The 72,089-nt window shown below is 33.8% G+C and overlaps 2 protein-coding genes across 5 annotated transcripts; both read left to right on the forward strand.

Annotated features, from left to right (window-relative positions):
• Positions 1 to 5,190: 5,190 nt before the first annotated feature.
• Positions 5,191 to 43,110, forward strand: LOC132266251 (valine--tRNA ligase, chloroplastic/mitochondrial 2). Of its 4 annotated transcripts, XM_059767105.1 has the most exons (27): positions 5,191 to 5,362; positions 5,944 to 6,028; positions 7,335 to 7,461; positions 9,885 to 9,968; positions 11,645 to 11,739; positions 13,688 to 13,779; positions 14,126 to 14,179; positions 17,403 to 17,455; positions 17,551 to 17,618; positions 19,577 to 19,652; positions 20,618 to 20,701; positions 21,179 to 21,327; positions 21,432 to 21,549; positions 21,660 to 21,776; positions 22,101 to 22,321; positions 23,276 to 23,365; positions 25,543 to 25,654; positions 27,157 to 27,267; positions 27,393 to 27,530; positions 28,763 to 28,813; positions 28,896 to 29,008; positions 31,940 to 32,087; positions 33,120 to 33,224; positions 33,354 to 33,455; positions 41,472 to 41,544; positions 41,699 to 41,865; positions 42,532 to 43,110. In XM_059767105.1, the coding sequence occupies exons 1-27, from the start codon at positions 5,233 to 5,235 to the stop codon at positions 42,658 to 42,660; spliced, it is 2,892 nt and encodes a 963-aa protein (XP_059623088.1). In that variant the 5' UTR covers positions 5,191 to 5,232; the 3' UTR covers positions 42,661 to 43,110. The 4 variants fall into 4 exon arrangements, with proteins under 4 accessions (XP_059623088.1, XP_059623090.1, XP_059623091.1 ...); XM_059767107.1 differs by lacking the exons at positions 5,191 to 5,362; positions 5,944 to 6,028 and having other exon boundaries at positions 7,383 to 7,466; XM_059767108.1 differs by lacking the exons at positions 5,191 to 5,362; positions 5,944 to 6,028; positions 7,335 to 7,461; positions 9,885 to 9,968 and having other exon boundaries at positions 13,688 to 13,771.
• A 7,654-nt stretch (positions 43,111 to 50,764) lies between these two features.
• On the forward strand, positions 50,765 to 51,619 carry LOC132316254 (uncharacterized). Its single transcript, XM_059814764.1, has one exon. The coding sequence runs from the start codon at positions 50,765 to 50,767 to the stop codon at positions 51,617 to 51,619; it is 855 nt and encodes a 284-aa protein (XP_059670747.1).
• Positions 51,620 to 72,089: the final 20,470 nt, after the last annotated feature.

A 72,089-nucleotide genomic window follows, 5' to 3' on the forward strand; every position in this document is an offset into this window, starting at 1 on the left:
ATAACTTTACATTTGGTTTTATATTTCCTTATTGTCTTTTTTATTTTATTTTTTATTTTTTATTTTTTCCTAATATTACTCACAATAAAAATTACATTACTCTTCTTACTCACTTTATTAGTCTAATTAAAAAATAATAATAACCACTAATCTAAATAAGATTGTGTCAAACTCCAAATTATTGAGTTTCAGTAGAAAAAAGTAGTTGTCATTCCGACCCTCACAAGACGAAAAAGAACCAACTACAATTTCCTACATTGAAATTAAAAATGTAACTAATTTTTTTTTGTCATAACAAAATTTCATTTTTCGTAGAAGAACTAATAATGGGTATAATTTAGTATTATCAATCTATTCATTGTTGAGGTGTCTTAACTTTTACTCTCATATCAAATCTAGTATGGAAAATACTAGAGTTGACTTGATATTTTTATCTGTCTATACATTATTATCTCTAAGTATATCAATCTATTTACATTTTAATGTCTATTTTTATATTTATCTTAATCAGTTTGTCTTCCAACCTGCGACACGTTCACTATCATGTAAAAAATTCAGGGACACATTTGTTTGCCATATGTCAAGTGTCTGGTATACATGCTGTCAGATATCAAAATAATTACTGCCAGACGTGAAACATATATTGAGTTTATGCATCTGCAATATAATTTATTTGGACAATATATATATTTTGATTTTAAGTGCTTAAAAGTAAAACAAGTCGGTATGATAATTTTTACTCTCGTATCAATATTTATCTTTATCTCAATCTATTAATGTTTTAATGTCTATTTTTATCTCAATCTATTTATGTTTCAATGTCTACTTTTTATCTCAATCTGTCTGTCTTAACACATGTTCGACACATCTGCTCGCCTCACGTAAAATTTCTGCAATATATATTATCAGACATTAAACGATTACGCGACAAGTTTAGTTGTTACACGTCAAGTGCATGTGTTATGTTTCGCCGAAATTTTAGTAAAATATAATTTATTTCGATTATATATATATATCGTGCTGTCAAACGTAGACAATCGTGATCGTTACACACTATAAGTGCTTTAAAACATATCGGATTTAGTGAAAATACAATTTATTTGATAAAATAGATGGGAAGTCAAATGAATGGGAGAATAAGTAATGGATAGATGATGATGATGTTGATATTGCCAAGGTTTTGGTCTGTCCTATTCCTTTTAAGATGACTTGGACGGTAGTCTTGAAATATATTAAATTAATGATATTTGATTAGGGTCAACAAAGTTTCGTCTTCTTTTCAGACAGTTTGATGAGAGAATTTTCAGTGCAAGATAATTAAAATGCTCTTTTTTTTTAAAAAAAAAGAAAAAAAAAATAAATAAATAAATTGATCTCCCTGTACAACATAATTCTTAATCGCTGATAGTAACTTTACATGTGGTCATATATTTCTTTATTATCATTTTTTTTTTCTTTTCCCCCTAATTTTGCTCTCAATAAAATCACATTAATCTTACTCACTAGTGCACTTATTAGTCTAATTAAAAATAAATAAACATTAATCTAAATAAGATGATTTCAAAATCCAAAATTGGAGTCTCAGTGTAACAAGGTTGTTCCCATTCTGACCCTAACTAGACAGAAAAGAACTAACTAAATTTTTTTACATTGAAATTAATAATCTAACTATATATATATATATATATATATATATATTTGTAATAACAAAAATTGAGTAAGGCCTATTTTCCTAGAAGAATTAAAATTATGAATAATTTAAACTAATAATATGGAGTATAATTTAGCATTATGAATTCTATTATTGGGGTATCTAATGTGTTAATATGAACATCCCTATTAATTTATGTTTGCATGTTTATCCCTATCTGTCTATATTTATATGATTCTATTATTCGTCTATTTATATGTGTCTTAGATATGTGAGTGATATGTATATCTGTTGTCACACATTTATCATCACGTGAATTGCTTGGCAGACGTCAAATGCCAAACAATTGCTTGGAGTTATACGTATTACGTCAAATAATTGCAACACGGTATATCATTACATTACAGATCTAATAAGAGGATGAGTAATAAGTAGATGAGCGTTTGATTTGTTTAGGTCATTTTTAATAAAGGACATATCTTGTGTTTACTTTTATCTAAAAAGAAAAAATTAAAGGAAATCATAGTTTGTCTCGAAGCCCCACGGAGAAAGGAGAATGTAAAAAATAATCTAACTTTCCAGTTAAATTGTTTTAACTATACAAACATATATAAATAAATATATATATATATATATATATTATAGAAATGTTACAATTTGATTCCAAAGCATGTCAGAGTAACCTAGTTTAGATTCTCGGCTAGAAACTCCCAAAGCCACCAACAATTTTTGACACATTCGAAGTTATAAATTCCTTCCATCACTTGCATTCCCAGTTGAATAATAACTTTACATTTGGTCATATATTTTCTTATTGTCTTTTTTATTTTTATTTCTTTTTCCTAAATATTACTCTCAATAAAAATTACATTACTCTTCTTCTTCACTAGTGAAGTTATTAGTCTAATTAAAAAATAATAATAACCACTAATCTAAATAAGATTGTGTCAAATTCCAAATTTTTGAGTTTTAGTATAAAAAGTTGTTCTCATTCCGACCCTCACAAGACAAAAAAGAACTAACTTCAATTTCTTACACTGAAATAAAAAATGTGACTAAATTTTTTTTGTCATAACAAAAATTCATTTTTGTTAGAAGAACTAATAATGGGTATAATTTAGTATTATCAATCTATTCACTGTTGATGCATCTCGTAAACATTATGATAACTTTTACTCTCATATCAAATCTAGCATGGGAAATACTGAAGTTGATATTTTTATTTGTCTATGCGTGCTTATCTCTAGCTCTATTTATATACTTATGTTTCAATGTCTATCTTCATTGTTATGTAAAAGATTCTGGACACATCTGTTTGTCACGTGTCAAGTGTTTGTGATACATGTTGTCAGAAATCAAATGTTTACTCTGGTTGCCACATGTCAAGTGCTTGTATTATGTTTTTTCAAAGGTTAAAAATATGTTGAGTTTATCTATCTGCGATATAATATGTTTTGATAATATATATTTTGATATTAAGTGCTTAAAAGATGTCTTTACGATAATTTTTACTTTCATATCAATGTCTATCTTTATCGCAATATCTTTACATTTCAATGTCTATTTTTATCTCAATTTGTCTGTTTTAACACACGTACACTGTCATGTGAAAGACTCTGGGACATGTCTGCTTGCCACATGTCAAAGTACGTGCAATACATGTTGTCAGACGTCAAACGATTACGCCACACGTCAAGTGTCTGTATTGTATTTTACCGGAAGTCAAACATATGTTGAGTTTGTCTATGTGCAATATAATTTATTTTTATAATATATATTTTGATATTAAGTGCTTAAAATATGTCATTATGAGAATTTTTACTCTAATATTAATATCAATATCAATATCTATCTTCATCTCCATTATTTACGTTTCAATGTCTATTTTTATCTCAATTTTTCTGTTTTAACACACATTCACTATCATGTAAATGACTCCAAGACACGTCTGCTTGCCACACCTTAAATGTCTACGATACATATTGTTAGATTTTAAACGATTACACGTTTGATTGCCACACGTCAAGTGTATTTGTTGTGTTTTGTCGAAATCTGTAGAATTTATTTTGATAATATACATATATTCTGCCGTCAAAAGTAGACAATCGTGACCGTTACACACTATAAATGCTTTAAAAGATATCGGATTTAGTGAAAATGCAATTTATTTGATAAAATAGATGGGAAGTCAAATGAATGTGAGGATAAGCAATGCATAAATGTTGATGATTACCAAGGTCTTGGTCTGTCGTTATTCCTTTTAAGGTGACTTCTTGAAATATATTAAATTAATGATATTTTATTTGGGGTCAACAAAGTTTTGTCTTCTTTTCAAACAGTTTAATGAGGGAATTTTCAGTGCGAGATAATTAAAATGCTCTTTTTTAAAATAAAAAAATTAAATTAATCTACTTGTACAGCATATTTCTTAATCACTGATAGTAACTTTACATGTGGTCATATATTTCTTCATTATCATTTTTTTTTTTCCTTTCCCCCCTAATTTTGCTCTCAATAAATCACATTAATCTTACTCACCATTGCAGTTATTAATCTAAATAAGATGATTTCACACTCCAAATTTGGAGTCTCTGTAACATGGTTGTTCCCATTCTGACCCAACCAGACAGAAAAGAACTAACTAAATTTTTTTACATTGAAATTAATAATCTAACTATATATATTGTAATAACAAAAATTGGGTAAGGCTATTTTCCTAGAAGAATTAAAATTATGCATAATTTAAACTAATAATATGGAGTATAATTTGATATTATGAATTCTATTGTTGGGGTATCTAATGTGTTAATATCTACTCGTATCTCTATTCATCTATATTTGCATGTTTATCTGTATGTCTGTCTCTATGTGTATCTCTATCATTTGTCTATTTATATGTGTCTTAGATCTATGAGTGATATGTATATATGTTGCCACACATTTATCATCTCGTGAATTGTTTGGTAGACGTCAAATGCCTGCGATATAATGAGGATGAGTAATATGTAAATGAGTGTTTGATTTGTTTAGGTCATTTTTAATAAAGGATATATCTTGTGTTTTATCTAAGAAGAAAAAATTACAGGAAATCACAGTTTCTCTCTAAGCCACCTATTGAGAAAGGAGAATGTAAAAAGTAATCTCTAAGCCACCTCCTTTCGAGTTAATTTTTTTAACTATACAAACATATATATATATATATATATATATATATAGAAATAGTTGCAGTTTGATTCCAAAGCATGCCAGAGTAACCTTAGATTAGATTCTCGGCTAGAAACTCCCAAAACCACCAACAATTTAGCTACCATAACTGTTAGTCAGATTTATTTATTTATTTTTTTCTTTTTCTTTAGTTTGGGCTGATTTCGATAATATAACCTTATTGGGATGGACTAGTTGTGATTTATAGGCCCAGTTCAATACTTTTCTAAGCTTGGGCTCAACTAATCAAAAGCCCAGTTCAGCAAACAATCTCTCTCAGAGGTCTCTCTCCTCTCTCTACGCCACTAAACCCATACTATCTCCAACGGCTGGGGTTTTATATTCAGTTCCGAACCACTCACTTTCCAACCCCTTCAATGGCGTTGGCAAACCCTTCGCTTTGCTCTGTTCACAGACTCAATCCTCTTCTCTCCTCTCAACGACGTCGCTCTGGGCTTCGACTCTCTCAATTGCATTTCAACTTGTTGAAAACTAGATTCTTCGCTGGTAATTATGCTATAAACTCATCGCTCACTCTACTTGTTTTCCCAGAAAGTCTTGAATTTTGATCTTCTGTTCTTTTATGGTTCCTGAGAAAATCGTGGAAAACAAAATTAGTAACAAACCTAAACTTCTACATTTCTTTTCATTTCACTTTGTTTTGTTGCAACCAAAAGGAATGTTGAATTTTGATCTCGCTGTTGTTGTTTGGTTCCCGAGAAAATCGAGGAAAAGAAAATGAGTAAGAAACCTATACTTCTACATGTTCCGATGTCTTTAGTTCTGGATGTCTTTAGTTGCTAAGTAAACCCAAAACTCAATGCTGCCGGATAATTGTTCAAGACTTATTATTATTATTTTTTAATTTTCCTCCACAAATTCTCAAATTTGCAATTTTTTATTTATTTATTTTTATTTCAATTTGTTTTCTTGGCAACCAAACGTAACCTTGAATTTAGATCTTGCTGTTGTTGTTTGGCTCTTTTACATTCCGATGTCTTTAGTTAATTGTTGAAGACCATTAACTAGTTCTTTTACATTGCGGTTGATTTTGATTATAGATGTATTTATTTCGTATGGAATTTCAGTTGCTGCATCAGAGAATGGTGTATTTACTTCTCCAGAGATTGCAAAGTCGTTTGATTTTGGTTCTGAGGAACGGATATATAATTGGTACCTCATCTTCAGAGCTAACTTGTTACTGTTGTCTTTTGATTTTAATTATGTTTTGACTTATTATTTGTTTCAACATGGTCATAGAATTGGACTTCTAGACACATACATTTGACATACAAATTTGAGTTAATGTAATGTGGAATGTCCTATGAGGTGTAACCACCTTTTATGAGTTGTAAGATCAGTGATGGTGTTGTGCAAAACACTTAAAAATATGTTGTAAATTTTCCATTCATGTCTATTATATATTTTTTTCTATAAGAAAAATTAATACCATGCACATGGCAAAGACAAGTGTAGCGTGCAACAAAAATCATTTAGTGTTTAAATGAATATAATTGTAGAGAAAAAAAGATATAATAAAAGGAGTATTCTGCATAAAAGAAATTGTTTATACGATATCTATTGATCTTCATCTTTGGAATTACGAAATTATTAATGTAGAAGTTTGGTTCAATGAACCATATTTTTATATTCATCCAAACTACATATACATAGACACATTTTATTTTGTTGTGTCCTTAGTCATCACTTTGTCTTTTTTCGTACTTCTTTTTTTAGAATTTGTCATGTTGTGTTCATGACCATGTTGCATAGGGTTTGCTGAGATGTCCCTAAACTGTTGATGAGTAATTGACCCTCTTTTAGTCGACAAGAAGTTGGCCCCATCTTATCTGAATCCATCACTTTTTGGATTGGCCTTCTTAGTTTCTGTTTAAACTCTGCTTCCAATGTTTTGACTAAATCTCAAAATTTCTGCTTACAATGATTTTGTTGCCAAGCACCCTTGACCCCTAAATTCATCCAACTGATAAGAACTGATTGATCATCCTCTGCTATCACCTTGCTCAAACCTATATAAGTATATAGTGAGCTCCACTTGGATTAGGTGTTGTAGAGGAGCTAAGAACTCCTTTTGAATTTAAAAGTTAGAAAAATAAAACAATGTAGAAGAAAAATTTGGCAGTTAAAAGAGCTGTTACTGTTTATAAATTCTGAGGTCATTTTTTTTTTTGGAGGTGGAGGATTGTTTGAGGCAAACCCCCCCCCCCCCCCCGTGTCTCTTATTCTGTACTTTTTCCATCAATTGGCTTTTAGCTTTATTTTGGAAGGATTTTTCATCATCCTATATGCTGTTGACAAGTGTGCTGCTTGCATTTGCAAATCACCACATGCCTACTTGCAAAAAAATGTTTTTGTGTGGAATGTTTTCTCCCATGTTAAAATTGATAATGCTTCTGCAAAAAATTTCAATTCATAATCTATAAATATAATGCATTAATGTGTAAGTGTTGGTTGTTAGGTGGGAGTCTCAAGGGTATTTCAAGCCAAATTTCGACAGGGGAAGTGACCCATTTGTAATTTCAATGCCGCCTCCTAATGTTACTGGTTCTCTGCACATGGGGCATGCTATGTTTGTGACTCTTGAGGTTGGGTAAAGTGGTTTCTGATTGCTCGAAAAACAAAATTTTAACTTCTTACTAGGTTGTTGCTAGTCATTATCTGGACCATATCAAAGCCATATTTCTGATTGCTAGATTTTATATCCAGGACAAGTATTATATATATACTCTTGAGTTGTTTGGTCATTTATTGACTAAGATGAATGCTGGTAGATCATTGCCATTTAGTTTAGTGCATCACAAATTTGCTTAGTTTCTATTGTGAAGTAGTTTATATCTTAACCCCCCACGGGGTAGCTGAGTTGGCATAAGGTCTCTATGCATGATTCAGAAGTCTTGCGCTAAGTTCCTGGTCCGTCAAAAACCTTCTTGGGTTTATCTGATACCCATGGGTTGGGGGAGATTGCAATTCAAAGAGATTAGTCGTACTATACACCCTCCACTGTACAAATTAGAGAAAAATGTAGTTTATTTTTTTGTTTATAATCAGTTATTATTTTTTGAACCAGAAATTGACGCGCCTCAGTTAGAACCTCACGAGCTGCGTCATTGCCCCAAGTGCAATCAGTTGTTATCTTGTGTGTGGATTGTTACGTTTTAATGATGTGAATGAACTTGTTCTAAATTTTCTGAGTGCTCACTTGGGCAGATCAGGTGAATGATACAGTTGATTCATTACCTTTAGTTGATGTAAAAAACTGAGAATAATGGTTGAAAGAATGTTGAACAGTTGTTATTAGGTTATAGTCTTAAGTGAGGTCTTAGTTGTACTTGGTTAATGTACTTTGGATTTGATAAACTAATTTCACTGTTTTTAGTTAGAAGTTGCAAAGAAAAGAAAATATTTAAGGAGTCTGAATTATGAGGTGGAATTTGATAGGAGAAAGTATGCTTAATAGATAGAATGGTTCCATAAAGGATACTAGAATCTAAGGATCTATGGTTCAATGTAGGAAACTAGAATCTAAGGAAAGTAATGTTTAACTGACTCAAAGTAGACGGGATTATGGTTTGATGAGTTTAGTTTAGAGAAGAAGTGGTGCGATGTTTTGTGAGATTGCTGATTGCATTATTTGGCTAGTGGAAGAGGTTCTTGGAGAATCTTTTAAAAATGACCATCATCTAAAGAAACTTGGTGGAACACTTGCACACACGAGGAAATAAATTTCTTCTTACACAATTTTGGCAAAAGGAATAGGGTGAGAGTAGTTCAGAATAGAAAATTGTCAAAAAAGAAGTTACACTAGATTCTAGAAAAATGGAAGACAAAATTTAATGATTACTACTATTCGGTTTAAAAAATAGGAAAAGTCATGTACGAACTTGCCAAGGCAACATAAGGGAGAAGGTAAATACACTGATCATGCTGAGTGCATAGAAGTTAAGATTGATTGGTTTGTGAAGGATGAAGAAACTGATGGACATTGGAAGAGCTTCTTTAAATAAAACCAATCAAACAATAAATGGAGCATTGGTTTTTTCAAGGATTTTGTTGTTTCTCTGAGATCCTTGGACTTTTGGTTTTCTTTTAGTTTTGCTTAGCCATCTAGTGCACTTTTTTGGTTGCATTTCAATCTTGTCAATTTTACTAGTTATATTATTATTGAATCAGTAACTCTTGGTTCGACCCTAGGTCTGCAGTTTCTTTTGAATTTTAAACAGCTCGAGGCACAATATGTCTGACTGGAATTTTGCTTTAAAACTCAGTGACTTAGTTTCAGATTATCACTGCTGCTATTGATATATCTGTTAAGTAGTCATGTTGATTTAGATTAAAGACTCTGATTCAGACAAAAATTTAAATTAGCAATTTCACTTGGTGACTTGGCAACTCAGTTTTAGAAAGTCACTACTGCTGTTGCTGTGTTTGATTAGAAGTTCTGTTGATTGGAGACTCTAATTCAGAATTGTAATGTAAACCTGATATTGTTGCCTGCTTGTCTGTTGCAACTTGTTGCATGAAAGTACTGATTCCTCTTCACTTCTCTGTTCTGAGTTGGAATTTGGTTGTTTCTTTAAGTCGAATGTTCTGTCATCCTGTGTTGTATGGACTCTCCCTTTTCCCTCCACATACGCATGTTGAAGTTAGATGAGATTGTAATGGCCATGGCTACAGATACCTCTCTGACACACGAACCCGTATGAGACACCCCAATCCTCAATGTATGATAATTGAAGTAGAAGACGCTGAAATTTGATAATAAGGAAGGTTTAAACTTCTAAGATAGAATCCCCCTATTTCCACCATATCTTATTTAATTTAATTTTAATTGTGTATACCTTAAAAGACGATAATATATCATACATTATGCTTTACATAATATATAACGTATTAAAATGAGCAGCATGTGTTTATGTATTTTAGCTAACGATGATATTTTGGTTTTTCTGCATGATCATTCTCAACAAAAGGATGTCCATATTTTATTCAATTATGGTTTGTTTACCAGGATATTATGGTTAGATACCATCGTATGAAGGGGAGACCTACATTATGGCTTCCTGGCACTGATCATGCTGGTATTGCAACTCAGGTTTGTTTGTAGATCTAGATGCTATAGTTTTTGGCTGGTTTATTTATATGTTTTATTCATTATTTGGCTACCCACCTCAATATTGTGTGCCACATTGAATTTCTGTCAACCACTAATGGTATCAGAATCTTGCCTAATTGATTCTTGAAGAGCCTCTTCAACTTCAAGAGAGAATAGTTGTTTTCTAATATCGCAATGATGCCAATTCTTATTTTTTGGGTTGAATTTATTTTGTTTTAAACTATTTATGGGAGTAATTTTCAGTTTACTTCTTGCATGCTGCAGATTTGGTTTAATTGCATAGTCAAATAATATATTCATTCTTCTCCGTTTTACTCAATGCATCCTTATGAAAATTGTGAAATACAGTATCTTAAAGAAAATTGTTGTAGTACAAAAGTTTGATTACTATGGCTATGCTACTGACCAAATTCATACCTCATCAGTCAAAGAGTTATGGCACCTTGATATAGACAATTGCAACCACTACTAGAAGCTATAATTTCAGATCAGTTTATTGATATATTGTATTCATTTTTCGAGCTCTCAACTTCAATATCTTCCCTCCCTACCCCGCACCTTTTTTTTTTTCCTGCCAACCACGTGTCAAAACCTTGTCTACTTAATTCTTGAAGAGCTACTTCAATTTTAAGACAATAGTTTTTTGGAATGATGTTATTGCACATTCTTTGGGTTAAATTTTGATTGTTTAAAATATCGTGGTAATAATTTCTAGGGTAAATTACCCTCAGACCCCTTGAGGTTTTCACTTTTCAATCCCAGATTAAACTTAGACCAAAATCACTCCGAGACCCTGGCAGAGTTACTTACAGTCAGTGTAAGCAAACGTTCAAATTGAAATGTCCATAATGCCCCACCTATGTTACATGGACTCGGGCAAGTGTGTTGGGTACGGGTATGCATACTTAAAATTGGACTGCTACACATACTAAGTATGTGTAAATATGTAATTTCACTACAGTGAATGGTACTGGCATTGCATAAAAAAAGTTCAGAGGGAGCTAACGGCGCACTAATGGACTGGACCTAATTGTTACTTTATACAAGCCTTAGTGGAGGTTGACCACACTTTTGACCAAAGTTTAATCTGAGGGTGAAAAGTGAAAACCTCAGGGGGTCTGAGGGTAATATACCATAATTTCTAATATAGGTTTTGCATGCTGCAAATTTGATGTAATTGCTTAATCAGATAATATATTTATTTTTCTCCATACGTAGCTATGAAAAATGTAACATGGAGTACATTAGCAAAAATTGTTATGTGAATGAAAGTTAAACTAATATGGAAACCTGGTACCTGATCTTCATGACACTAAGTCAATGATAAGAGGAGTTGTGGCACCATGACGCAGAAATGTTCTGATTTGGATGAGAAATTTATCAATTCCATTTCTTTGTGAAATAATTTTCATCTAAATATTATCTTATTTAGCAAAAAAAAAAAAAAAAAAAATCATCTAATATGTAATACAGCTTATATTTTACAAGTTCATGGCTAATGTCTCATGTCTCTGGTTTTTGTCCTCATTTCTTATAGTGCTATTTCTCGCTTGCTTTAAAAAAAAAGTATGTGGCTAATGAAATCAATCAGTTTTCCAAACTTACTTTTTATTCTTAAAAAGATTTATTTCAAAGGTAATTTCTCTTACTTTCAGTTGGTTGTGGAAAGAATGCTGGCATCTGAAGGAATAAAAAGGGTTGAACTGGGTAGAGAAGAGTTCAAAAATCGAGTTTGGGAATGGAAAGAGAAGTATATTCACTTATCCCGCTTTTAATTACTTATTGTGATCTCCTTGCTGCTAGATGTCTTTACATTCATGAATCCTTTAAAATCCTGTAATATTGCTTTCTCGAAAAATATTTTGTTGCTCTTTCAAATCTTTATAAATTACTTCTTCAACCAAGTTTGTTGCATATTTGGCTGCTGATAGATATTACTTAATCGGCTGTTCTAGCTAAGTTTCATTAGATGTTCAATTTTCTCTAACTAAGGGAAAATCAGATGGTGCTATCTGATGAAACTGAAAATTATAAGAGCTGAATTTTAAGCAGTAATTGTAAATTGAGATTATTATTAATTTATTTTTTGAATTTTAAGTGTTCAGCATTAAATGATAAGTGAACTCATTGTCACTTAAAATTTTGCCACATTTTAAGCGGACTTATATTTTAAATGATATTCAAAATGCATTATCAAACACACATAATTGGTTTGAACTTAATTCATTCCGAATTAAGTGCTGAATTGGGTTATCAAACAGCACCGACTTTCAGGACTGTTCCATGGACTGTTTCAGGACTGTGATGATTGGGTTGTTTGGGATCCCGTGGGTTATGCCTAGATCCTCTAGAGGGTTGATTGAGGCTTGGAGAGGATTTTCAGTGGGGGCTGTCATTTGGGACGCTTGGAGGGCTATGCCTCTTTGTGTTTGGTGGTGTATTTGGCTTGAGAGGAACCAGAGATATTTCGATGGAAAGGAAAAGCCTTTCTCTATGCTTAAGTTCTCTATTCTTTCCACTCTTTTTTGTTGGGTTTCAGGGAGAGATTTTAGATCTGTAGAGGAGTTGGTTGTTTTCTTGGTCTCTCTTTGAAGGCTTGAGGTGTTTTTGGCCTTGCTTTGTCCTTGGGTTTCGCTTCCCTTTTGAGCGGTTTATTCAATAAAATTTACTTTAAAAAAAAAAAAAAAAGTTCTGTTCCATGGACTTTATTACAAAAGACTGGAAAACCATATGACTTATTAGGAGAAGCGTCAAGTTAAATTTTTTATGGATGTTCCCTGGGCAGTCCAGGACAATCAGGCATTGGCAGGAGGGATGAAGTTGGGGAATTTTTGTTTGAATTCTCTTTGCCTTTTAATTGTGCAATGGATTATGCCATAAATGCTGAAGTCCTGGATTTACTGTTGGGCTGTAAAATGTTAAGAGCAAAGGTTGCACCAACATCGGAATGGAGGAAAATGCTAGTGTTTTAATTTATTGGATGGAAAGTAGCTGCAAGGTTCTTCATATTATGCTCATGGGATGCATGAAGTCATCAAAATCATCAACATTTCTCAAGATGTGGCCTCCTATATTGCTTGGGCACAAGGATCGGCTAATCAAGGAGACAGATTTCTTGGTTAAGCATGAGGCCAGTTTGTTCGAAGTGTCCCCCGGAAGGATATATTATCCTTGAATCTTTAATCTTTTATTTATTTGATAATATCTCAAGTTCTTCTTAAGAAAGGGACAATAAAATCCCTCCTAATAACTGTTACTGTAGCATGAACAGTATTGCCGTTGTAACTCATGAACTGTATTGCTGTTGCAAATCCATTTCATATTGTGTTTCACATTGTGTTTATACTATAATCCAGTTCCCCCATGTTTCTTGATTAAATAAATTTCTATATTCAATGTCATTGTTATAAAAGACTGAGGGAGTTTCAAGACATTTTTAAAGAGGTAAACTATAGCCACCTGCAATCAGAACACAACGTTTTGTGCTCAAAAATTCAAAAACACCCTTAGGTATTTGTTTTACTGTTCCATCTTTCTTCAATTGACAAATTTGGCAGATAGCACACTTCCCATAATCCTAGAAATGATTTATTTTGTTGTGCAGAATTACTGGCACATAAGATGGATAAGCTACTAATTTGGTTGCAACAGATCGGATTATATTTTTTGTACTTAGATGTTCTATTTGTTATTTTGAGGTATGGTGGAACGATTACAAATCAGATTAAGAGACTTGGTGCTTCTTGTGATTGGAGCAGAGAACGTTTCACCCTTGATGAACAGCTAAGTCGTAAGACAGATTTCTATCTAGTAAAACTTTTTTTTTTTAAAATTTTTTATTAGGTAATATACTCACACACCTAAGTCACAAACACACACACACGCATGCACACTTTTGCCCTTTCTAGTAAAACTTCAGTCAGCCTTAAATGGATGTATTGGAGTTCACACTGGTACAATAAATTTAATATCTTATTGTTTTTTATGTAATATAATTTTTATGCTCGTCCATGGCTTGCAGTTTCTTAGTTATTTGATACAGTTTTCTGTTTTCTACTAAATGCTTCTAAAGCTGTCTTTTGATAACGAATTATATTCAAACTTTTTCTGAGTTCATGGTTTTTTAATTGTTGCAGGAGCTGTAATTGAGGCCTTTGTTAGGCTTCACGAGAAAGGTTTAATCTATCAAGGTATATACCTATTTCCATTTTCACTGTGCCCATAGTTGCTGGTCACCAGAAACTCATAGCATAACCTTATTCTTTTCTCTATTTTCTTTTTCTTTTCTGAAAGGGACTTCCAGCTGTTGTATAGCATCATTTGTTGTCAAAATCCTTGGCTTACGGTTGTTATGCTGAAACCACAATATGATGCCATTTGCAACATCTAGCTTTGAAATGTCCTTCTTTTACCTTGTCTGTTAGATATATATATATATATATATATATATATATATATATATTTTGGAGGGAGGGGGAGGGGGGGTGGGGCAAAATAAATTTTAACCAAAAGGGAGGAGTTACGGCCTGCAGAAGGACAGTGCATCATTTAAAAGAATAAAAAAAAGGAAGAAAGGAGAATCTATGACTAGGAAGAGAAACTCAGATCTGGCTACCGAATTGGGATATTCATCATTTTTGAACTGCTGCATGATGATGTCGGCTCAGCATAAGACGATTCTAGAGCCCATTTTTACTTCAAACCTAAAGAGCAGGCCATTAAGGGCAAGCCACATACAATCTCACAAGTCACAACAAAGTTGACCATAGGGCCAAGGAACTGCACACCTGGCCTTTATCCATCCATGAGAGTCAATGAATCATCCTTTATAAATGAAGTTGGTCATTCTACTGGAGTTTACTTCATGGAAATCTTTTATGTAGTGTACCATTCAATTCATGCTTGCTTGGAGAAAGGTAGGACAGTGTTCGCTTCATAGTGGCTTCACAGTATCCCCAACCTTAAATGGCCCAAATTCTCTTGCAAAAAAGGAGTTCCAATGATTCTCTAGTAAAGAATGTTTATCCTCTATAAGATATTTTTTTATGTTGTAGAGAATGTTTCTCCTCTAAATGATAGAAGCCTCAATCCAGATGGGATGAGAAAGATATTTCGTTAGAAGTGTTTTTTGAAGCATGAAAGTGTCCTTTGAGTTCCATGTATAGAATGTAAAATGTGACTTTTGTTTGACTTTAGCCCCGTTTGGCATTTTTATTGTAATGAAAAAAGTGCCTTTTTTGGTAGAGCTGCCACAAAATTGCTGTTAGTAAAAAGCATGTTATGTGTTTGGTGATACATTATATAAAGTGTTTGCTAACTATACAATAATGCCTTCTAATGAAAGCACTTTTATTACTAATTTTACAGTAATGACTTTCAATGTAGAGTTACTATATTTTATACCTGTAGGAATTTATAAAAGAATGGATAGAGTTGTCTTTATAAAAAATAAGAAGGGATAAAATTGTCTTTATAAAAAATAAGAAGGGATAAAATTGTCTAAGGAAAACAGTTACCTAAAATATTGAACAATCAGAATGCAGTTTTAAAAGCTAGAATTTTAGCTTCATTCTAAAGCTCTACTGAGCTAAAATTTCTACCACTTAAAAGTGCTTTTTATAGTTACCAAACACATTTAAAGCAATTTTGTAAAGTAAAAGTGTTTTTAAATGGTCCAACAGCATTCCCAAACAGGCTCTTCAAGGGAAAGGCAGTCATTGCAGTGGTGTAGCTTTGAGGTTGAATAAGGTTGTGGTATGATGGTTTTAAGAAGCCAAAACGCATTTGTGGGAGATAACAATCTTTTGATTGGGTCATTCATGTAAGTTGGAGAAGGATTGTGATGTTGTGTATGTATCATCGAAGTCATTTTTGGTTATGGTTAGTGGAAAATTTTGTATTGAGGTTCAAATGAACTTAGACCAGGAGGTCCTTCCTCCTTTGCTCTTTATTATTGTGATGGAAACTCTAATAAGTTGAGACATGGGAATATTAATGGAAAATTGGTTGAAGCTTAGTGCTGAGGGAACTATAATACTGTATACATTAGCATGGTTGGGTTTATTTGTCTGAGTTGTAGTTTTTCACTGTTTTATTGGTGCACTTCTTTCTTTTTTTTTGTTGTTTAGAATGATATCCTATCTTTCTTGTACTTTGTCAGTAGGTTCTTCAATAAAATTTTCTCTAGCTGGCTATCAAAATAAATATATAAAATAATATAGTCAGAAAAACTACAATTAACCCATGTCTACTTCAATGTCAATAATTACCTCCCCCTCCCCAAAAGAAATAAAACAAGTAAATAAAAAACAATAGAGGACCCATCCATTCTTTCCATAAGCATACCTGTTCTTTCCGTTGTTGTTCTTCCCCCCACCTTCTTTTGCCTGCCAATTCTTTCCATGTGCAACATCATTAATCCCATTTTTTCTCTTTGTATGTGACACCTAACGGTCCTAACCCTTCTAAAGTTAATTGGAAGAAAAACCAGACCATTCTTATTTGGTTTTTTTAATGATTAATAATGTCCATGAACAAAAGATTTCAATGTGGTCATAGATATCTTTTTGTTGTCAAAAAGGTTGATGGATGCACTAATTGATCAATGAGTTTTTCCATTGGGGGAGTTTTATGAAGTATTCGCCTATTCGGACATTTTTCTTCGCCAGAAATGGCACTATGAGATAGCAAGTAAGCCTTTTCTTAGTAGCTACAGATTTGAATCACTCATGGACTTCTAGTTTGCTAATTCTTCATACTTTTACAATCCCACTCTGAGGAGAAAAACTTAAATGCTCCTTGTGTTATGATGACATGGTATTACAGACTAATTCAACACGGACACATAAGTAAGAATGCATCTATTTTAGAGGGACCTATCACTATGTGTCAGTATTTAATTAGTGTGTGATACCATGTCATCACTACACCAAGAGCATTTAAGTTTTTCTCCACCCTGAGAGGGAGGGGGCTAGTTTTCCCTGTTCTGCAACTGTTCTAATATCATGGAGACAAATTGTGAAGGATGGTAGGTTAATAAAATTTTCACCTTCTTCATTTTTTCTCCCTTCCCAATGAGAAGCGGTCAACATGTCATTAAGATGAAAAATCCTTGATAATGGTATTCGACAAGAAAATTAGTTGGAATTTCAACACTCCTGTCAAACCCATAATATCAATAGCATGCGGAGCTAATTCAAACCACCATGTTATCAACTCTCTTAACATGAGAAAAGCTGCATTGCCAAAACCCAAACAGAAAAAATCTTGAATTTTTCTATGACCTTAATGCCTTGTAATAGAAATAAGAGTCATCTTCCAAGCACATGGCAATAGGATTTTAAGCAATTGCTTGATGTATCATTGGTGTCCTGAGTGTAGTAAGCAATAAAATGAAGACACATTTTCTTGCAGGATCTTACATGGTCAACTGGTCCCCTAATTTACAGACGGCAGTTTCAGACTTGGTATGTTTGATTTGGTGTAACGTGTGTATTACTACTGTTGCTGTTCTATGTCTGAAATCTTAACAATTCACATGAACCATCTTTGTTGTACTTAGGAAGTAGAATATTCTGAAGAACCTGGTACTCTGTACCATATTAAATATCGTGTTGCTGGAGGTTCAAGGTAATTACAGACAATCCACACTTACATTTTGCAAAATATGTTGATTCCATTTGTCATAGTTGTTATAAATGATTCTGTGTTGATCTTTGTGTAATGTGGTAAGTTGATTAGTCAAACGTCAAGTTTGCAGGTGCAATTTCTCCAGATTGTGCTGCTTTAAAAAAACAAATCCAGCACTTAAAAACGATTTTGATAAGTAATTCTACTGTTAAGTGTGTTTGGTAACATAAACTCAAGTTTCACTTAATAATAATTGATTACTTAAAAGGATTCAAGTTTTATGAATTATATGAACGGGAAGTTCAATTATCACTGAATATGCTTAGTGAGAATCTGTCTAAAGTTTTTTTTTAATTAGGACCCATTTATCCTTAAAAGAAGTCAAACATTGTAATTTCAGCACTTGAACTTTTGGGGCTTATAAATCAGTTAATAAATATTTCATAACTTATTTCTCAGTTTTATCAAACGGAAACATATTATCTTGTTACTTACCAAAAAAGACAATTATCTTGTTTTGTATTTCTAGAGTTTGTAAAGTGAGCTAAGTGTCAACATTTAACTAGGCGCCAGCCCATTTGCGGTACTGAGTGCCCTTGAATTTGGGGCGTTAGTTAGGGTTGGGCAATTTGTCCCGACCCGGCGGGACAGGTTTGATGGGCCATTAATTGAAATAGGGGTGGGTAAGCGTTAGTAATTTGAACACAACTCTAGTTTGCGGTGGGGACATGTTTAGAAGTCTCCCACTCCGGTTATATAGTGATATTACATAAATACCCTTATTTTATATTACTCAAATTATCCTTATATATATATATATGCATATTGGTGTAATCTGAATGTTTCATACCCTAACAAACCTAATGCCTCTCTAGAACTCTCTCTCTATGCAAAAAAAATGGCTTAACCCAGAAGAGTCCTCTCTCTCCCCAAAAGATTCCCCTTTCTCAATACGCCGTTGCCGAATCCAGTTGTTCAACCTCTCCAAAAAACACCATCTCTAGCAACCGGTCACGCTGCCTCTTTCTCAAAAGCGTCATCTTCTCCAGAAGCAAGTCTCACCACTCTGATTTCTTCCAAATATGCGATTGTTATTTTGCTATTATAGTTTAGGGTAACACAAATCTCTCTCTTCATATATATATGTATGTATGTATACTAGTAAAAATGCATGTGCCATGCACATTTTGTGATACTTAAATAGATTATAGATTAGTAATTGTATTTTTTTTACAAATATATAAAAATATATATCTAAAAAATAATGTCAATATGTTTCACATTTGGAGCTAGCATCAACTTTTTGGTTTCTAAAAATTGACATGGAACAAAGATCGTCGTGATCAAATCCACTCCACAACATTTTGAATTTTTTTTGTTTGGACACAAAATCACCATTTTTTAAGTGTTAGATTAATTTAATTCATTCTAGAAAAGAACCTTCAAGTCTGAATGCTAGAGACAAAATCTGATAAGCAGGATGGTGCTTTGGAATTTTACTGAAATGACCTGAAATAAACTGGATGATCAATTCAACTTGCGTGGAAGGGTTCCTTACTCTAAAATAATATCATTCCTATCTCTCTACCTATCTGCAGCCTTATTTCCTTCTAGTCCAGTGTGAGAGTGAGATTTCCCAGATTAAAATGTTAAGAGCAAAAAGAAGACCAGAATTAACATGAGTTGAGATAATAAGGAAAGCTGTGGCAGTGTGTGGTTTAACTAAAGCTATGGCTATGGATAGTGGATTGGTAAAATAGGATTCATGCTGGGTCGTAAATTGCTGGAAGTAGGTTTCTGCTTTGATTATTTCAAATTGTTGCTAATATGTGAATCATGTTACTCATATGTATATATTGTTTTCATTGAGTATGATGTCTGTGCCTAATTTTTTTACAGCCTCGATAAGATTTCATTACCCGTGCTTATTGATGTTATGATTTTTCTTCTCCATGTAGGGATGACTTTCTGACAATTGCAACAACACGCCCGGAGACTTTATTTGGCGATACAGCTATTGCAGTGAATCCTCAGGTAGGGTCTCTTGGTTTGAACAAGTTTGTAGGTGATGGAAAGGAGGGTTTATTGGAAGTGATTGTTCTTGTTAGAATGTATGTTGGCTTATTTTCTGTATTTCTTATTAGGGCGTGCTGGCCATTTTACTGAACACTATTTTTGTTATGCATATACAAGTGAGAGGGGATCATTTTCTCTTTCTGAAAAATTTCCCAATCACAGTCTTCTCTGTTTCCTTCTTTTTGAACACTAATTTCAACAGTTCTTTTGTTTACATATCAATTAATTTATATGCCATATTTAAAATCTCCATAGAAATTTTGAATGTAATGGTGGTACAGATGTTTAATTTTATCTAATGTCAATTTCTGCTTAGGTTCAAATGCTAGTTGCTTTTATGCACTTCGTCTATAGAATTTTCTCAAAAGTAAAGGTTTTAGCTGAGTTAGTGTTCTATTTACTACACTTCCAATGTGATATTGTGGAAAAACATTTTTAAGATCTTTCAATTATTCCAGGGATTAGTTTTAGATATTCAAAAGAAAATTTGAATCTGGATCCTACACAAACCCAAGCAAAAGGGGAAATGTTTTAAAATTTTAATGCTATGTTTTACGAAAGTTCTTATGTCTGTACTTATAGTTACTTTCCAATTAGCTATGCAATTGAATCATGATTTTTCTCTTTCTGTTAAGGGAATATGTGTTGGATGGTAAGTTTAGTCTTATTCTCTGTATAAAGACTTTTTTGCCATTAAGAGAGTCCATGTAACACAGCTTTTGAGAAGGATCCTTGCTATGAAGCAGGGCCATATATTGGATGCATCACTTTGTCTTGGAATATCTACATTGGATGCATCAGTTTGTCTTGGAATATCTACCGCACTGTTAATTCGCAGTTGCCTTTAGTTGTAACTTTCAATGATCTAGGCAGGTTTTTTTGAAAATATTTAATGCAATGCTTTATTGATTACTGTTTTGCAGGATGAACGTTATTCAAAGTATATTGGAAGGCAGGCTATTGTACCCATGACATTTGGCCGTCACGTGCCTATCATCTCTGACAAGGTATGAGCATTCACTTGTCATGTATGCTGCCTATATTTTTCTTTGTGGTCAATATGAGGTTTGAAGCCTATGTGCATTTCATGTTCAAAAATTACAGAGTGAATTTCTCTTTCATTTCCAAACTTGCTTAGGCTAAAAAAGCCAAGGGCATAGAATGGATAAGTTGGCATCTATATTGAGGTTCACATTTTGTAGTTGATTACATGACACTGCAAGCGTAGTGACTAATAAGATCTAAAGTATCTTACTCATCATAGGTCTGAGACTGTTGATCCACATATCTGCTTTTAATATTATCTTCACATTCTGATTCCATTTGTAAAATGGAAAAGTTTTCATAAGGTAAGAAATATGTTGTGATATGTTGAAAATTTCAGTATTTTTTTTTTGGCTTCCTAGTGGTTATTCCTTGAGGTAATTTTGAATTCTGAATTGAGAACTTTGTTTCTAAATATACTGAGACTTGCTAATGTGCAGTATGTTGATAAAGAATTTGGAACTGGTGTGTTGAAGATAAGCCCTGGGCATGATCACAATGACTACCTTCTTGCTCGGAAGCTAGGTCTCCCTATACTTAATGTGATGAACAAGGATGGAACGCTTAACGAGGTTGCTGGACTGTACTGGTAATATTATGGAATTGATTTAATTCAGTTATTGAAGAAATTTTGCATTAAAGAAAGATTCTTATGATCTGCCTGATACATGGCAACTGCACTTACAAAATCAGTGGCCTTGATCGCTTTGAGGCACGGAGGAAATTATGGTCAGATCTTGAGGAGACAGGCTTAGCTGCCAAAAAGGAACCCCACACTTTACGAGTTCCCAGATCTCAGCGTGGTGGAGAAGTGTGTTATTGTTGCTATTCCCTTACTCTTGCAAATTTAAGAATGGAACTTGGTTAAAGAGACGCTGCTTTCACCTGTTGTTGTTCTCATACTGATTTTGTCCTAATCAGATAATAGAGCCACTAGTGAGCAAGCAATGGTTTGTAACAATGGAGCCCTTAGCTGACAAGGCCCTTAAAGCAGTTGAGAAAGGGGAAGTAACTATTATGCCCGAAAGGTTTGAGAAGGTCTGAAGATTTATTTTCTCTATTTTGGCTTCACATTGACTCTTATATTTTGCTTCCGACTTCTTTTCTCCATTGTCCCCCATTATTATGGGGTTGTCTCAACTTCATACCTTGAGAAACTGTATAGCTGCCATCCTGCATTATTGGCTTACTGTTCACTAAACCATGTACCTTTGAATTTCTTACCAAGTAGCATTAAGATGAAAAATATCATGCCATGGATAGCCATTGGTCCTGTCAACCTTTAGTTATTTTTCCTTAACTGTATCTTTACATTAAACTATACATGCTTTAGCTTACACGTGTTTTGGTTGTTGATTATAGATATATAATCACTGGCTATCAAATATCAAGGATTGGTGCATAAGCCGACAACTATGGTGGGGACACCGCATACCAGTTTGGTACATTGTGGGCAAAAACTGTGAAGAAGAATATATAGTTGCTAGGAGCACTGATGAAGCTCTTGACAAGGCTCGTGAGAAGCATGGAAAAAATGTTGAAATATATCAGGATCCAGATGTTCTTGACACTTGGTTTTCGAGGTTCGTTTCTAAAGAGTACAAGTCATTAACATCTCTTTTATGCTTTCATTTTGTAATGAAAGTTTTGAAAATACTATATATCAAAAAGCAGGAAATTCTAAAGATACTACAAGGTCTTCATTTTTTTTCCTCTCATTGAGTTGGCATACAACTGCATATTTGTGTGTGTGTTTATTGAATACATATGTATGTGTTTGTGCGTGTATAATATCATCATCATCATCATCCTTGCCTTTATCCCATATTGATGGGGTCGGCCACAAGAATTCTCTTTTTCCATTCTTTCCTATTATATACCATGTATTCTCTTAAGTTTAAATCGTTTTTATTTACTTCATCCCATGTAAGCTTCGGTTAGTCTCTGTCGCTTACCTTCTAAGAAAACAACTCTTCCTCTTTTAACTGCTGCATCATCGGGTCTACGTTGTATCTGGCCATACCACTTAAGTCTACTTTCTCTAATTTTATCAATTATAGGCTACACCTAATGTTCCCCTTACACGTTCATTATTTATCTAAAATTAAATAATCAATGACTAAAATTAGAATTTTAATTTAATTCAAAAATATTTTTAGAAGTCTGACACCAAAAATATTTTATAAAAAAATATTTTCGAAACATTTGCCAAATATCAAAAAATAAAAATAAAATAAAAAATTCTACATGAAAAAATATTACATAGAAAATATTTTTACGCTGAAACAAACGGAGCCTTAAATTCAATAGATCAAAGCTATGAAAATTCAGTAACCACTGAAACAATATGACCATTAAGAGAGGCTTTGCAGCAAGCAGCAGCCAAAATGGGGAGTCTGTTGCAAAACTTCTTTTTGTATATTGTGCTGTCAAAACTTCTTGATGTTAATTTTATTTTTTACTTTAGAGTGATTAACGTACATGCACATAATTATATATAACTGCTTCCAAATTTTCCTTGTTTGCTTCTTTTTTAGTGCACTATGGCCCTTCAGTACTCTGGGATGGCCAGATGTTACTACAGAGGATTTTAGGCGGTTCTATCCAACCACTGTGCTTGAAACTGGGTATGTACTTCCTTTGCTGACTTTTGCTTTGTTTCTTCTTTGCCTTTGTTTCTTCGTTAGGGTTCATTGTAGCTTAATTTACTTTCAGTGATCCAAATTGTGGCCCATATTCTAGAGCATGAAGTAAAATAGTTATTTGTTTTTACCAATGGGCATTAGCCCAGATGGTATGAACTCTTGAGTGTTCGAGCCTGGTTAGGGGCAACATTTGTGGGTGTGTGCGCGTTTGCTTGAACTTTCGAAAAATAAAAATAGAAAATATTTCTGTTTCTATTCTTAGGATGGAAGCTCTAGGGATATACTGCAATACTGTATTTTAACAGAATAAAACCGTTGAGAAGCACACCCTTTTTTTTTTTTTCCCCTCTATTCTCTGGGCGATGCATTTGGCAAAGAAGATAAAATTTGGTTTTCCTGGAATATTAATTTGTGAAGACAACTTTGGAGAAGCCTGGGAACAATTGAATGGATTTTGAAACTGGGAAAAATCAAGATTGGAATCAGAAGCAATGCATGAATGTCAGTGGGAGACAACTTTGAAAGACCAGATAAATACAACCAGATGTAATTGCTTATCTATTTTAGAGTGGAAAAAATGTAAAGCATGGAATAGAATATCAAAATATAACTTCTTTACGGTCGTTAACTTCAGGGCCTCGTGGGATTAGTCAAGGTGCGCGCAAGCTGGCCCGGACACCCAAGATTGTCAAAAAAAAAAAAAAAAAAAAAAATTAACTTCTGTAACTTTTAGTGGTGAACTCTTTGTACAGCAGAGATGGACGCTTTATATCTTGTGTTGCATGGCTGTTTCATGTTTAGATTACTTGTTTCATTTCCTGCATTTTTTTCCTTTCCTGGGAACCGTGGAGTAATTGAAATATCTTTGGATGGTAAGCATTGAGATACTTTAATCACATGAAATAATTGACTGCTACTGCAGTATAGCAAAATGGGTGATTTCTTCATATTTAATTTTTGAAGACCATTTAGAAGCAGAGAATTTTATTCTCTCATATGGGAAAGACTATTTGTTTGTGTCACCTTTATATGGCATTGTGATTTTGGTTCTTGTTCTCCATGATCCATGTAAAGGTGACACAAACAAATAGTCCTTCCCTCTTTATAAGGCACTGTGATTTTGGTTCTTATGTGGAGTCAGGGATGAATCTAGGAATTCATATGAGGGGGGGGGGGGGGGGGGGGGGGGGGGGGGGGGGTGGGGGGGCAAATTTATATAAATGGTTTTTTTCATAATTTCAGTGGGGTCAATTTTAAAATATTATTGGTATAAATGCAAAAATTATATAAATTTAGGGATATAAAATGTAATAATAAAAAATTTCAGTGGGGGCGGATGCCCCTGCTGAGCTCTTCATAGATCCGTGCCTGTGTGGAGTGTACTTACATTTTGCTTCTCCTTTGGGTGGTTTTGCTGGATTGTTTCTCTCTTTTTTTGTAGCTTCTGGATGTGCCTCTGGTACAAATTTCTGCCTTTCCTTTTTCCTTAATAAATTATTTTCTTTTGCACACATATGAATGCCCACATGTTTCATTTCATGGTCTTTTCTCTTACTAAGACTCTATGCCCTTTTGGTAAACTCAAGAGAACAGATTAAGTATCAACTTTGCAGTGATACTGGATCATGATGTCCTAACAATAATTTGCCACTTGGATCCTTGTTCACCCGAAGTTAAATTGGAAAAAGCCTGTCAACCCCTTGCTTGGATAAAGGGTAGACCCAGTGCACGAGGCTCCCGCCTTTGCGGGGTCTGGGGAGGAGGGTCATGCGGAGAGGCTGTTTCCCCATGACCAACTTACAATGGAGCAACCTTACCATTGCAGTGATACTGAAGCACTATAACTTGTAGCTTCTACATAATAGAAAAATTATTTGTGGTTAATGACTGATGCTAATTGGGTTGGTCTATTAGAAGCTTGGAGTGTATTCTAGCTTCTTGGCTCTGGTTAGCAAAAATGTGATAAATCTGACTGTTGGTGCCCATATTGTATTAGGCAGGGACGCTCATTTAATGCTAATGAATAGTGTATTTGTTTTTGGTAATATTGATTTATGGTCACTTCTTTCTTTCTTTCTTTTTTCCGTGCATATTCGCTTAACTTTCCATGCAGACTTTTTTCCCCATGAATGTTGATTTCTATTGTTGCACATGGACAGGCATGACATATTATTTTTTTGGGTGGCACGGATGGTGATGATGGGAATTGAATTCACTGGGTCTGTTCCTTTTTCGAAGATTTATTTGCATGGACTTATCCGGGACTCTCAAGTGAGTAGAATGCACGAGTGAGGCTATTGCTTCAAAGTGGATATTGCATTTGGTTTACACGCAGCACTCATAGGTAGAACAATTTAGCAAGTCATGCATGTAGATAACCTCAACGGGGGTTGGGTAGGTGGTGGAATTTTTTTTTTTTTTTTTTTTGGGGGGGGGGGGGGGGGGGGGGGGGGGTTGGTGTTTTCTTTCTCGACTCCTTTTCTTTGTCAATGTTTCTTGGTTGTCTCTCTCGTTTCTCGTTTCTGTTTCTCATCATGACAATCTTCCTTGGGCATTTAATGACAAACCTTTTTACTATATTCTCATTCTTATATTCTTATCAGTGTGATTATTTGGAGCAGCTGTTTATGTCTAATCATTGACATTTTGTAGTCACTGTATCATTCTCTGCAGCAGGGTAGAGTCCTCCATTTATTTATTTTTGGTTCTGTGAACTTGGGTTCTCGCCTTCGACCACAGGGAACTATCATTTATTAGTACATAAAGGCTTTTTGTTTAATGGAATATGTTCTGGTTAACTCTGTTTTTCCTGGATTACAGCACCTAGAAGGAAATTGTGAACTTCTTAGCATCCAACGAATTGTGAAGAGGATTGTGCATTTCTTTTTGGGCAACTATGTTGAGGTCTCCAGTTTTTGGGGTTGGGGTTCGAATGTTGAAGGATGACTGAGTTGGTTTGGTCCTTATGAGTATTGCCTAGTTCACAGCCTCCCACTTCCCCCTCGTTTTGACAAAATATTCCATTAATTTAAATGAAAGCATTGCTTCCCACTTCTCCCTTGTTTTGAAAAAAAAAAAAAAAAAAAAAAACGAATCTAAATGAACAACGCATTGTTGCTCTCCATGAAGATGAAAGATTGACGCACATTTGCATCAAATTATAGCTTTATGCTTCTTTTCATAATTTTATGAATTTGTGGGACATAGGGTGGGTTTTTTAGCTAGGCTGTCCCATATTGTTTACTGCATGTAGTTGTTAACAGCTCAGGTATATTAATGTATCATATTTGTATCATGATGAGGTAAATTTTATGTAGGATTTGACTTGGTTTAGAATGAATCTTAAAAAATCAATAATTTTTTTAGTTTTGAACGATAACACTATTTCTCGTGTATATCCTCCTGTACATGGAAGAAACTTAGGGAAATTGGCTATACATGGAAGAAACTTCTGATTCAACATCCATTAGTTTTGAACGATGAATGCTTTGTATTTTTCCTTCTTTTTTGGTCCGACGGTAAGTGATACTCACCTGGGTTGAGGACCCTACACATATACACCCCTGCTTCTGCCAAGAGTTCCATGTTTAGTGATCAGAAATATATGTAGTTCATCATGTCTTCTTTCTCTTTTTAATAGGTTTACAGGTGCAGGGGTGGATATCATGGTCCTCTTTTTTCCACAACTGTGTTCAGTTTTCATGCTTCTGTGGTTGACTCTCTTTTTCTTGTACCGCTGCATATAAAAATTGCCATATGACAAATTGTTTCAGGGGCGAAAAATGTCCAAAACATTGGGAAATGTCATAGATCCGATTGATACAATCAAAGAGTTTGGCACAGATGCTTTAAGATTCACACTTGCTTTAGGAACTGCTGGTCAGGTTTGTCTTTTGTCTTAAAAAATTTTAGACTGCATCATCATGCTTATGCATCTTTGTTTTCTAAGAAGAAGGTACATATCTACATAAATTGTTCATTTGTCAATGATTGTGTCACTTTCTTGCAGGATCTTAATCTATCCACTGAGAGATTGACTGCTAATAAGGCATTCACTAACAAACTATGGAATGCTGGCAAATTTGTGTTGCAGAATTTGCCTGGTGACAGTGATATACTTGCTTGGGAAACTCTATTGGCCTACAAGGTTTGTCCTCTAATTCACTTTTGAGGTCAGTGAAATGATATTATCTGACCAGTTTTAGTATTTTCTTTATGTTAAATACAAGGGAACTTCATTTGGTTCTTAGCACTTGTTAAGGTCTTGTAAAGGAAATCATGCAGTGTACGGTCGTATCATTAGAATATTAAATGAATGATAACATAATGTAAGTTTTATTTTGGTCGTTACAATTGTATAGGGTTTGTAGAGTCAACCCTTTAGGATTGGGGATTAAGTACTTTGTTATCGTTGTTGTTATAGATGGTTCCAGGCTCCAATAGTATAGTGGGTTGGGCTGGAGAGTTAGCTCCTTAAGATCTACTTCATTTACTCTTAGTGTTCCCTCTCTCTAGCTCTCCAAGGGACAACCAAGGTGATCACAGGAACTTGAACCATCTGTTTTCGAAATTCAAAGTTTGTATCTTTTGAATCGGGAAGATCACTCTCCCAAAAGTTCTTATTTTTACCCATGTTGAAGAACCAAGTAGAAACCATCTCAAAGTAATTGAGGACACTTCTCAAACCATTTCGTACCAACTATGCTGCCATTACACTAGAGGAGGGTATGAACACTGAGTTGGAAAAAAAAATTGCAGTTTTTTGGTTGAGATAAGTAGGAAAGATATAATAGCATGTAGTTTAAATTGTTTAACTAAGGGTATGGCAAAACATAATCATTTACTCAACCCCAAATAGTTGGGAAAAGGCTTTGTTGAATTGAGTTGAAGGCTACACACTGGGTTGGCATTGCCTGAATTGGAGACAGCCAACTTAAAGTCTTGGCCTGCCCAGCCATTAATTTTGTTTGTCGTGGCCATGACTAGGCCACACTTAAGCCCAAATTTGAGCTTAGGCTGGGTTTGAGATGTGCTTGCCTAGACTTATCTTGATTTAAGGTAGTCCAAAAGTCAATGAAGAAAATATTTTTTCCCTACTGTCAAAAATGAATATCACATTTTATATGTCTCTCCATTAAATTGAATGAATAAAATTAATAAAAGTGAATTAAGTTTAATTGTATGTAGTAAAAATGACTCCAAATGCATACCTTGTTAATATATTACATCCATTTAGACAGCATATTTGCAATTGTTATCAGTGAGAGTTAATAAAGGAGTTGCATATCATTCTGCATTTGGTACAATTATACTGAAAGAGAGTAGCATTGTTTTATACTGTATGCTGAAACAGTTTTGTTTATAATTTCCTGTTTTCAGTTTGATGAAGAGGAGTCTCTTGTCAGGCTACCTTTGCCAGAGTGTTGGGTGGTAAGACAGTTCGTGAATGTGTTTTATGCAGTGCCAATCCATGATTCTCCAATAATTTTGAATGGTACTATCTAATATTCAGGTCTCAAAACTTCATATGCTTGTTGACATGGTCACCACAAGTTATGACAAGTATTTCTTTGGAGATGTTGGAAGAGAAATATATGATTTCTTTTGGGGTGATTTTGCGGATTGGTATGTCACTTTTAATGTTTCAGCAGCTTATTACAAAAAATAAATAAATAAATAAGAGAGCATTGTCCTAACTAGTTGGGATCAGCTAGCTTGCATTTAGAACATACATACTCCGTATAATTTATCTTGTGCTGGTAATTTCTAGATTAGCAAAATTTACTTGTCATGGATACTTATCAATGAATAGTCTTTCAGCTCATAATTCTTCCATTTGAATTTCCAAGTCCAAAATATATATCAATCTTTCAGTTGCATACCTAATTTTCTATGTAAAAATTAAGTGAAATACAAACACAGCTTATGCTTGCTGGACTCTAATGAGTCAAGTTACTGTGAATGTATCAATGTAAAGCAGATTCATGTAGGTTTTCTCCATGATGTGTGGTTATAGTATCCAACCGTTGTTATGGAACAGATCTCTCTATTTGTGAGCTGGATCATTCCATATGTAAAACAATTATAGTCAACTTAATAGTTAGTTGATTAGAACTATTTCATACATTCTGTTTCTTTTTACATGCCAACTTTATAGATAATTACTCTTTTTTAGTGTTATACAGTTGTGTTAATTAATGGTTCACAGTTCAACTTTTAGTGGTTTCTACACTCCAAAAGACACCTGTAATTTGAATAATTTTTTTCTTTCTAAATGAACAAAATGTTTGTTTGTAAAATCAACATAAATCCGTTACGGACCTACCAAAAAAAAAAAACTATTACTGCAGTGGAAGTATGGCGAAAATTAACAGATATGGCACTCTTGATAATGATTCAAAGAGAAGAAATTTATGATATAAGCTTTGTTAGATTCTATTTGTTGATTTAATCAGTTTTAGTGATTAATTCTGTTTTTGGTTTGAAGAATCCAGTTTGGTAAATGGATAAAAATGATTATTACAGAACACCTAAGATTCATTCTTACCAGAGAGTAGAAAAAAAAAAAAATCTAAGATTCATGTCCCTACAACCAACATTTGAATCCAAAATTGTCCCATATAAATAGGACTTAGAAAAAAAATTTAGATTCATGTCCCGACATATTACTTCAATAACCTATATTTATATGCCACTGCTCTAGTTCTTATTACATGACTCTAACAGGAATTGAACCTGGGCTAAGTTTTGACAACTCTTCTAGAATATTATAGTAGCTAGAATGAAGTGAAACTTTTAGCTGCTTTGTTCACTATAGGCCTTTTTGGTACGCAGTTTGTTTTAACCCCGAAACAAAACAATTGTTTCGTTGTATGGTGTTTTGAATAGTAATCGGAAGCATGTTTGGTAATTGCAAAATTTTTAGAAGCGAAAACATAAAAACATGTTTGGTAAAAAAGTGTTGCAAGTTTGAAAAATAAAATGGTTAGTTTAAAAATGTCATTTAAGAGTTTTTAACTTTTTACTGTTCATCGCCACTACTGTTTCTACAGTGCTGAAACATTTAAAAACACCACATTGGTGTTTTGATTTTTGGCCACTATTCACGAAACGCTTTGTCACTGTGCAAAACATTACGAAGAGTGTTTTTTCCACTGTTCACTGCTACCCGACAAAAACAAAAACACCAAAAACAAACGCAAACGAAACAGGCCCTATATTTGTGATTTTGAATTTATGATGCTGATTCTCTGGTCACTACAATTTGAAAAGTCTCAGTCCTCAAGTTGGGATTTTCTTAAAGTACAACTTTGCAAAATGTAATTCCGTGATTAATGCCAAGATGTGCATGCCAAATATCATCAAAGTTCATTTCACTAACTTAAATTAAAAAAAGAGGGGGGTTGGTGGTGGTGGTGGGCGTTGGGGGTGGACTGTTCAGACTAACTGCAATGAGGGCTGATATTGAAGAATTTTTTTTATTGCAAAGTTTGTGACATTTCCACAGTTTAACCTTAATTACACAAATGCAATTCTTGGAGCTCGTGGAGAAAATCTGTATTGAAGATGTATATGTGTTTGTGTAATCAGCCCATGAATAGTTTGCTGGATTTTTGGGTTCATTTATTTTAATATGCATGATAGTGCAATATTTCATATAAAATGTTAATTTTTAGTTTTGAATTGGTGGATTTTTCTTTGATTCAGTATTATCATAATTTTTCCAATTCCATGCTTTTTCCTCTTCGAGTTGTACTTTTTTTTTTGTTTGTTTGAGTTTCTAAAAGATAACAAATAGCAATAATCAAAATGAGTAAAGTTTTTAGTTTGTAACCACAGTTACAAATACTAAGTGAAGGTTGACCGAAGCCTTTGGGGCATAATGTTTAAGTGCTGACATGACATTTAGAATGGAGGTGGCCCCAGGGGTAAATATCATAAGTAAAAAAAGACAGATGTTTTGGACTTGTAATTTGCATGATATATAATTCTGTCCAAATTTACTCTTTCTAGACAAAAAAAAGCTCTAAAACCCCTAGTTTAAGCGGGTACTCAGCGGCTTCCTTTTGAGTCCACTCTGTTTAAAATTTTCATGCTTAAGCTTAAAGGGTGTAGTGTTATCAAGTCACTGGATTTCTGGTTATTAAAATGAGTGCAATATATCCTTAGGTTGGATTAGTGTTGTAGTCTGTGTGATCAGTGAGATCCAGTTCGCTTGAACCACTTGATGTTGTCCTAATTGTTCATTTGTATCCTGATTGCTAATTAATTGTTTGGATTTGTAAGCTGTCACCGTTACTTACGTTTTATGATTCGTTCACATTTCCTTTTGAGCAATGCAATATAATTAGACATTCTATACAAATTTACTTAGAATTTCATTACTCATTTTGGACCTATCACCAAAGGAGAATCGATGTATCTTGTAATTTTACAAATGCTACTGCCTCTTTGTTTTTGCTGAATATTCTGTATAAAAGTTCTAGTAGTTTAACATTTTCCTTTCCCTTTCCCTTTTCTTCTTGAGATGGTTAATTTTTCTAGATTTTCCCCTAGGTATATTGAAGCTAGTAAAGCTCGCCTTTACCATTCTGGAGGTCATTCAGTTGCTTCGGTAGCGAAGGCAGTTCTTTTATACGTTTTCGAAAACATACTCATAATGCTACATCCATTCATGCCATTTGTAACTGAAGAACTGTGGCAGGTAATTTTCTGAATTTAAATTCTCTAGCTATAAATGGTAAATATTTTTTTTGTTCTTCCTATATGATCTTCTATTCAGATATTTTGGGAAATTTCTTGAAAGTTGATATGCGTAAATGCCTCCTTAATAAAGAACGATACAAATCATAGCTACCATGGTCTGGATTAAAGCTCATAATCTGCGATTTACCCTTCAGAATTGTTTTTTTTTTTTTTTTTAATATGCAGACATACAAGAGAGGGTCATTTAAGAAAAATTAGAAATGATTTTTAAAAATTAACTGTAATTGGAGATACGGCTTGTAATAGAAAAGTATGGAAAAAGAGAATTCATATGAGATAAAAGGCAAGGATGGTGATGTGATGATGATGACATGAGAGGGTCATTTTCTGTTTTACTTTTAGAGTTATTATGTGATTATTTGAAAATTTATTTTCAGCATGTGACAGTGAACATAGGAAAACAAGCCCACAAGTAGTAACATGAAGTTTCAAGCTTTTCATGCATATTTATTCTATGGTTGAACTAATCAATGAACAAATCAGTTTGATATACATATGCCATATGTCACCCCATTAGTGTCCTGGCTGTTTCAGTTTAGAGGCACATTTACTGCTACTTATAGAATGCATCATTTATGCGACTTATCACCTTATATCTTAAACACATGGTGTTTCTGCTTACTGCTGCTACTTTTGATATACATTTGTGCTTTCTCTTAATCAGCCTTAATACAACACGCGTCTTTATTACTTCTCTTATAAAGTTTGGGGAGAAAAAAAGGCAATGTGGAGCCAAATCTTGCTGTATGTGGCTTTTGAGGCACAAAACCTTTTGATGCAGTCTCCTTATATATCATTTCTGCCTTCCTGAGTTTTTTTTTTTTTGGCTTCCAACATAATCTGCTGATGAAATTCCTATAATTTAAAACCCAAAGTGAAATGGAGTGTTGGAATTTTTTTGCCACTTGGAGTTTTTAATTTGCATGTTATATCTTTCTGTGGATTTTCTAAACATTGAATTTCTCTGCAGGCACTCCCCAACAGGAAAGGTGCTCTTATAATATCTTGTTGGCCACAGACTTCACTTCCAAGGCATGCTAACTCAATAAAAAGATTCGAAAATTTACAAGCACTTGTGAGTTCAATAACTTGTTCTTCCTCCTCCCTCAACATCTCCTCTTCCATGCTGTCCTTGTAAATATATCTTTCATGGAAGCTAAAATAGTCCTTGATTTTTAATTTTTTTGCCCTTTTTAATATTTAGACAAGAGCGATTCGAAATGCTCGAGCCGAATATTCTGTTGAGCCGGCAAAACGTATATCTGTATCTATTGTTGCTAATTCTGAGGTCCTCCAGTATATTTCTGTAAGTATTGACTCTCTTTTTCTGGTTTCCACAGTCTGGTCGTGTGCATGTTTTATTTATAACACTAGCTGGCTACTTTTGCATTTGAGTACTGAAAATTAGTGCTCTGTGTGGTTTACTAGCTATATTATTGCACTCTTTCTAAACATGCTTGGTTCACATACTTTTTGGTCAAATTATGGTTGGGATCATATATAGCTCAATATGGACCCAACCCTTCTTCAACGGCCTACTATATTAGTAGAAATATATAAAAAAGAAGAGAAAGGAGAGAATTACGTAAAGACTAGAATGATATGAATTACTCATTCATAACTCTAGTATTTATAGATAAAATGAGCACATGCTCATATTACAAGAAAAGAAACTAAATCAAATCAAAATCAAATCACAACTTATTCTAAAGCATATTCTATGGCATTCTATAGCATAGTCAACTCTCTGCTATTACGGTAAGTCATACCATAAATCGTGGTATCGTATATGCTAACATGTGCATAGTCAAATCTCTGCTATTATGGTAAGTCATATCATAAATCGTGGTATCATATATGCTAACACTCCCCCTCAAGTTGGGGCGTGGATATCTAAAACGCTCAACTTAGACAATGCATTATCAAACACAATCTTGCTGACGCCCTTTGTAAGAATGTCTGCAAGCTGCTGAGAGCTTGTGACAAATGGAGTGCAAATTTGACCAGAGATGATATTCTCTCGAATGAAGTGACGGTCCACCTCTATATGCTTAGTCCTGTCATGCTGAACGGAATTTGCTGCTATGCTAGTGGCAGACTTGTTGTCGCAGTAGAGTGAGAATGGAAGCGACACTGGAAGGCACAAGTCTGTCATCAAGGTTTTCAGCCAAAACAACTCACCTACCCCAAGAGCCATAGCCCTATACTCTGCCTCTGCACTAGATCGAGAGACAACATCTTGCTTCTTACTGCGCCAAGTAACCAAGTTACCACCAATAGTGGTACAATAACCTGAAGTAGACCTCCTTTCTGAAATTGATCCTGTATAATCAGCATCTGTCCAAGCCTCAACACGTAAGTGACCATGATTGGCAAACAAAATTCTACGGCCTGGACACCCTTTTAAGTAGCGAAGGATTCGAATAGCTGCATCAAGGTGAGGGGCACGAGGAGAGTGCATGAATTGACTCACGACACTCATGACATAAGCAATGTCAGGTCGAGTCATGGATAAATAGATGAGCTTCCCCACAAGTCGTTGATACCGACCAATATTTGACAATAACTCCCCCTCAAAATCAGCCAACCGATGATTCTGCTCAATCGGAGTATCAGCAGGACGAGTGCCAAGCTGACTAGAAGCAGAAAGCAAGTCAAGAACATACTTGCGTTGAGAGATGAAAATGCCAGTCTTGGAGCGAGCCACCTCAATGCCCAAGAAGTACCGTAGGGGACTAAGATCCTTAATCTCAAACTGACGGCCAAGATAGCTCTTAACCTCATCAATTCTGGTAGTATCATCGCCGGTAAGAACAATATCATCGACATACACAATGAGAGCAACTGTCTTACCGCCTGAATGACTAAAAACAAGGTATGATCAGCTGCACTTTGATGGAAACCAAACTTGAGCATAGCAGTGCCAAAGCGATTAGACCAAGCTCGAGGAGACTGCTTGAGGCCATACAGAGAACGACGAAGACGACATACCATACCAGAATGAGCAGGAGAACGAAAGCCCGGAGGAGGAACCATGTACACCTCCTCCTGCAAATCACCATTGAGAAAGGCATTCTTGACATTTAACTGAAATAGAGGCCAAGATCGAATTGCAGCAACGGAAAATAATACATGGATGGTATTCATCTTGGCAACAGGGGCAAAAGTCTCCTGATTATCTATGCCATAAGTCTGAGCATAACCCTTGGCAATCAATCGGGCCTTGTAACGAGAAACTGACCCATCTGGATCATGCTTAACTGTAAACACCCAACGACAACCCACAGCCTTTCGTCCAATAGGAAGCGGAACCATGTCCCAAGTCTGATTTTTCTCAAGTGCTTGTAGTTCTTCTGTCATAGCATCACGCCATTGAGGTTGTGCTAGTGCATCTGCAACACTAGAAGGAACAGGAACCGAGGCAACAGAAACAAGAAAACTTCGATAGGAGGGTGAGAGAGCATAATCAGAAACAAAATTAGAAATAGGGTAAGTACAAGAACGTTTACCCTTTCGAAGAGGAATGGGGCGATCATCAAGCGAAACAATAGCTTGAGAAGGCGGAGCTGGTGCCGAAGGAACAGGGCAGTCGATCGTGGGAGGAGAAGCTTGTACCTGTTGTCTCCGACTATAAACCTGTGAAAAAGGAACAATTCCCCCTGCTGGAGGGGTATCACGAGGAGGAATCATAGAAGAAGAAACAGGTAATGTTAAAGGAGTTGAAGACGGAAGAAGGTGATCATCCATTATATTCAATGGGAACCATTTACTCTGAGAACCAACTGAACCACTATAGTATGGTGTATGCTCAAAGAAAGAAACATCCATGCAGGGACGGAGCCAGAAAAAATTTTCAGGGGGGGGGGACATTATAGTATTGTATACCATAATATATATTTACAATATAATGTACATGCATATAAGCTAATATTTATGAGTATATATATATATATATATATATATATATATATATATATATATAGAAAGAGATAATGATATTTTTGGAATGAAATTAATTTACAAATACAGAATATAAGGATTAAAGAAACAATTTAGGAGAAAAAAATATGAAACATATATAGAATTTTACGAAGAATGAGAAAATTCAGGGGGGCACTTTCCATATATTCATTAAAAAAATATATATATTATTATAAAATATATATAGAATATAAGAGAGGGAGAAAATCCCACGTGCCCCTCCTGGTCCTTAATTGGCTCCGTCCTTGCATCCATAGATATAAACCGCCAACGACTGAGAGGATGGTAACACCTATAACCTTTTTGAGAGTGAGAATAGCCTAAAAACACACACTTCAAAGCCTTGGGGTCAAGCTTTGTACGAGTTTGCCCCAACTGCTGAACAAAGTACACACACCCGAAGACTCGCGGAGGAATCAAAAAAAGAGATGAATTGGGATGTAAGATTGAGAGTGGGGCTGCAAAGTTAAGAATCCTAGAATGAGTCCTATTAATGATGTAAACAACGGGAAGAACTGCATCTCCCCAAAATGACTGGGGAACATTCATGCCAATGTAGATTACTCTGGCTAAGTCAAGGATGTGGCGATTCTCTCTCTCAGAACGACCTTCTGTTGAGGAGTTTTAACATTAGCCATCTGATGCTCAATCCCAAATTCTGTACATAACCGTTGTACCTCCCTATAAGTGTACTCTGTACCCTGGTCAGATCTGAATTTTTTAATGGTACGATCATATTGAGTCTGAACCATTGTCATAAAATTTTTAAAGATGGTGTATACCTCATTTTTGGTTTTCATAAGATAAACCCAATTAACACGACTATGATCATCAATGAACAACACGAAATATCGAAATCCAAGACTCGAAGTAATTGGGTAAGGACCCCACACATCTGAATGAACAAGATCAAAAGGTGTTAAAGCAGATTTATTACTACTAGCAGGATAATTGGAACGAACATGTTTAGCCATATGACATGTTTCACAGGATAAATCTGACACTGCCACGTTACAAAATAAGGAAGGAAATAAATGTTTTAAATAACCAAAAGAAATATGTCCTAAACGCATGTGCCAATGCATAAGCTGGGCTTTATTAGATGAAACAATATTAGAAAATGAAGCTGAATGTGCTTGAGGTGACAAAGGAGCATCCAACAGGTATAAACCGTCCACTTCACGCCCACTGCCAATCGTCTGTTTCGACACCAGATCCTGAAAAATACAATGAGAGGGAAAGAACGTTACACTACAATTTAATTGTTTGGTAACGCTTCTAACAGAAATAAGATTTGTAGTCAACTTTGGAACATGAAGTGTATTTGACAAAGTTAATGAAGGAGTAACTGATATGTGACCCCTCCCAGCAATGGAAGATGGAGAGCCATCTGCAAGGCGGACCTTGCGTTGGCCCAGAGCAGATATTATAAGATTGGAAGAGTGAGGACATACCAGTCATATTGTCTGAAGCACCAGAATCAATGATCTATGGTGTTGAAGATGTAGATACGCTATGTGTAGACGCAGTAGTACCTGAGTGGGCATAAGTGGAGGTTGGCTGAGATGATGCCTTCATTTGGTTGAAGAATTGCTTGAACTTGTCCAAATCAGCTTGAATTAAGGTAACTGTGGCAGAAGATGTAGAGGCAGTTTTGTTAAGAGTTGACAACGAGATTGGTTGTGTAACAAAATGTGTAGAGGATCGAGGCTGTTGTTTCTGTTGCTGTGGACGTCCATGTAGAGCATAACAACGAGATTTAATGTGACCAATTTTTCCGTAATGGTCACACCGTCCACGTTGTCGTCCCAGAGGATGACTGGTGGTAGTGTTTAGAATTGACTGGGATGGTGAAGTTCCTGAAAGGTTAGGAACCCGAACTGCCATAGCAGAATGATCAACAGAAGCAACACCTAATGGATGAGTCCGGCGGCTCTCATCTGACAACACATAGGAGTATGCATCCTCAAGAGTAGGGAATGAAGATAAGCCCAATAAATGAACACGAGCATACTCAAACTCGTCGTTCAACCCGGCAAGAAATTGAAATACTCGATTCTTCTCCACAATTTCTGCATATAAAATTGCATCATCTGGATCTTTCCAAGAGTGGAAGGAATCATAATATGACATCTCCTCCCAAATAGCACGAAGCTTGGCAATGTAACCTGAAACTGTCAAGTCACCCTGAGAAATCTCGGTGATATCTCGCCCCAGTTGGAAAATTCGTGCATTATTCTGCCTCTGAGAATAAGTGCGTTGAACTAAATCCCAAATCTGCTTAGCAGTCTTCATAAACATATAGCCAACAACTATGTTTGGTTGCATCGAATTGACTAGCCAAGACATAACCATAGCGTTATCTGCAAACCACTGTGGATATGCCTTCTCTGACTTAGCTGGCTCTTTCTCAGAACCAGTAATATAGTCAATCTTGCCTTTGCCACCAATGAACATCTTGGTAGACTGTACCCAAATCAAATAGTTGGAACCATCCAACTTCACTGTGGTGATTTGAAGTCCTGGATTTTCTGATGAGTTGGTGGGAAAAATGGCACCACCACCCACAAAACTTGAGCCAAGAGAATTAACAGTCGAGGACCCTGAAGCTGCCATAATCTGTTACACGACAATAAAAAACTCCAAAAACACCACAAATTCTATTAATAAATCAAAGGGTCTCCTCAGACCATAAACAATAACAATGTCTCCTCAGACCATTCCCGAAAAATCCAAATACATACCTTTTTTAAGGAGCGCTGCCCGCTTACATATAGCCAGACAGCTTCTTTTTTAATATCCGGAACCTCTTTGTAGACTAATTTTTTTTTTTTTTTTTTTTTTTTTTCACCCAAGCCCTTCTAGGTGTTGGAAACCAACTATCCCAATTTACCTAACCCTAGAAGAGTGAAAAAGAAATTGTAAAACTTAAAAATACCTGTTTTCGATCACAAAGCAACAATACAGAAAAAGCATGTGTAGGCAACGTCACATGATGTCACAAACAACCTAAGGTAGCTGTTGCACAAGTAGCAAGGCTGCTGAAAGGTGTGGAAAGGTGTTGGCTCTGATACCAAGTAGAAATATATAAAAAAGAAGAGAAATGAGAGAATTGCGTAAAGACTTGAATGATATGAATTACTTATTCACAGCTCTAGTATTTATAGATAAAATGAGCACATGCTCATATTACAAGAAAGGAACCTAAATCAAATCAAAATCAAATCACAACTTATTCTAAAACATATTCTATGGCATATTCTATAACATAGTCAACTCTCTGCTATTATGGTAAGTCATACCATAAATCGTGGTATTATATATGCTAACATGTGCATAGTCAAATCTCTGCTATTATGGTAAGTCATACCATAAATCGTGGTATCATATATGCTAACAATATTATATTGATGTGTAGTCAAGAGTCAAAGTATTTCAAATTTAAGGGTAAATTACACTTACGTCCCCTCTAGTTAGAGTTTATTACACTTACCTTCCTTGTGTTTTGGATAATTACACCTCCCTTCTAGTTACATGTGTGTAACAAACTGACCCCTGCCGTTAGTTTCACCAACAGTCATATATGGTCAACGCAAATGTGGCAAGTTTTTTAGTTTTATATAAAAGATTTGTCCTTCAAATTACTGTGAAGACACTTTGTCAATTATTTGTGCGAAAAGACAATTATACTTCCAACTTACGACATTTTCGTCAATCTAATTTTCTTTAATTAGGGGTATAATTGTCTTTTTGCACAAGAAGCGTTGGACAAAAGTACTTTCACAGTAATTTGAAGGGCAGATTTGTCATATGAAGCTAAAAGCCTTGCCACATCAGTGTTGGGCAGGGATCGGTTTGTTATACACATGTAACTAGAAGGTAATTATCCAAAACACAGGGAAGGCAAGTGTAACAAATCCTAACTAGAGGGGAAGTGAATGTAATTTACCCTAGATTTAAAACTAACATTAGAAAATCTTTAGTTCAATATTTTTATGAGTGAAGATAAGTAATAAAATTGATAGGCAAGAGATACTCAAATTATTGTTATTTCAATATGCAGAAGAGAATCCAGGAATTTCTCCTGAGATTTTGAGGTGATGAAATGAAAACTGGCAATTGAATTGTTGTGTGGTCATACGACAAAATTTAAGGAAAATGTGCAAGGAACTATAATTTCAGCTAAGTCTTTAGAGTATAAGATGTCGGGTAATGGATGTTAAAACACTGCAAAAAATTGAGTAGCGTGCATGTGTGAGTCAATCATCAAAATGTTGGTGTTGTAGCATATACAGTTCAGGTTTTAATTTTCTTTTGCAATTGGAACACTATAACTTTATACAGTTGACAATTTAATGTAACTAGTATTCAATGACTTAATTATTCTAAATTTCTAATAATTTATAATTTTGGGAGGAACCAGTTTGGTACCATAGAGGATAGTTAATAGCTATATTATTTAATAGTTAATAATCTTTAAAGAAACTATTGTAATATAAACTAATAGAATGAAATATGTATAGAAATGTGAAAATTCATTAAAAAGTTATTAATATTCTCAAATGGCCAGTTTATATACAGGGTGATTTTCCTATCTTATCAACATTTAGGCTCCGTTTGTTTGGACGTAAAATATTTTTCAGAAAATATTTTTTTATTTTCTGGTGTTTGGTTGTCGTAAAATATTTACGAAGTAAAAAAATATTAAAATTTAACAAAAATAACTTATTCATCAATTTTCGGCAAGTTATTTTACATATCCCGTCCGATAGACTCGACCTCAACCTCGACGTAGACTTTTGCCAAACACCGACGAAGTAAAAATAAAAGAATATTTTACCTGAAAAAAAAAAAAAAATTTCCAAAAAGAATATTTTACGTCGAAACAAACGGAGCCGTAAAGTTGATAGCTTTATTTGTATCATATTATGAATTTTTATACTTTTGCCTTAGAGAGGAATTATTGGGCAACATGTTTTGTATTTGGAAAATGTTTGAAATATCGTTGAGAGGTATTTACCATCTGTTTTCTTGAATATTTGAAGTTTCAAAAGTTTCGGCCAACCATGACTCCGGAATTTAAGTACCTAATTAGATTAATAACTTCATTGTCTCCCACAATTATCAACTGATTCTAGATCTGCTGAACTCTCTCACTGGGAACCTATTACCTGTACTGATTTCGCGTCATGCTTTCTGAGGTAAATTAAGTGTCCGGGGGCTGCTAGCAGAAGGTTAATGTAGCAATTGTTATTGGTAGCAACAACCTTTACAGAAATGTATGTGTGCATTCTACACAGATTTCTTACACATGTCAATATATGTTATGTATATGATGCAGAAAGAGAAGGATGTTTTAGCTCTTCTCTCCAGGCTAGATTTACAAAACATTCATTTTGCAGATTCTGCTCCAGGTATGTTTACATAACAGCAATGTTCTTTTGGCCAAACATAGGTCATCTATGTTTTACGTTTTCTAGCTCATGTTTACCATCAATTGTCTTAATAGAATAACATGTTAAACTATTACCATTCTGGTGGATCTCAACACCACCAACAATGCTTCAGGCGATGCAAATCAATCTATCCATCTTGTTGCTGGTGAAGGTCTAGAGGCGTATCTCCCTCTTGCTGATATGGTAGATATCTCTGCTGAAGTCCAACGCCTGTCCAAGCGTCTCTCCAAGATGCAAACGGAGTATGATGGGCTTTTAGCTCGCTTGAGTTCTCCTAAAGTATGAAATTTGAATTTTTCTGGCTCATTTTATATCCATATAATCGTCTTTGAATTAGTGCGCATGTAAGTGCAGCAAAATTATGATATATCCATCACATCAGGTACTTTTTTCTCTTGGTTCCATGCATCCACCATACATAAAATTTTCCGTTTCTCATTTTTTATTACTGAAAATAATGAGGAATCCAGCACACATGATGTTTAGAAAAGATCATATGTTTCTACCTGTTTTAGCCATTTATTATATCCAGTACAATCAATCCTATCTTGGTGACAATGTTCAAAGGTGGCATTGTACACTGTACTGGGACCAAGCCGGGAGATTTGGAAATGTAAGATGTTTGCTGTGAAAAGGATCTGTCAGTAGCATTTGCTGTTTTGGTCTGCATATGTCTATGTATTAGTTTCAACAAGTGGTCTTAGTATTGCAAGAAAAACAGTTCGTTTTGGGGCAAAATATATTATATTTGACTATGCTTCAAAGTTTCAGGTTCTTATAAAATGTTCTATCGGTGTTGAAACTGCAGTTTCTATTATGGATGTAGACCGCCAATGTTACTATAATGTTTGCCTGGGACGTATTATACTAATACGATAGTTTTATTTCTTTTTCTTAAACATGTAATCTTATGATGGCCTACATACTTTGTTTTGCTGTCTGCAGTTTGTTGAAAAGGCTCCCGAGGAAATTGTACGTGGAGTTCAAGAAAAAGCTGCTGAAGCAGAAGAAAAATTAACTCTCACCAAAAACCGTTTAGCTTTCCTTAAATCTAAAGTTTTGGTCCCAGAATAGATTTTACAAGTGGTTAGTTATCATATTTTCCTCAAATCCACATTTTCCACTGGAATCATCCGGGTGCCAATCCAGACTACATTTCCCGCATGCTTCCTTACGCCTTCCTTATGGGTCAGTTATATACCAGTCTCATCACGAGTGTTTTGACAGTGGTCATGTCCTCCTGAAAACCAGTCGGAGAACAGTTTCAACAATATGTCTCGGCGGCCGTAGATCAGGTCTTGGATAAAGGCTTCAAGGGTTGATAAACTAATTCATCTTCTTGTAGAGCTTTCTAACAGAAGCTGCATCTATGTTGATGTACGGTTATTTTTTTTGTAAACATTTTTTTGCACAGGCTTGATCCCGCTAAGTTTTGTATATTTGCAGTCGTCCTTTTCTCCTAGGATTGCATTGTATGTAAATTCGTGTTTGTTAGTGATAATTTTCCGGTCTCATTTACTTCAATTTCCCTAATCTAAATTTCCTTTTTTCTTTTTAATATATTCTTTTTCATTTTATCCGTATAAAGTTTAAATTCAAGCCTGACAATCTTAAAATATGAAAATTCATGAATTCCCAATAGGTCCTCTAAACGTGTAGGTCTCCAAGTGATTTGATGGAGGCAAGAAATAATGTGGGTCGATTATAGCATTCATGTGAAATTAGTTTGAGTTGACTGCAAAAAAAAATCTCTGTACTTCTACGGTTTTGCAGATACTTTTCTAACGATGCTACTTATTCTCTCAACTATTTAAAAGTTAGGTTGCTACTTACTCGTCTGTTGAGATGATGTTATGAATGAATTTATATTGTATCAATTCCGATACTATTTATTAAGAATTAATCCGCTCAAGATCACATATACAACATATAATGGCAATAAAGAAAAAATAAAAATAAAATAGAAAAAACACACTTAATAGATAAGAATGCGCACTCTCTTCTTAATGAGTACGTTTACTCTTCCTTTCTATTCTCTTCCCTTCCCCTTCGCTCTCTTCTTCACTATATATATATATATATATATATATATATATATATATATATATTTTAACCGGACATTCTTAATCCGTATTTTTGTACTTATTACTCAGACTTGAAGTATTAACGCTATCAGAACATCTCTACTTCTGCATATGTGTAATAAATAATTCAAAAATATAATGTTACATGTCTATGCTATCCATTCATGTCATTCCTTTAACACATTTCCTGTGACGATATGTCAATGTGACCCGAAAGTTGATCTGATAATGGATTCAGAATGTAAAAGTAAAAATAAAGAAAATAAGGTCCTTTTGGATAAACAGAATCCCAAGAACACAAGAGTGACTTTCCATGAAGTCACAGAGTTTAAAAGAAAACAAAATGCGGAAGTGATATTTAAAAAACGGACAATTTTAGTCATAGGGGTAAAATTGTAATTTTTTAAAAATTATGGGTGCTATCGAGCACACCATTAGATAAACGGCGAAAAATTAACGAAATTAGATTCAAGAATCACTTGATTTGAAATCCGGATAAAAAACAAAAGAAACGAAAACAAAATCAGACGTCTTCGCGGGAGCACCAGGGCCAAGCCCCATGCGCGCGCCATCAGATTCCTAACTGTATATATATATGGGAGATTTGAATGTTACTAATTAAAATCTAATTTGTAGAACTATACTCTACTCACTTCTACTCTATTCTAAAAAAAATTGTCCAATCATTTTTACACTTTACCAACTTCTACCCTATTCTAAAAAAAATTGTCCAATCATTGAGTTCACAATCTCTAACACGTGAGGACTTTACAACTCAACTCCATTCATGAACTACTTTGACCAATGTAACAAATATCTAAGCTAACAGCTATAGTCAAACATTTTATTTGAGAATAGCTCTCAAGACGCAACATAGATATTTTTTTATGAGAATTTGATTGGATATAGCAGTACATAATATCTATATATATATATATATATATATATATATCCAATAAAGGTGTATTCAATTTATAATATTTATATACATTTCAAAACGGTTTATCTAATTAAAAAATATTACGGTTTTTTTTTTTTTTTTTTTTTTTTTCACTATTGGCATCGATTTGCAAAGAAAAAACAAAAACAAAAACAAAAACAAAACTCCAAACTCTTCTGTTTTATATACTTTGAGTTTCTTTTAAATTCAGATACTTTTCATATTAAACATCTTTTCTTTAGTTGTTGTCTTGTTAAAATATATCACCTCTCAATTTAAATTATTTTATTATTATTAAAAAATACGTGCTATGCTTCCTCAAAACTATTGAAAGTATGCGTCGATCATATAAAAAAAGTAATGGATATTTCAACACCCTAAATTATTGTCTTGCTCTCTCTCCCTTTTCATCTTTCTATGCAAAAATTTTTGTGAAAAAAAATTATTAAATGTTTTTATTTAGGGTCACTTTTGAACCGCTTTTGTTGGAAATATATCTTTGATTAGTATTCATCAAATTGGTCTTAAAAAAGTTAACAGTTAAAATTTTAAAAGACATATCCTTTCATGAATAGGTTTGTAATACCCTAGAGTAATCTAATAATTTTCTAAACTAACTTCGTTTCGTCCATGCAACCAATATACTATCTCGAGATATATATTTATCTTGAATTTATGGACAACATCATAATGGAAGGCTTTGTAAATGTTCTTCAATGAACGTGACAATCTTGAATCATTTCATAATCTGGACTCTCGAACATGTCAGAAGTTTCTTACTCTCTTGAAGTTTTTTACTCTCTCCTACTTTAATATATTTTTATTGATATTTTTATTGATATTTTATTGAACTGTTATTATTTTATAATATTTTATTTATACTATTCATATTATGCTATAACTAAATGTTTTGGTCTAACTTCATTCTGATCATATTTTATTGAAAATTTCTCATTTTTGGCTTATATAATGTGTTTATTGTTGTGTGTTGCTTTTCTGTCTAATTCATTCCTTTCCTGTTTAATTTTTTAAGAAATGTTTGATCTTTTATATGCATTTGCCTAATTCTCTTCGAAGTATTTATGATTCCATTATATACCGTGTTTATATTTAGAAGTCTCTTCCATGAAGATTTTTGGAAGTATGTTTCATGAAAATTTAGGAGTAAGAATACTGAGAAATAAAGAAACTCTTTAGAGTTACATTTAGAATAAAATGGCATTTAGTTCGACAAGATTAATATATACTTTATTTGTAATGTGCTTATTACATATATATATATGTGTATATATATAATCAAAAGCCAATTTCTATTTACTTCTATTGATTTTTTTTTTTAATTAAGAAAAAATAAAAATCATGAACATCATCCTCCATTAACGAAAAATTATTTCATCCCAATGCATCCTATTCTTTAAATAAAAACTCACATGAAAGTCACATTTATTTTCAGGCAAGTATCATTAACTAAAACTCTTTTTCATTCTGAATTTTTTTTGTTTTTCACTCTTTTTCTTTAATGCTAGGGCTGATTGATTGAATTTAAAACTCTATCCTACTTCAAGTAGTGTAGAATCTATTTTCTATATTTAAGTTCCTTGACTAAACACTTTCTTTAATTAATAAATTATCAATATTAATTAATAAATTAATAAACGTCTGTCTAAATTAAAAATTAAAGTTATGTTTATACAACCGCCTTGGAATAAAAAATTGATATTATAAACGGCTTTTAAAGAAGCTGAAAGTTATAAAATTTTAACATTGACTATACAATCTCTTTCATCTATTTTTTTTTTAAGCGTCTCATGTTCTTTCCTTTCACAAAAATCTACTACCCTCTTATATATTCTCCTAACAAATTTTATTTGTCTTTTAATTTATGAATAAACCGTAATATTTATTTTATATCATCTCTTTCATCTATTTTTAGCCTCTTGTACACTTTTCTTTCACAAAAATCTATTTACGTACTCTTTATGAATTTTAATAGTTTGGAAAATAAATTCTAACGGTGTGTCTGAACAACTTAATATATATCTATATAATATGTTATCATTTATATTGTATTCTTTCAACCATATATAACAAAATAATAATAATAATAATAATAATAATAATAATAATAATAATAATAATAATAATAATAGATATAAGACATACAGATATAATTATTTAATTTTTATTGCAAGTTTTGAAATCTATTGATATGAAAATGTATAGTATTTATAAATGTTATTGTTATATTCTAAACCATCATATGATTTGATATAATCTATTGTATAATTGATTCAATAGTCGTTTTCGTTGCATTGCAAAATAAAATTATATTCTTCAATTATTCCTTTATAAATAGAGCAAGAATATTAGGATTTTCATAAAGTTTTGTATAAAAGAACTTTGAAGATGATGAAAAGTGTCGAGAGAATTGACTTTGTGAATTTTAATCCTTATTTATTTTTGAGATTAATATTCAAATACTACTCGAATAATGAATGATAACTTAAAGTTTTTGTATGTGTTTTGAGTGTACAAGCAACCTCTATGTTGTAACTCTTTCCATTATCTTAAGTGTATATATATATATATATATATATATATATATATATATATATATTAAGAATGGTTGGTAAAGCTCACGCTCTTGCATAGTGACTCCTTAAGTCAAGTTGAATTGTTAAAAAAATAACATGTCACTTGTCTTATGAATCTAATGATGTTTCAGCATTTTCTCAAACAAATACCCAACTTCACCAACTTCACTCCACCTAGCTTCACTCTTTAGGCTGCTCTGCCAATTTTAAAAAATTCTTCATATTACAAATGAAACTTGCCCTATATATAATCATACTATGTGAGCGGCTATTTTTAGAATTCTTCACCAATGTTGTAGATATTTACAAATTTTACAGAATTCCTAATAATCTAAAAAAATTCTCTACACTCAACAAGTCTCTAGAAACTCTCCAATAGAATGTGTATGTTTTGTAATTATAATATCCGACGTACTATTGTTATGGAACAGAACATATGTTGTGAGCTGGATTTTTTCATATGAATATATATATATATATATATATATATATATATATATATATATATATATATATAATACCACTATCTTGGATAACTATCTTAATTGGAGTTCGATCTTTCCATATGCAAAAATAAAATAAATTATTGTCAACTCAATAATCAATCCCTTAGCTAATAATTCTTTTTAGTATCTCCCTATTTGAGGAAGCCCACAGTATACTCCGTATTACTAATAATTTAATAGTAAGACACTTACAATTTGAATAATATTTCAATACTTCGTGTTAAAAAAAAAAAATTACATTTTTCAAATTGAGAAAATATATACACACTGATTGTGTTGATTAATAATTTAATAGTAAGACACTTACAATTTGAATAATATTTCAATACTTCGTGTTAAAAAAAAAATTACATTTTTCAAATTGAGAAAACAAAGATAATTCTTCAATTTGAAGACTTAAATACTTAAAATGCTCTTAAAATAAAATAATAAAATAATAATAAATAAATTAAATTAAAAAACAAAAAGCAACAAAAATAAATAAATAAATAATTAAAAATAAAACCCCAACTTTTTTTTTTTTTTTTTTTTTTTTTATACTTTTTTATACTTTTTTTATTTATTTAAAAAAAAAACCCCAAATTTTCTTAAGTGTATTTTGGGATTTTTATATAAAAAAAATTGGTCAAAATTGACAACCAGGGACAATTTGCTATAAATTTTTAAAATACAAAGGGTTATATACATTTTATAAAAAGTTTCTTGAATAATTTTAATATGACAGAAATTTTTTTACATTTTACCAAATAAATAATAAGACTATTATAGAAGTGGTAATATCGTGAAAATTAGCCGAAGTGGCACTCTTGATAATTATTCAATGAGAAGAAATTTGATATAAGCTGTTTCATGTTTGAGTGAGATGATCTATTGGTTAATTTAATCATTTTTTGTGATTAATTCAGGGATAAAAATGATTATTACATAAAAACATCTAAGATGCTTTCTTATCTGGGAGAAGGTATTCGTTGTGCTCGGTGCATTGTATACGGGGACATCATGGTCGTCTGTACACAATACGTACGTGAACAGACCAAACACGTCCCACATATCACTATTACTTAAATTGATTCTATGTATCAAAGGACTGATTGATTTCTTACTCCCTTCATTCCACAAAAAATGTCAAAAAAATGTCCATCTTTTCACTTTTTGTTTTCCCAAAATAATTGTCCCCAATTCAAATTCAAATGCTCTACTTTTTTAATGTTCTTAATTTACCCTCATTTCAAATATATTTGACAATCAGTTCCTTACTACTATAGTTAAAAAAATAAAAATTACTCCCTTAAAAAGTTAAATTCCTAAAAAACAGAAGTCTAGAAGGCTCTTCTCACTCAAACCTAGGTTGAATTTTGGTAACACTTCTAGAAGATTTTAGTAACTAGAATTATTGATGTGAAATTGTTAACTACTGTACTATGTTAACTATACTGGTATTTCAAATGTACGTTGGATTACTTCTCTCTTGAGTCTGGATTCTCGTGGTAAACAATTCACAATACGTACTCCTGTGAGCGCTATATTGCATTTGACAATTCAGAACACATATACATTGTGTGCAATCACATGTTTTCGTGTTATGAGTCCTCCAATACAATACAAAACCCGTATTGTACCGTAAAAATTCTCAACACTTCTCTTGTCACCACAACTTGAAAAGTCTCATTCCTCAAGTTCGGAATTATTTTAAGCGACAACTTGACAAAATGCATTTCAGTTATTGGTGTCAAAAATCATAGAAGTTTATTTCGCAACTTAAATTGCAAAAAGGAAATAGATAAAAAAGAAAAAAGAGGGAACCGTTCAGACCAACTGCAACAAGGGTTTGCGAAATAAATCTTGAGATCTTTAATATTCACATGTCAACCTTAATTCCACAAATTCATTTTCTGGAACTCTTTGAGAAAATCTCGATTTGAAGACTTTGGGAAGAAGAACAAGGACAAATGCGCATGTTTGTTTGTGTAATCAGCCTTAGTTTGCTATATTTTTCGATTCAATTAATATAAGTGTAACTCAATATTTTAATATACATGATGCTGCAAAAATTCATTGAAAATGTAAATTCTAAGTTTTGAAATTTTATTTTATTTTATTTTCGATTCAGTATTACCCACCTATAAAAGTTTATGAAAAATCACTCCGACTCTCCTAGAACTCGATCGGGAGCTCTTTGGTTTTTTCAAGGGAAAGAGAGGGGTTAGACAAGGTGACCCCATCTCTCCCTTGCTATTTGTTCTTGCTATGGAAGTCTTATCCTTGTCTCTTGAAAATGCAATTTCATCAAGCTCTTGTTTTAAGTTCCATTGGAGGTGTAGTGAGTTGAACATTAGCCACTTTGCTTTTGCTGATGATTTGCTTCTCTTCTCCTTTGGCAATCTTGCCTCTGCCAATGTGTTACATTCTGCCCTAACTAATTTCCTTCAGTTCTCTGGTCTCCCTATTAATTGTGCAAAGAGTCAAGTTTTCTTCTCTGGAGTTGATAGCCATACAAGAGCAGCCATTCTCTCACTACTAAAATTTGGTGCTGGGGCTCTACCAATCACATACCTAGGATTATCTTTGACCTCTTCTGCAATCAATGCCACAGACTGTCAATCTCTAGTCCATAAAATCACCGCTAGAATCTTAACTTGGACCTCAAGATTCCTCTCCTATGCAGGAAGGGCTGTCTTGATTAAATCCATTCTTCACTCCATCCAAATTTATTGGTCTTAAGCTTTCATTCTACGTATGAGAGTCATTGAACAGGTTAATAAGATTTTAAGATGCTTCTATTGGTCTGGAGTTGGTTTCAAGAAGAGTGGTGCTAAGGTGGCTTGGGCTGCCATTTGTAGACCTAAATTAAATGGTGGTCTTGGTTTCAGTTGTATTGACCTTGCTAATAGAGTTTCTTGTGTCAAACACATATTGAAGTTATGCTCTAGGAAGAGCAGCCTTTGGATTGATTGGACCTATAAATTCCTCATAAAAAAAAAAAGAAGTTTTTGGACTCTTAAACCATCCTCTCTCAGTTCAGGGTTTTAGAGAAAGTTACTGAAGCAAAATGATATGGCTAGGGGGTTATCAGACACAGGATTGGAGCTGGCATTGACACTAGGATGTGGATTGACTTTTGGATGCCAAATGGTCCAATTTGTGAGCCTATCAGTGATGGATATTCTTCAACTTGACACAAGTGTCAAAGTTGATAGTCTAATATCCAACTCACAATGGACAATTCCAGCTTCCCTACAATCTTTTCCCTTTTTCCTCTCTAAATCTTTCACTACACAGCTCCAAAGCCTCCCCCTACCATCACTAGTTCATGATTCAACTGAATGGCTTCCAAGTTTACCTCTGGGATTTTCTCATAAACTCACTATGGAATACTTTTGTCCACCCTCACTGTCTTTTACTTGGCATAAGTTAGTCTGGTTCAAGCATTGCATCCCTAAACACAGTCACATTTTCTGGTTGGCAGTCAGAGAAAGATTTTACACTCTTGATACAAAGCCAATGCTACACAAACATTACACTAATGCATGTTATCTTTGCCTTTCTGATTGGGAATCAATTGATCACCTATTCTTCAAGTGCAAGTTCAGTCGAGCAATATGGGATTTCTTTCAAAATGTTGCTGGATTCTACATTAGGCCTGATTGTTGGAAAGAACTAATTCTTTGGTGTTCATCTCTTTGGAGCAAGGAAGGTTACACAATTCACAAACTATTGCTCTCTGCTGCTGTTTACTACATTTGGCTTGAAAGAAATGCTAGAGCCTTCAGGAACAAAACATCTAATGCTCCTCATACCATTAATCTCATTAAGAGCTGCATCAGAGCAAGGATTGCATCACTGGTTCTGAAGAGTGGAGTTAAGCTGAAGCAAAAAGGATCACTGGAGGATATACAGAAGATGTTCTAGGATGGCTGCACTTTTGCTGGGTGTCACACTTGGATCCTCCCAGAATAATTTAACTCATTTGATGCTATTCGAGGAATCTCCAAGGATGGGATTATGTCACAATTAGTTACTTCATTTTGCATGTATGAGCATTGTCATTGGTGTCCTTTGGTGGATAGACCTCTGGTTTAGAGCTTCCTGGGTTTCTCATTGTGCTGTTGATGTATTATTTTGGTTCTTTTTGTTCCCCCATACTTGGGGGCTCTCTGTACATTCTTCTTTCTTCTAATATAGCTTACCCTTTATCTAAAAAAATAACAAATAATAAATAAAAAAAGCTATTAGACTTGTTGATGTTCTTGTTAAAGTACAATGTTGCCCTCAATTTTAATAAACAAATTGCTTACATCAATATAAATTTAGGACATTACCTGGTGGCCTAATTAGGTACGTCCGTGTTGAAGTCCCATCCAGTGGCGGATCCAAGGGGGGGTTTGGGTGGGCTTGAGCCCCCCCTTGGTATATTTAGCCCAATCTTTTAAAAAAGAAAAAAATTAGTAGTCCCCCCCCTCCCTCAATTTTAACCTATCTATACAAGCCTTAAACAATCACTAAACCAAAGCACAGAGAACTCTTAAATTCCTAATCTTGTACAAATCAGAGAGCTCACTCCTTCTCTCACTCTAAAGTCTAACCCTATTTCCTCTAAAATTTTTCGACTCTTTAATCTTTCGATTCTTAATTCCCCCTTTTTTTAATATTAGGCCCCCATTAATAATTCCTAGATTTGCCCTTGGTCCCATCCCCTAGTTTGCCAGGATTAGAGCTACAAATGAGCTGAGTCGAAAAAATTTGGTTCAAGCTCGGCTCGGTTATGTTCGCCGAGCCACGAGCCGAGCTCGATAGCTCGTTTATTTTATTATTATTATTTTTTGGTGCTATTTCGCATCCAACAGATCTGGAACCAAAAAAAAAAAAAAAAAAAAAGAGAAAAAAAAGGAGAGAGAAATAGATTTGCAGCATTAAAAAGAGAGAAGTTTAAGAAAAAAAGAGAAAGAAAGTGATAAATTTGATCGAAAATTAAACTTACCAGAGTTGATTTTGATGGAAAAAGTTGAGAGATGCACAAATCAATAGTAAACCCCAAAATCTATACTAAAAATCAGTTTTGTTGAAAGACGATTAATACATAAGTGTGTTGCCTCTACTGCTTGATGAGATGATAAAATATAAGAAGAGAAAGAGAGAGTGAAGTAAGATTCCATGACAGAAAGTAGATTGATGACTGTGTTTCCACTGCTGCTTGGGCTACTGATAATTTAAGAAAAAGGAAAAATGATTAGGGTTAGACATAAATTGTACAGATGGGCTTGGTTTTTGTTTTAAAATGAATAAATGATAAAATTGGGTTTAAAATAGGACTAAAAAAATTTAATGGCCCGTGGACTAAGCCTTCATAACATAAAATTATATATTATAATTGGATATGTATATATATATATATTATAATCGAGTATGTTCGCAAATTCCTTATCGTACTCGGTTCGTGAATGGTTCATGAACAAACGAGTCGAGCCTACTGATGTTCAGGCTCGGCTCGTTTATAACTCGAGCCTCATAATTCGGCTTGAGCTCGGTTCATTTATAAATGAACCGAGCTTGAGCCGAGTAATTCACGAGCCGAGCCCAAGCAGTTCATGAACGGCTCGGCTCGTTTGCAGCCCTAGCCAGGATATATATATATATATGTATATACAAAAGTTCGGCTCGGTTTTTTTTTTTTTTTTAATTCCACACCATTGAAAACAGAAGTAAGGAAAAGAAAGCAACATGCCAAACATATCAATCCACCATTTCAAACACAAAGCTGACTGGCAATCACCTTCAATAGTAACACTATTGTATCTCTAGGTGAGAAGCAGTTTCAAAACTTCTCTTGGAATTTTTTTTTTTTTTGCTAGAAATGCACTGCTCACATGTTTCAAAGAAGAGTCAGACCACCTTCAAAACTTTCCCTATACAATTTCTCAAGACTATTATTCCACTACCACTCTCTTGAAGAGATTAATTATACGATGCAACGTCAAAGTGTTTTTTTTTTTTTTTTTTGGGTAAATATGCAACGTCAAAGTTGATCTTCAACATTCACTGATAAGCAGGTTTAGATGTTGAGAAGGGACGGAATCCGATGTTTATATTCGAAGTCCAAAATTTCATTGCCTCGTGAAAAGCATTAAAATGTGAAAAAGCTAACCTCCGCATTTTCCTGAAAATCCATCCATTCCTCCTAGACCATATAGACCAGCACAAGAAAGACACAAGTCTAAAGCCAAAGAAAAATCAACTCTCACCAAAAACCATTTAGCTTTCCTTAAAACTAAACTTTTGGTCCCAGAATAGATTATACAAAAGGTCTCTTCATAGTTTCTTCAAACCAACATTTCCGGGTACCTTAATTTCATCACAATAAAGAAATTTTACACTCGTTCCATTTTTCATGAAAGAATAATTACCCATATCGAGGTAAACACATAAAAGGTAACCAAGCTAAGGAATACTTTGTTTTCAGTTTGAGGCAATGGAGATATCTTAATGGAAAAGGTTTCATGTAAGTTTACCACTTGAAGCAAAGACAAGCTATGGTTCCTACTGTGGCGCACACAAATTTAGCGTAAATGAGAAGTACTGCAAGAACCATAGATATTCGATAATAGAATTAATCAACCCTAAAAAGGAGAGGTGTTTTAACTATATCATCGCATTCAAAATATAAATATATCATTCCATTCCATTCAAATAAAATAAAATATAAATATCATCCACGAAAAAAAAAAAAAAAAAAAAAAAAAAAAATCATATGAAATGTTTAAACGACAAGAATAGCAAATAGTCAAAGTCTGTCCAACAAAACAAACTTGTAATAGGCAAACTAACCCTAGCTCTTCTATCTTGATGTTGATGAGCAATAGAAAACCCTAGGATGGGGTAAAGTGCATGCAGATGGCAAATTCCCAATTGCATACCAGGGAAAAGGACAACTAACATCCGTTCAACGAAACCAAGCTGTTGACATGGACATTGTAGTAGATCATCCAATCTCTGTCTTCTTCTCCAATGGTAAATGAAGAAACTACTTTTCCCGTCTTGATGCTGTAAACAATGTAAGTTTTCAATGGATCTGAAGCACCAAATATAACCAACTCTCCATTTTTTAGCCAGACAAGAGGAAACAATTGCCAACGTGAAGGACGTTTATGAGTATGAAGTATTCCCTTAATCGTGCCAATCTCCTTTTTTTAATTCTGTCAACACCCAAACCTCCCACAAAAAATTGTTAGTTTGAACCATCAAAGCTAGAAAGTTTTCCCTTACCGTTAAATAATCCCCATTTACATTGAAGTCCTCAGGGAGTGGAAGATGGTGCATTATTTCATCCTCAACATCCAAAGCTAGAAGAAAACTAGAAGCTTCAGACTCATGGGTCCAATAAAGATACCCTCCAACAGATAATGGGTCATCAAAGAATTCGATATTAGTTTTCGGAATATGTTTAGTATCAATCCGTCTCCATGCAGTGTCAGTACCCACAGTGAATATTTCACACATTAAATCACCATTGCTGTCATTGTCAAGGAACACTACTTTGTATTTCCTGATAGAATGAACAAGTACCAAAGCAGAAAGAAAAGCGTGTGTAATAGGTTCAGATAACCGAGGGAGGGTCAGTATTTGGTTGGTAATAAGATTTGCAACACTGAATATAAAATTCTTACTATCGTGCACGAACAAAACTAAACCATCACAGCTCGCACAAATAGCATTAGAGAACTGGTATCTTATTATTCTTATCCGAACATCACAATTGTTTATGACACCCGCAAAATAAACTTCTTTTGGATGATCAAAGTTTTGGATGAGGAGGCAATTAGTTGATTTTTGAAGGTGTGCATTAATGAATTCAGGGCTGTTGATAACAGTATACCATTCTCGGCAAACATATCTCATCACATTGTGTAGAATCTCTGCAGGAAGCAAAACCAGGATGTCCAATATGATCCCTTCAGGAAGAAAAGGCATACTGCTTCTCGTCGTCTTTTTTCTACTTGAACAAGCAACGGACTTAAATTTCTTGGAGATACAATTCACTCCAGCCTTCTGCAATTTTTAAAAGCATTAGAAGAAAAACTGCACTTCAAAAACAATTTAAATATATGTAGATAACCAAATTAATGTGATAAATTTCAAAAGATTTTAGAATTATAAAAAATAAAATAAAAAGACTACTATTTTTCTTAGAACACACTTTACAATTGGTAGTATAATAGCTGTGCAGAAAGGGCCAAAAAAAAAAAAAAAAATTCTATATATATATATATATATATATGTTTAAAGTTTCTGTTGAAATTAGTAGTCTTTTTATTTTAGAATTATATATATTTTTTAGAATTATAAAAAATAAAATAAAAAGACTACTATTTTTCTTAGAACACACCTTACAATTGGTAGAATAATAGCTGTGCAGAAAGGGCCAAAAAAAAAAAAAAAATTCTATATATATATATATATATATGTTTAAAGTTTCTGTTGAAATTATGTATATATATATATATATATATATATATGACATGATATGATAGAGAGTTGCCTCTTTTGGCCGAGCGAGTCGAGCTAATAATCTTCTGGGTCCAATGGAAGACATACTGGGAGCCTTTTCACCTTTACTGCTACTGAAATTGAATACTGTGTCTGATTCCTTTCAATTGTTAGGATTTCAGCCGTCAATAGCACGCAAAATAGGGATGCAAGTGCGGCTTGGAGGCCCAACTCGGGTTCAATTAGAGGTACGAGATCTTCAACCCTAACCCAACTCCAATCCATCCATCTTTAAAAATTAAGCTCTGTTTAATTCAGGTTCCAACTCTAATTGCTCAATTATTATATAACATATTAGTATATATATATATATATATATATATATGAGTTTGATAACCGTGTAACAAGAGATTCTATTGTAATCATGGGACATAATGTTATAGTCATAACACAATCAAACCATTCTTCCTTCTTAATCTAACAAAATCACTATTCTATTTTTTTTCCTTCCTTAGATGTTTCCTAAACTATAATATTACCAAACAAAAATTGGCACAATAAGTAAGGACATGTTTGATTTCCTAATTAAGCGCTACAGAATACCGTAAGTGAATTTTAGGACACCGCTTAACATGATAAGTACCGTTTAAAAGATGCCAAAATTTACTTACACGTGGTTGGGTTTAAAAATTAACTTTTTAATACTCTACCCTCATATAGTGGCATTCTCTCTTTTACGGTTTCTCTCTGCAATTTCTCTAGAGCCTCTTTACAATTTTTTAAAACTCCACTATGTGATTTCTCTCTACGTTTGAAAATAAAGTGATAGAACAAATTCGTGAAAGTACAAATTTACTTACAATATTTTAAAGACGACAAATAGCCTTTTTTGTTACATTTAAAATTTTAAATTGATTCATATATATTTGGTTGCTTCTTGTTGTTAACGAAAATGAATTACATAACCAAATTAATGTGATAAATTTCAAAAGATTTTAGAATTGTAAAAAATAAAATAAAAAATCCACTACGAAGACTGTACTACGAAGACATAATGTTATAGTCATAACACAATCAAACCATTCTTCTTTCTTAATCTAACAAAATCACCATTCTATTTGTTTTCCTTACTTAGGTGTTTCCTAAACTATAATATTACCAAACAAAAATTGGCACAATAAGTAAGGACAGATTTGATTTCCTAATTAAGCGCCAATACGGTAAGTGAATTTTACGACACTGCTTAACATGATAAGTATCGTTTAAAAGATGCCAAAATTTACTTATAGGTGATTGGGTTTAAAAAATAAGTTTTTAATGACTATTCTACCCTTATATAATGGCATTCTCTCATTCTCTCTTTTACGGTTTCTCTATGCAATTTCTCTAGAGCCTCTTTACAATTTTTTAAAACTCCACTATGTGATTTCTCTCCGCGTCTGAAAATAAAGTTATAGAACAAATTCGCGAAAATACAAATTTACTTACAATATTTTAAACATGATAGATAGCCTTTTTTGTTACATTTAAAATTTTAAATTGATTCATATATATTTGGTTGCTTCTTGTTGCTAACGAAAATGAATTACATAACCAAATTAATGTGATAAATTTCAAAAGATTTTAGAATTGTAAAAAATAAAATAAAAAATCCTCTACGAAGACTACTATTTTTCTTAGAACAAACGTTACAATTGGTAGTAGTAATGTATAATAGCTGCATGTGCAGGAAAAAAAAAAAAATCTTCCATGGTACTTTTTTGAGGTACATCCAACAATTCACATGCATTAACAAAGATATATATATATATATATATATATATATATCTTTGTTAATGCATGTGAATTGTTGGATGTACCTCAAAAAAGTACCATGGAAGATTTTTTTTTTCGTAATAGAACAATCAAAAACTTTATAATAATTTTAACAGAAACTTTAACTATATATATATATATATATATATGATTTGAGAGAGAGTTGCCTCGTTTAGCTGAGTGAGTCGAGATGATCTCCTGGGAATCGACGACATAATCAAAGCCTTTTCTCTTTACTAAAATTGAATACTCTGATTCCTTCCAATTATTTGGATTTCTGAATATCACAAAAATTGAATACTCGTCGGGATGCAAGGACGGGTTGGAGGCTCAGCTAGAGTTTAATTCAGATACGAGATCTTCAACCTTAACCGAGTCCAACACATCCATTAGCTCATAAACTAATCGTCCAACTCATATTTAAAATTTAAGCGCAGTTGAATTCCGGCTTCAACAAAAATTGTTGTATCATGTGGATTGGTTTTTTTTTTGTTCCTTTTTCGGCATACGAGGTTTAGTACTAGAGTTGTAACTTGAGCGGGTTTGAGATATAATTTAAACTCAGTTCACATATGAAATGTCAAATCCAAGCCTAACCCTAACCTTTTTCTTAACTACTCAACCCGAGCGCAACTTATCCTTCTACTTTTAAATTCGGGTTTGCAACTCGGGTTTATATTCCAGATTAATATTTCGGGTTAATTCGGGTTACTCATATGGCTAATCTTTATACTGAAAATTTAATATGATCTTGAATTAGTTTTAAATTAAATTACTCTTAAACAAGAAGAAGTTTAAAGACATAAATTACAAACAAATTTTTTAAAAATTAATTTTCCTAAATGTTACAATAAGTTAAGATTTAACAAAATAATTGAAATGAGAAAAGTAATAATAGTTTAAATATTATATATAATGTATTTAAAATTTAAAACATATATGAAAATAATATTAGAATTTGGGTTCGGATTGGCTCGGGTTGTTAGCACTTCAACCCTAATTAAATTTGGGTTGAGATTTTTCAGCCCAAGTCCAACTCTAATTGTAAAACTAATTGTCCAAGCCCGTAAAAAATCGAGCTGAACTCGAGTTAGTTCGAGTTACCCAACCCAATGTACCCCTATTTAGTACTCCACTGACATTTTCAATGGATATAAACCAAGTGAGCCCCCTAAATAATCAATCAATTATAAATAACCAACGCAATATATATATATATATATATATATATATATATATATATATATATATATAACATATTATAATAAATAAATAAACAAATAAATAACTATATAACATATTAAATGTTATATAAACCAGATTTATTGTTGGGGTTCATAAGTCAGGTTTGTTGGGTTTTATAATTTGTCGGATCGGGCTTAGGTTGAGCTTCAGGCAGCACGACAATATCATCCGATCTCGGTCCGAAATGAATTCGGGTCGTTATTTTTCAACACAAACTCGAACCAAGTTGTAATTTACACAACCCAAGTTTGAAAATTTTCTACCTGGTTTAGGTTGTGCCTATCCGAATTGCACCCCTAAAGAATTTTATTGAAGAGTATGCATGATACTCAATAAAAATAAAAATACTGTAATAAAAAAATTATCAACAAATATAGTTTGCTCAAATCAAAATGCCAAAAAAAAAAAAAAAAAGCCCCTTTGAGTAGTATAGAAAGATAAATAGTTAGACAAATATATGAATCAAAATATTGATTAATAATATTTTTATTGAATAAAATTATAATTGTCTTCCATATGTCTTCTTACTTTGAAAGCCATGCATAAAATTACACACAACGATTTAAATAAGAAAAGCAATAAAAATAGTAAGGAGAAAAAAAAAGGTTACAGTACAGAGATGAATTTTTAAAAGTGTCAAAAAAAAAAAAAATAATAATAATAATACTAATAATAATAATAATAATAATAATAATAATGAGAGTCACTCTTATCATCTCTCAAAAGCTCTGATTTGGTGTCCTCACTAATAAAAGAAGCAAGAAATGTCACTACCAAGAGTTCACTTGGTGAGGTGATTAATTATAATTTTAGAAAATAAATCAAATTTAAAAATTCTAAAAATAAGTATGGACTAATAAATAGTTGACTCAAGCAGCTAATATGGATCGATTTGCAAAACAACCATTTTGCAGATTCTCCACCAGGTTTGATTTACATAACATCAATGTTTCTTTTGGCCAAACACAGGTGCATGATGTATGCTTTACATTTAATAAATCATGTTTATTATCAATTTTATTGGGTGTGTTCGGCTGCATGGAATCGGAGTGTTGGAATTGGAATTACAAAAAATTTTGGTTTAATTTTTTGAGTTTTTCTCTAATTCCACCAATTGCAAAGCTCTAATTCCACGGAGATGAACATTGTTATAGTTAAAAGCTACGAAGCACGGACTTCTAGGAAAGTAACGTACTGGCATCGGATACGTGTCGGATATCGATACTCCACAGATACTCACGGATACATGTCCAATGCTTTTTAACCATATTCATAATTTGAAAATATATTTTTTAATTTATAACACGTATCCGATACTTCTTAGGGTATTCTGACTGCATATCCGACACTTCATAACACATTTTTAATAAGTTTGAACATTAAAATGTAATTTTTCAAACAATAAAAACATAGTATAATTGTTAAAAAAAGTTTAAATTTTATTTAGTGATGACTAAGGAAGCTTGTTTTATGTGTTGTGAAACGAATTTCTATATTACATTAATGATTGGATTTATATTCATAATATTTTAAAAAAAATTGACCAAAAATTAATATTTATATATATATAAATAAATTTGTTAATTTTTTATTGCCCAATCCTGTCGTACCCATATCCTGATTTTTTGAGATTTGGAGATGTTTTTTTTAGATTCGCCGTCCCGTATCCGTATATGTGCTTTCTAGGTTAAAAGAATAACATTTTTTTTTTTTGGTTAAATGGTAAGCTTTAAAAAGAAAAAAAAGACTAACATTTTTTTTTTTGGTTAAATGGTAAGCTTTAAAAAGAAAAAAAAGACTGTATAATAAGGGAGAGGCCCCCTTGGAGCAGCAACCAAACAGAGCCTCACAAGGGGAGAAACATACAACAAGACCATGACCAATCCCAACAATTTTGAAAGCAATCCCACCCAAGCAAAATACTTGAGCACCCTCTAACTTTACAAAGCAAACAATGTAGTCTTCCAACACCTATTACTTATGCAAATGTGGTTGCACACCAAATCTGATTCCCTGCAAAAGCACATCCTTGCAAGAATAACTGCAGCAGATCCTCTTGCTCACCCAAAAGCCTAAGCTCAGCACCTCTTCTTAACTTTAATGATGAGAGTTTAGCTCTAATACAACTTTTGATGAGGCAAATGACATGTTTTGGGGATTCAGCCCTATTCCTGAATGCCCTAGCATTCCTTTCCAGCCAAATAAAGTACACTGCAACATTGAATAGTAGCTTGTGAATGTTAAAATGACTTGAGTTCCATGTGGTAGAGCACCAAGTAACTAACTCATCCCAACTCCTGGGTGCAACATAGAAACCTGCAGTATGCTATATGAAACCCCAAATTTGTGCATTGAAACGGCAGCTAAAGAAAAAATGATCCAGTGACTCTCCAGCAGATAAGCAAAGATAGCAAGCATTGACGTAGTATTTTTTCCTCATTGGCTTAGAGTCCATGGTGAATAATCTGCCCCTACATGCTAGCCAGGTAATACAACTATGCTTTGGGATATTAATCTTATACCAAAGTAGGTGAGGCCAAGTGAGAAGTATAGATGGTGAAAACAGGTATTTGATTGTGTGGGAGAGAGAGAACTGATTTGTAGGGCTTAGTAACCAAACAATCCTGTCATTCTCTGATGTGGGTGAGGGAATGTCATGCAGCTGGGAGGTGTAGACATTGGATTGGAAGAATTGTAAGTGTTATAGATCAGGTGAAACCACCCACTGATTGGTGACTCTAATCCTTGGATTAAGTTGAAAATTTCTATATCAGAAAGGAGGAACTGATCACATAGGGGACCATTAGGGAGCCAGTAGTCTAACCATATACTAGTGCTAGTGTCATTCCCAATTCTGTGTTTGATGAGTCCCCTTAACCTCTCAACTTCAGTAAACATTTCCAAAACCCTGAGCTTAAGGTAGTTTCTTTTAATACTCCAGAAGGACTTAGCCTTGATCAAGTACCTCTTAGTCTGTGCAACCCATAAACAATCTTTCCCTAAGCACAATTTCCAAATATACTTGAGATTGGAGACAGGAAAGCCTAAACCCTCTTGACTCTTAGGCCTTTAAATAGCAACCCAAGCAACTTTTGCACCTTTTTTTTTTTTTTTTTTAACTCAACTCCAGACCAGTATAATGACCTAATGATTTGGTTGATTTGCTCAATCACCCCCTTTGGTAATACAAAAGCTTGAGACTAGCAAGATTGCATTAAGCTCAACACAGATTTAATAAGCATAACCCTTCCAGCATAGGATAAGAATTTAGATGTCCACATAGCTATTTTTGTTGTAATTCTTTGAACAAGTGTCTGACTGTCCCTTGCATTGATAGAGGAAGATGACAGAGGTAACCCAAGGTAAGTAATTGGTAGTGTACCAGCTTCACACTGCAGTAGGGAAAGGATTGAAGTCTTTTCTTAGCTGCTTACCCTTGTGAAAAAGACTTGGCTCTTCGAGCAATTAATTGATAAACCTGAGTATAAGAAAAATCTATCCAATGCTGAGGAGAGAAGCTGAACAGGACCAAAAGATCCATGATAAAACATTAGGATATCATCTGCAAACATCAGATGTGTGAGTGACAGCTTACTGCATCTCCAATGATAAACAAAATTTGGATTCAGTTGAATAACATTGTTAATGGATAAGGTTAGAACCTCCATGGCAAGGACAAATAGAATTGGTGATAAGGGATCTCCCTGCCTAAGGCCTCTCTTGCCTTTGAAAAAGCCAAACATTTCCTCATTGCGTGAAATTGAATAGGATGGAGTTGTGATACATTGTGAAATCCAATTAACAAACACCTCAGGAAATCTAAACAACAAATCCAGAAAAAACTGCCAGTGGATGGAATAAAATGCCTTTTTGAGATCATTTTTAATTGTGCAATTGGGGACATGGTTTGATTTGTGATATCCATTCAATAGCTCATGTGATAAAATGATGTTCTCTGAAATATTTCTCCCTTTGATAAAGGCATTTTGAGGATAACTAACTAGGGAAGGTAATACCTGGCTCAATTTATGTGCTAACAACTTTGAAATACATTTATAAAGTAGATTATAGCATGATATTGGCCTGAAATCATTCACAGTAGATGGGTTAGGCTTTTTGGGCACCGGAACTATGTATAAACAATTTATTTCTATAAGTATTCTCCTCGTTGTAAAGAAATCTTTGACAACAGTAATGATATCACCTCCAATAATAGTCCAAGTATGCTTAAAGAAGCATTCATTATATCCATCAGGCCCTGGACTCTTGTAAGGGTGGAAGGACAGTGTACAGTTTTGAATTTCCAAGTCAATAGGAATAGACATGAGAGTGGGTAGGGGGTAGGGGGCCACTGACTTGGAGATATGGTTGTAGAAGGAATTCATACCTAGATACTCCAAGTAGCTTTGCCCCAGCAATCCTTGAAAGTGATTAAGCAATGCATTATGAAGATCTTGACCTTGAATCACATTCTCAAGTGAATCTTCAAGTGCTTGGACCTTCCTCTTGTTGGCTTTAGAAGAGAATACTTCATGAAGTAGGCTGTATTCTGATCCCCCTCCCTAAGCCAGTGGATTTGTACCTTTTGTTTATAGAACATCTCCTCTGCAAGACATAACTCTGAAAATTTAGCAGCAAGCTTCTTCTCATTCACTCTTAACTGGTCATCCACAAGATTGAAATCAAGGCATTTTTGGCAGTGGTATAGCTCCTCCCTACAAGCCTACACTCTAGATGAGATGGCTCCAAAGTCATTTTTGTTCAAAGGTCTCAGTGGTAGCTTGAATGCCCTTAACTTCCTTACCACACAGAACATCTTTGTGCCTGTGACTTCCAATTGCCAACAATGTGCCACAATATTAAGAAATTTAACATTAAGTGTCCAGAAAGTTGAAAAACCTGAAGGGCATATTCCTTCTAGGGGAAATGGTACCAAGCCTAACTACCATTGGTGAGTGGTCAGAAATGCCATGTAGAAGAAAACAACACTCACTCTGTGGGAATTGATTCATCCACACTTGGTTAACAAGAACTCGATTAAGCTTTCTTGAAATGTTTGCACATCCAAAACTGCCAAGGTTCCAATGTATTTAAGATTCTCCAATTCATTTTTGTGAAGGCAATCCCTGAACTCATGCATTCCTGTAGTCCATCTCAGTGCATTCCCAAAGGATTCATTAATATGAAGAAGTACATTGCAGTCTCCTAATAGGATCTATAGCATGTAATACCCCTAATTTTAAAAGGATAGTCTTAGCATTTTAATTATTGTTTTATTGCATTTTTATTTGCTTATTTACTTATTTGCCTTATTTGCTTATTTGCCTAATTGTTTTGATTATTGTCTTTTAATTGAATTAATTGTATTATTTATTTTATTTAATTGAATTAATTGTTTTAATTGTTTAAGGGTTTAATTGTGTTATTTATTTTATGTAAATAAATTAATTAGTATTTGATTAAATTAGTTTTATTAATGATTAAATTATAATTAGGGTTTTATATTCTGTTTAGGTAATTAAGTTTTGGCCGACTAGTATTTAGTTTAGTTTTTCGTCTCTGATTATAATTGGACTTCAGTTTAATAATTGGACTTAGGTTTTTATTTAGACCTATAATATACTTGTATAAGTATGCCAAGGGTTTTAGAACCCTAATTACGTAACAGTAGAGGCGACGAAACACAGAGGGGTCTGATAGAAAACAGAGAGAGGGAAACTTAAGGTTTGGCTAAGACTAAGGCTGAATCAAGGAGAGAACGAAGGAGTATTGCCTGTGGGTTGAACCAAGGGGCAACAGAGGAGTTAGAGCGGTGAAGGATTGCCAGAACAGTTAGGAGGACGACGCCGAGATTTCAAAACTAAAATCAAAGGTAAGTTCTATTTCTTGCTCTTTTCCTTTGACCTGTGTGCTGTGCATGCCTAGGTAGTCTCCAGGAACTAAACGGATATTAAAAGTGATTGTTATGCATGTTAATTTAGCTTTTAAACTGTAATATATGCGTTGATTAATTGACTTTGATTTATAGTATAACTTGTTTTAAATTCTGTTTTAAATTTTTGGTAACGATGTATACTGGCTTTTAATATTTTTTTGGATGATTTGGGATGTGGTTGGATCTCTAGGAACTTAAATTAAGACATTACAGGGGGTTTTTAACGTCATCGGAGACGAAAATGATGACAGGAAGCAAGGACAGAGCCGGATCCTAAGGGGAAAGAGCCAGCTCCTTTTATTTTTCAGCTCACGGCCTCTGTGAGAGAGAGAGCCGGCTCCAGCCCACGGCCTTTGTGTGGGAGCTTGCTCTCACACTTTGAGAGCAAGCTCTCGTGCATAGTAACTTTATGGAATATTTTTTTAAAAGTACGGGTTTGTTTTTTTTAGATTTCTGGACTATTTTGGGTTGATATTAAGGGTTATAAATACGGTTTCATGATGTATTAAAACTCCTTATTGCATAATTTTTATCTATATGCTAATGGATTTAACAGTAGAAAGGTTTAAACAATCTTACATGCCGTTAACGGAAAGGGATATAATTGCTTTAAGTTTATTCTAGCAATTTAACGGACTGTGATATGATTTTTAAATCTCTATTGGATGCATAATAGGGTCATATACTTATTAGATTTTATTATGCTTATTCTGGACTTTAATTGATAAACCATTAAATACTGTTCTATCAATTACATGGATATTATTCTAAACTTTAGTTGATGAACCATTAAATACTATTCTATCAATTACATGAACGTTATTCTGGATTTTAATTGATGAACCATTAAATTTTGTTTCTATCAATTATATAGATTTTGTGGATTTTATTTGATGTACCGTTTTAAGTGTTGCATCATTTATGGATCATGTGCATTATATGCACCGGTATGGGATGATGGCATATTAGAGATAGATTAGATCAAAACGCTAATTCCTACCTCTTTATACATATGGAAAGAATTAACTAAAACAGTTAAATCTTACATGGATTCATGTCTTGTCAACTAAAATAGTTGAACGACATATTGGATGTTTGTTTTATATTCTGTATTAGGAAGGATTATATATATATATATATATGATTATGGTACCGCGATATAAGCTTGAGTCTCAGAGTCGATGCTTAGGGTACGTATATGCAGTAGGATGCGTAGCTGACTATGAGAGGTTGAGGTATATTCTGTTAAGCTTAGGTACTCATGCCCACTTCAAGTACGATTTGCATATTGCCTTCTATTTAGGTTGAGACCCCCTTTGTAGCCCAGTGAGAGTCCCTTAGTGTGGATATATATATGTGTGGACTAGATAGCTATTGTTGAGATATCTAGGATGTATTTGCGTATCGGGTCTCTGTTTGGATTGTAGTTAGAATAGAACTTGTTCGTGGGCCTGACCCACTATTATTTTTCAGGTATCGGATAGGTCCAGTTTTAGAGCTTGTTCGTGCTGAGCAGAGACGGTCACTCATTCTTCCGACTACGTAGTACTGCTATTTATATTTAGTTTGGATTTCCTTTTTAGTTCAGTTTATCTTCAGTTGGGATTTTTAATAGGGGTTCACTAGATGGATTTCCAAGTTGTTTAATTAGTGGAGGATTTGGATTATTGGATTTTTATTATATAATTTTGAGGATTTATAATTTAGAGTTCTTTTAGTTTTATCATTTATTTATTAATTCATTTTATATTCCGTGTTCATTTATATATTAATTGTTTGATATCCTTCGGATCTGTACTCGGACTTGATCACCCGTGGCTCTAGAATCGAGGGGAATCATATGGCATGGTTGTACTCCTTTGTAGTTAATACTCTTCTGCATTGATCTTCTTTCCATAGCAGTAACACAAGCATAAACAAAAGAGGCAATGCATTTAACTTTAAAATCAATGAGCTCAATGGCACAGTGAATAACTTGACAATTTTCTAAAACTGAAACCACTGAAACCTTGGCAGGGTTTTATAGAATCCAAACTCTACCCATTACAGAGGAACCATAGTTACCTGTGATCAACTAAGATGGTGCAATAACCCTATGGATGTCATCCACATTCTCAAAGCCAACTTTGGTTTCCAACAGAATAATTAAACATAACTCAGAGTCCCGAATTAAGTGCTTGACCTCTACTTGGTTGAGGGAGAGTTCAACCCTTTAATATCCAAGCTGCCCAATTCATTGGGAAGTTAATGTTGTGAGGCTACACAACCCTCTAAACCCCTTTAAGGTAACTGGATTAGCTACATTGGTCACTTTGGACTTTCCATTCTTCACCCTCTTGTCAATATTAGCATGCTTGGTATGCTTTGGCTTTCAAGATGTGAGAGCTTTGTTCATAACAGGTGAATAAGTGGGATCATGTGAGGATTTAGAAATCTCTTCTTCCTCTTCTGAGTTAAAATCTAGTAGTGTGATTGATGACCCTTCCCTTCCATCATTAGGATGTTTGCTTGAGTCCACACACTTTAAGTTATTGGGCACTAGGGTTACTGAGTTCATGGCTGAGAATAGTGGAGGTTTGTGTTTTGTCTTGGGGGTTGTCATCATCTTGTGGGGGGATAAATCAATTACCAGAGAGATACCACTATTTTTCTCGAGGCATATTGGACTTTTTTCAGTAGATGGATCTAATGGAAACACTTGGAATATGTTTTGGATTGGGACAACATTAGTGGATGGATCTGTATCAGCTACCAGTTCTGCAGTTGTCAATGGTTTTTGGTAACAAACTATCTCCTTTAAGGTATTTGTGTTTGGGGCTGGGGCTGGATGACAAGTGAGAGAATCAATTTCTTCCAAGGTTCTTGTGTTAGAGGTTTGGGCTGGAAAATCAATGTGTTTATCAAGGTTGAAAGGATTGGGAATGGAATGACATGTGGTTGAATCATTGCTGCCTTTATTCCTTCTTGTGACAAGCTGTCATCGGCCATGAGGTTTATGATCACCCTGAGCCCTTCCATTCTCAGTTGAAGTGGCCCTAGTGTTGCTATTCCTTTCACAAAATTCATCATCGTGACCAAATTCATTGCACTTCATATATAGTAAAGGAATCCAAGGATATTGGACAGTGATTGTAACATAGCTAACCCCTTTAATCCTAGTCCTGAAACTTTTTGGTAATGGGGAGGATGGAACAATTTCCACACACACCATAGCATAATCAAGTCTGCTCCAAGTCTCAGTGTTAGTATCAACAAATGTAATACCCCTAGTTTTCAAAAGGATAAAATGGGAATTTAAATTTGATTTCTGCTGCATTTTTATTTGGTTATGTGACTTATGTGTTTATTTGCGTAATTGACTCATTTTATATTTATTTAAATTAATTATTTAATTATTTAATTATTTATTTGCTTTATTTTATTTATTTGTTTTAATGGTAATTAATTAATTAATTATTTAATTGTAATTACAGATGTGTTTTATGGTGGACGTAATGGTTTAGTCTTTTGTTTAATACATTGTTTGCATTATAATTAAGTTTAGGGTTTTATTTTATGTAATTAGGTTAATCGACTTATAATTAGGCTGGAATTAGGATTAGGGTTTCATAGGAGCCTATATATATATAAGCTGTATGTCTGCAAGGATTTTAGAGCCTTTTTTCCCGTAACAGAGGGACAGAGAGAAACAGAGGAAAATAGAGGGAACTAGTTAGGGTTGCGGCCGTTGATTTAAGGTCGGACCAAGGAAGAAAGAAGAGGTTGATTGTGAGATAGAACTGGAGCAGTAGGAGGGTTACCGGTGGTTGGCAGTCGTCGGAGAATTTGAGACGACGTTAAAGGTTTCAAACCGAAACCTAAAGGCAAGTTTCATTCTATCTCTTTCCTGTAAACTTGTGTTCTGTGCATTCTATGTAGTCTCCAGGAATTTAATTTAATTTTAAAATGGATGGTTATGCAAGATTGATAGACTGATAACTATTTTTCGTTCTGTAATTGAAATTGTTCCTCTTGCATAAACTGTTTTGGTTTGGTTTTAAACTCTGGTAAAATAAATCATAAGTTAATGAGAGGAGTTTCTAGGACTGTTTGGATCTACATTCGATCCTAAGAAGTTGAAAAAGAATTGGGACAATGACTGGAAGCTTCACCGGAAGCACAGAAGACAATTGAACGAAGCAGAGACGAAGTAAAGAAGGCTCTCAGGGAGAGAGCCGGCTCCCTAACGGAGGGAGCTGGTTCTCCATGAGGGAGACCCGACTCCCATGGTGGGGAGCCGGCTCCCTTGAAAAAAACCCCTACGAGGTGTTTTCTGATAGTTTTCTAATTTTCAGGGGCTTAAATGGAATTTTTGAAAAGTTATGGGAGGTTGTAAATCTTTAAAATTAATCGGTTAGACCCTTAAAATAGTTAGTATAAGTTGGTGTGCTAATTGTAGGAGACATCATGAAATACAAACGTATGATGGGCATGTTGTCAAGGAAGGAGGAAGGTTTATTTTGCTAAATTTGTTTTAGCAACTTAAAGACTGATATTAAATTATTCATGGGATGTTGTATGAATGATATATATAATTTAATGAAGGCCAGAAAGGTTGGTTTAGGTTATGGTTACAGACATCATGAGCTTTAGATACTAAGTTGCTTGCTGTCAGGAGTTAAGGAGGTTTTATTTGCTGGTTGTGTATTAACCAATTTAAATGGATTAGTATAAAATACCATTAGGGTTATATATATTGTGCAGTTTAGACTTCAGAGTGTTATTATATTATACACATGTTTTAGGATTGAGGATTAAAGGGACGTCATGGGATTTAAATACTAATTTGCATGCCGTCAAGGATTGAGGAGTATTTAATTACTAGTCTTTGTTTTAGTAATTTAAATGAACTAGTATGAAAGTATGGTTTGGGATTTCTAATATAATATACTCAGTGTAAAATTTTGATAATCATTATATCTTGCTATGGATGTAAATTGATGAATTGTTATAATTTCTGTTTTGTCAATTGGATGGATATAGATGGTTTAAATTGTTTAACAATACTTTAGCAAATTTAAATGGAAGTTTTATGATTATAATCATATATTGGATGCATGATAGGATCTTATCTATATCTGATTTCTATCTTGTTGGTTTCTAGATGTACTGGATGTTCATTTGAGTGTGCATCATTTATGGATCATATGCATTATATGCACCGGTATGGGATAGTGGCATATTGGAGATGGATTAGATCAAAAAGTTAAGTCCTACCTCTTCATACATACGGAATTGATTAATTAAAACAGTTAAATCCTACATGGATGCATGTCCTGTCAACTAAAACAGTTGAACGACATAACAGATGGTTGTTTTATTTTTCTATACTAGGAAGGATTTATATATATACTTATAGTACCGTAATATTAGCTTAAGTCTCCTGATCACGGTTAGGGTGCGTATATCGCCATGGATGGATAACTGGACTTAATGACTTTCCCTGGTAGGTCTAGGTGTGCATGACTACGCTGCGTGCGTTTTGCGTGTTACCTTTTACTCAGGTGTGATGACTACATGTTAGTGAGCGTCTTATAGTGTATATCTATATTTATATGGACTATTTTAGATATTGCCGAGCTATCTAGGATGTATCTGCGTATCGGGTTTATGTATGGATTGTAGTAGGTTGGAACTTGCATGTGGGCCTGATCCACTCTTATTTTTCAGGTGTTCGTCAGTACTAGGCTTAAAGCTTGATCGTGTTGATGTAGATACAGACACTTACTCTTCCGACTATATAGAATCTTCTTTCTTATTTTAGTTTTGGATTTTGATTCTGTAAATTATTGTTCATTTGGGATTATTAGGGATCCACTAGATGGATTTCTGAGTTGTATGGATTGGAAAGATTTAAATTATATTAATCTTTTATTTTGGAGGATTTTTACATTTAGAATTCTTTTCAGCTTATTATGTATTTCCTTTTAATTCTTTTATAATTTGCTTGTTTACATATTAATTGTTTGGTATCCCTCACATCTGTGCTCGGACTTGATCACCCGTGGCTCTAGAATCGAGGGGTATCACGGTTGGTATCAGAGCACTCCAGGTTCTAGTGTCCTTAGGAGTGTCTTTCGTTATATGACTTCCGCATTGCGTTTCTTAAAACTTAGAGTCATGTTAGGATTTGTTGTACTCTATTTACGGTTCGTTAGGAGGAGCAGATGTCAATTATATTCCATAGTTATGGGATGGTTGACACTAGGAGGAGAATGGGTCCAAGGCGAAAGCGATACAGACCTAAAGGAATAAAGGAGTACGTTATCAAGTTCTTTGTCAGAAGCAGAACTTGGGATCGAAAGTTTAGTTCCGGTTGGCGCTACTTTTAGAAGTATAAGCCAAGGAAAGATTTAGGAGTGTGTTTTAGGTCACCTCATAAAGGGACCAACATGATTTCAGTTGTTCTCATAAAGGAGACAAATGAGGATTAGGAGTCCGAAGAGGATTCTAGTGGAGGAGATTTCAACATACCTAAGAAAGAGGGTATTGAATCTTGAAAATCAAGGATCGCGCGAGGGTGATCTTGTTTGCTAATAGTATAGTGAACGATACTAGTAGAGTTAGTATAGATCGACTTACATATCATTAAATTTTCGTATTACCTTAAAAGAGATAGATAAAAAGAACTCTTCAGAAGTTTAGGATCGCATGGAGTTCTTATCGGAATGCAGTAATGATTTTATATCATGTTTCGGAAGGTATGGGGATTAGGTTGTGATGGTCTAAGTTGTTTTATTAAGCTACATTAGACGGTTTGCATTCCGTGTATAAGGAGGATGAGGGTTAAGCCTTTGGAATTTGCTGAGGCAAATGGATTTTGTTTTGAGCATGGTTTGAGCTTATGTTTCGAGGTTGGCTGAT

Source organism: Cornus florida, unplaced genomic scaffold (genome assembly GCF_030987335.1).
Source record: "Cornus florida cultivar Cherokee Brave unplaced genomic scaffold, ASM3098733v1 CherokeeBrave_3.0.0_Hap2_Chr07, whole genome shotgun sequence".
Classification (NCBI taxonomy): domain Eukaryota; kingdom Viridiplantae; phylum Streptophyta; class Magnoliopsida; order Cornales; family Cornaceae; genus Cornus; species Cornus florida.

Excerpts from the sequence above, each read along its gene's own strand:
- LOC132266251 (XM_059767105.1), top strand. The coding sequence starts at position 5,233 with ATGGCGTTGGCAAACCCTTCGCTTTGCTCTGTTCACAGACTCAATCCT. Across the intron at positions 17,619-19,576 it reads CGTGTTGCTGGAGGTTCAAG|GGATGACTTTCTGACAATTG; the intron begins GTAATTACAGAC and ends TTCTCCATGTAG. Across the intron at positions 21,550-21,659 it reads GATCTCAGCGTGGTGGAGAA|ATAATAGAGCCACTAGTGAG; the intron begins GTGTGTTATTGT and ends TGTCCTAATCAG.
- LOC132316254 (XM_059814764.1), top strand. The coding sequence starts at position 50,765 with ATGGCTAGGGGGTTATCAGACACAGGATTGGAGCTGGCATTGACACTA.